This window comes from Papilio machaon, chromosome 22, assembly GCF_912999745.1.
Source record: "Papilio machaon chromosome 22, ilPapMach1.1, whole genome shotgun sequence".
NCBI classification, from domain to species: Eukaryota; Metazoa; Arthropoda; class Insecta; order Lepidoptera; family Papilionidae; genus Papilio; species Papilio machaon.
This window is the reverse complement of record NC_060007.1, coordinates 3,769,696-3,841,784: the sequence shown is the minus strand read 5'-3', so window position 1 is coordinate 3,841,784 and position 72,089 is coordinate 3,769,696. Positions and strand designations below refer to the sequence as shown.

The window sequence follows — 72,089 nt, the reverse complement described above, 5'->3', positions numbered from 1 at the left end:
GTTATTCGATGGTCCGGCGAGAGCACTTGGCGTTGGAATCAGCCTAATGTTTGCTAGTTTGGGCATTTTCATTAGTTCCAAATATCTGGTTGCGTTAACGACTGCGGTCGGTCCAGCTATAACGTATTGGTGTTTCGCAGTTGTATGCGCATTGAGCTGTATATTCGCATTTTACTGTATACCAGAAACTAAAGGAAAAACATTTAATGAAATACAAATGGCTATTGCTGGGCAAAAAGTAAAATGATGATTCATTAATACCAAGGGAGTAATCTAGGGGGAAAGGGGGGTTACAGTATTTTTTTAAATAATTTAGTGAAATACTGGCAACTCTTTTTGTGTTATCTATGTGGATATATAGGGACTGTAGGCATCTAAATATCTTGTAGTAGAATATATAATTTATAACTAAACAACTCACGCCATCTGGTGACACACATGTAGTTTCAATGACTAGCTCTGAGTTCACCTTAGTACATGATAAATGTATAGACATTTAACGTGTTCAGAAGAATGTAAATAAACTTTCTTAACTTTTATAAACTTTCGTATATAAACTTTCATTTTATGTACCTGTGATTGTATACCTTAGTAAAATCCTCTTTCATCGTGTCTTAAAAGTTTAAGCGTAAAATCATTTGAAAAGCAGCGAGATAACAATCAATTTCCTTTGGACATGTTTCCTTACTTTCTTAACGGCCAGTGAACATGAATGCTGGCGTACGCCTTTGAAAGGAATAGTCTTTGTGTCACCTACGGCCCTGGAAATACAGTACTAAATAATTTATTGTTTTTAAGCTTTATACTAAGTTAAAATAAGCATAAAATAGTCACTTAAACAAAGAAGGAACGCAGAAGTACAAATGCTAAAATTTAGTATAGTACTTCAACGTTGAAGTGGTTCGTTTTAAACCAGAGGTCTCAAACTCAATTTTGCAGAGGGCCATATATTAAATTTTGAATTCGTAGATGGGCCAGATTGAAGATAAAAAAAATGAACTGAATTAATATAACATTTTATTTTTAAATTATATTTAAATGAAGTCTAAAAGCTCTAAAAACTTGATACTTATTTCTGTGACACATTGCGATCGCGGGCCGCATCTTTGACATGACTGTTTTAAACCAATGCGTTAGCTAAAAACATGTAACGCTAAACCCACACAGTTGTTTTAGGAATATACGGTTTTGATAGCCAACGTCAAAGGATTCGGGGTGATTGCGTAATAAAGATGGACTATCTGTTAAATAACTTTTCCATTTGATTAGTCATCCTCGTTTGGAGCGGGTAATAAAATCAGTTTTATGGCGCTCGACACCTGCTAATGAAATTTTGTTTTACCTAAAAATAAAATTTATGACGTCATAAATCATCATATTGATATTGTCCTTTATCATTATAATAATTCTAATTTATGTGTTTTCTAACTGTTCATTAATGATTCAATATGGAAGAAAGAATCTTACTGTAAGGTTAAAATATAAATCAAGACTTTATTTTAGACGTCTCATAATAAATCTACAATTAAAACTCTGAGTAAATGTTTTTATTACCAGCAATATATTTGACCCATATTATAAGGTCCGGTACGTTTTGTTTCGTAAATCAAACAATAAAAATTCCCCATGTGACCCACGCTGATTTACGTCAGACGGACGGACAAATTAGATTGGCAAATATAATTTGGACGTTTATTGGACGATCTAGTGTATTTTCCGCCTCAAGAGAGTTATGTGAAAAAAAAAATTGATATACGCTTTGGTATACGACTGACAATTTGAATAAATTATCGTGGGTTTTATATGAGAAGGTAAAATATTATGAGATGGCAGTATCTTTCAATATTCATTTTTTCGTGTAAGTTCTAGGCTCTCTAGATACATGTATACTGTATACTATATACTATATACCTATACTACAATATATAAATCAATGCAATGCACAAATTCTTTTCTCAATAACTTTGTTTACAGATAAAGTTTCTTACGACAAAATCTCGCGAACAATGTTTTTTCCTAAATGAAAGTGTATTGCTTATAAAATAGTTGAAAAGAAAGAAAATTCAATTTTTACGACGCAATAAAATCCCACTCCAGCAAAAGAACTTTCCACTAAATTAAGTCATTCGTTCACTAGATCTGGGAATAAAATTTTATGACGTCTTGCAATATCACAAATGCTGCAATATTGTCATTTCTCAGCGGAAAATAATAGTAACTAAAACTTTATAGCAATTATACTGAAATTCTTCAATTTTTTTATTATAATAAAACTAGCTTATCTGAGCCGGTTAAGGAGACGATGCTATCGCGATTAATTCTGTCAGAAAATAAACAATATGACAAGTCCGCTAAAGTACGAAAAAAAAACCTATGACCACTTTTATGACATTGACAAGAGGGCGCTAGTGAACTATCATAATTTAGTTTGACTTATTTCTATCGGGTCAGATATCGTTGTCGGTCTAAGCAATATAAAAGAACAAAGTAAATCGATAATATTGAGAAATTTGTCATCATCAGAGGCACTTCAGCATTGGCTTACCCGGGGATGATTATAAAGTACATAATGCTCTATGTACATGAGTAAACTACAAACATTGCCTGTTTTATAGAACAGGATAATTTGTGCGGCAATCTTCAATATATCACTATCAGAAAGTGAAAAAGAGAACGAGAACGTCAATTGTTTTTGAGTCAATTAAGTGACATTTAATAACCGCCCTAAGGCCTAATTTAAAAAAACCTTAAATTTCGGAAGATAATCAAATAAGGAGAATGCCAACTTTATGGTGTATGCCAATAATTTTGATGATCTAAATCGAATTCGATAACAAACAGGTACAAAGTGGGGTATTAAATTAATTACACACGTCTCCGGAGCCATGGCTGACTTAATTTTATTATCTTAGTGCCACAGTCTACGAGGAGTTAGTGATTTAAATTGATCGGATTTGTTCGGGTATGACGAAGGTAGTATTAATTTTGATTTTACGACAAGTACATTAGTCATAAAACTTATAATTAGACAGTACAATACGAACTAAAACGTATTCCACGTGCTATAATCTCTGGAATTTCTGGGTCTATTGGTTTTAAGTGACATATGCGTTAGCCACAATTTTTATTAAAGTATCATCAGAAAGTCCGTTCTATAACCGAGTATTTGAATTTTTTTGATATTAATGATATCATAAAAAAAATTATTACTAAGTTTACACATTTATCATTAACTAGCTTTTACCCGCGACTCCGTCCGCGCGGAATAAAAAATAGAAAACGGGGTAAAAATTATCCTATGTCCGTTTCCTGGTTCTAAGCTACCTGCCCACCAATTTTCAGTCAAATCGATTCAGCCATTCTTGAGTTATAAATAGTGTAACTTTGACTTTCTTTTATATATATAGATAGATGATGAGTATAATACTAAAAGTTACTTTGTATTTTGTTGCGTAAAACATAAATAGCACTTTATATTTATTTCCTGCCAGTCATTCTTATCACCATAATTTTGAATACACAAAATAAAATGATACTTGAAGCCATAAATTATGATGAGTAAGGCGAATTAATCTTGTTCAATCTAAAGAAAGCTAACTCTATATTTGCAACGTTACCGTCATCAAACTAGAATGGAAAATAAACCTTTCTATAACGGATTAAGACTTAAATTTGCAAAACATTGAAAGAGTAAATAATATTTACGATATATAGAGATCTTTGGTGTTGTGGTTTTATGTTTCCAGATGATTGATGTGTCTATAGTAAGTCAATGAACTCCTTATTCTAAAATTTAAAAACTTAAGATTAAGAAGTAGATTTTTTATGTATTTTTATCTAGAAAGAAATACCTATATTTTATAAGAACTTGTTCAGGACTAAAAACTAATCTTATTAATCTTGAACTTGATGAAATTTGGCATGGATATAGAACATAGTCTGGAAGAACACATAGACTACTTTTAAGTTTTTTTTTTTATGTTTTATTTCTTATGTCTTTATGTTTATGTGTAATCGTGGGCGACAGCTAGGCCTTTTTGATTGACGTTAGTTTGCATTTATAGCACTTAATTTTTTTTTAGCATTTTAAGGACATTTTTAGGGTATCCCTCGCGTGATTGAGTCTTGAATAAGTAAATAGATTAGATCATAAACACATAGGTGGGTTTAAAAGGATATCGGTAAGTAAAGTTAAGGTTTCATCAAAACCCTCTTAAAATATTTACGTCCGTACCTATCGCTAGCAGAGTAGATTGTACCCTTGGGGGGAGGTGGGGGGGCGTTAAAGTGCCTATCAATTACATGATACGCTTAATGGGGTCCACTTCAAGTTTATAAATTCACCGTGTATTTAGGAGTACGTTTCCAGAGATAACTATGTTATAATCAAAATTTTAATATGTGTGTGTTTTTTTAAACTTGAAAGAGACTCAGACTATCTTACTTTATATTAATATTATAAATGCAAAAGTTTGAAGTGAAGGGTCATCCACCCTTTTTTATAATGTAATTCCATAATGCCAGAATGGACCTTGATGAAATTTAAAACAGATATTAAAAAATCTCTAAGAATTGCACATAGGCTACTAACTCTATTTTTTGGTTGATTTGAAGATTTTGTATGAAATACATATAAAAGAAAGGTTTCTTTTACAAGTGAACAAACTTATTTATCACAGAAAACATTGAAGAAATCTGTACCAAAAACAAATATGAGACAACAGCTATCAATTCTACAAAGTATTCAAATAATAAATAACATTTTCAACATTTGTGGCACGTTCCATCTAAAAAGTATCTACTTTACTCAATTCGTGCCGAGACGCGAGATGAAAGAGAGAACAGATTTGAACATTGCCTCTGAGAGCGTATTGAATCAAGAATAAGTTAGACCAAAAGGTGTTAATATTTGATTAAACTAAAAACGATACGAATCGAAAAAAAACAGACGCTGTTTTAAATAAAAAAATAGAATTTTTATTGTATTTATTAAAATCATGTCTGTAGATTTTCAAGTATTAAAACGATCAAGTTTTTATTCACTTCGATTCATTACAATACAAATCTTTTAAGATCACAAGTATAATAAAATCCTTAACTTTAGATAGAAAACAAATATCAACAGATAGAGTTAGAATTACTTTTCTTAGTAATATTTCTTTGATAAAATGTTTGAAGAGGCAAGTTTTTCACAAGAACGAGCCTCAGTAATTGAGTTATCGCATAACGAGTAGCAACTTTACAGTTCAATGGTTTTCCCTTACGTATACTTATCTTACAAGATAATCAAAACACGATGAGATCTTGATATTATGTTTTCAAACATAATAATTCTATTATGTTTATCTATACAATAATGATTACAAGCTAGGAATTAAACTATAATCTTACTAATATTATAAATGCGAATGTTTCGATGGATAGATGGATGTTTGTTTGAAGGTATCTCCGGAACGGCTCAACGGATCTTGATGAAATTTGGCATAGATGTAGATGTAGTCTGGAAGAACATTACTATCTTTTTTTTTTTTTAATTTCGTGGGCGACGGTTAGTAAATGAATAATTTCGAAATTTTTTACGTACAAAGTAATCCAGTAAAAACCTCATACAAATGATTTTTTCGTAGTATGATTAAAAATGTAGTCACAAACTGTGATATTTTTTAGTAGGAGACTAATTTGTAAAAAGTAATATTATTTACTTTACATGTAAATATAATTCACAACATATTTATGAATACATAGACATAGTGTTATTTAAATTTATGTATTGTGGCAATCATACACATGTAGAAACCCTTGTCATTAACAGCACTTAAGTCGGAAATTGTTACTATGTCGTGTGTTTAATATATGTCTGAAGATTATCCTTTGTACCCTTTATCTCTTTGATTGTTGAAATGAATAGGGTTCTCATTTAGTTTTGTAAGAAGTACTTATTAAATCCGTTATGTTTTTTTTATGAAGAGTACAGTTGAGTTATTATACCTCATTTACAAGTAAAGCAACGTCTCACGTCAAGACTGCCGCGGTATCCACTCGCTGTCGCCTTAACCTCGTTAATTAAGCGGGATGATAAATTTGTGAACAAAATATTTTGTCATGCTTGATTGTATGGGTGGAAGACGTGCGGTCCGCGATTGGAGCCACGACGTGGAAGAGGGGAGTCGAAAAATGGCACGCGTTAGTTTGGTACTTAATACTACAAGTATTTGCAATAAAATGAAATAAGTACAGTATTTAAATCTTAATATATATAAATCTCGTGTCACAATGTTTGTCCTCAATGGACTCCTAAACCACTTAACCGATTATAATAAAATTCGCACACCATGTGCAGTTCGATCCAACTTGAGAGATAGGATAGTTTAAATCTCAAATTTAGTTTTTTTTTAACTGCGCGCGGACGGAGTCGCGGGCGACACAGCTAGTACTACAATAAAAATGTGATATACGAAAATTCAAATTTACTTGAAAGTTGACATCAAACTATAAAACATATGGATAATTAAGTAAATATAAAAAATATAATAAATATAATATAATATAATAAAATAAAAATATAATATAATAAAATAAACATGAAATAAATAAGCAATTTAGATCGTTACTTCGAGGGATGTAGACCCATTATACAACCCTTACGTGTCCCAAGGGTGGTTGCTAAATGAACATTATTTAACAATGGTAGATTTTTTGGTTACCTCAATGGGCTGACTTGACCGGAAAAATACGTCACAGAATAACAATTAAGGTACGATTAGACTACGACACTATACACAGTTAACTCAGTATACATTGAATGTCTCTATATGAACAAGAGTGTCTCTGATTGCAAAATTTATTGCCACACGTTAATTGGTGTCGCGTCAGTTGCTGTGTAAAAATACAAGTGTAAACAGTACAGACATTGATGTCGGATATTTATGTCGGAATTTATGTCGTAGTCTAATCGTCGTGTTGTAGTCTAAACTAAGAGGTCTTTAAAGGGTTATATTTTTGGTTATATAGAGAACATATTCAGAAATATGTACGTCATATTTTTGGGTATATGAATTTCTGTTCCATTAAAGCTTGTTTGATTGATTTTTACAAGCTGAATAACGTGCGTTTCGTATTCTTCTCAGATGTAACAGCGGAAAAGGTAATCGACTTTTTAGATTTTTTTCTAAGTAACGTGTACCTATTACAAGTTGCTAACACTTCTCGTGGTCCACAAAACCGTGACCCAATAACATTAAAGTAAGTTTACGAGCATTCGTACCTAGTTTGTTACTTTTGTTGATGTCTCATAAAGTTTGTTATCGACGTTTCAGAATTTATTCGAGGCGTTCACGTGAGCGTAATTGCCACAATTACGGCGTTTCGCGCTCCGCCCGCCCCACGCCGGCCGCAATTTGAATTGATTTCGGACCGCGTAATTTATACGACAGATAATAAAGTATCGTTTAATTTCACCGAATCAACGCAAATGAAGAAGTTAATACTTGCAGTAGCACTTGCACAATGTTTGGCAATTGTATCTGATGCAGACTTCGGTTTGATTCATAGATCATTGCTTGTTAACATCTAAATCGGTCGAATCATACATCCACTGCCTTTGTTTCTATTATAAAAACATATAATTATCTCTATTTTTTACGTTTAAGTTTTACGCATTTTTATTTATAAGTACCGTGGGTTTGGCAGTGGAAATCCACTGTTACAATGCTTTATATGAGATTTTGCGATATGTGGCAGATACAATTGCCGCACGACAGTTGCATTCACATAACGGAATCGGTATCATAGAAATTAATACTGAGTTATGCTGTCTTCTGTTACAGCACAGGACGTCACCGTTTTCTGCTACTGTTTGCTGTCTGCCTCGTCCCGTGATATCACATCTAGCGCGAATATTTGTGACAATCGCCATCGTATCGTCATCGTAGAAATTTGTATTAAAATATGTGAAGCGCAACTATCGGTTAGATACCGTATAGTATACTAAAAATCTCATACTAATTTAGACATGATTGGGGATGACGATTCGAAGGCGTTTGCCACAAATATTCGTACTAGGCCCGCCGGTCGCGTAGCACGTAGGCTACGCACTATGCTACGGTTAACTACACGCGCTGAATCGATTTATGCCTAGAACACTAACAATGAATTAAGTACTTAAAACTTTTTGGTCGTTATAAAATTTCGTTTCAAATTGTATAAGAAAATAACGTCGTTTATTCACATTAACATGAACAAAATTATTTATTTGATGGAAATGTTCAAAACTCTGAATATTAAAACGTTAATTTAAGAACTCGTAAGAGTTTTGTTGGTAAATTTATGCTACGAGAATACAAATTTTATTTTACAAAGTAATTAATATTTTTTTGTTTGTTTAATGATAATATTTGCTGTTTGTAAAACTTTTTCAATTCGTTAAAGAACATTGGAAGATAATAAATATTGTTATTTCTTTGTTGACACAAGTTTAAAATTATGCTGAAAATCGTATACAAAGTAGGATAAAATAATAAATAAAATCCAATGCCATTGTGATCTTGTTTGAGGAGCTTTCACTGTATTATTTATTCAAGGTTCCTCTACAAACATATCCACTTCCTGTTTTATCCTGTAGAATTATTAACCATCGACATACCACGCTTTTAAGAGATTATTGGCTTTTCAATGATTTAAAGTATTATGTATTTTCCTTATATACAATACTAGCTGTCGCCCGTGACTCTGTTCGCGCGGAATTAAGAAAAAGCTAATAAGTAGCCCATGGGTTCTTTCAGACTATGTTCTACATCTGTGCCAAATTTCATCAAGCTCCATTAAGCCGTCCCGGAGATACCTTCAACCAAACATCCATCCATACAAACTTTCGCATTTATAATATTAGTAAGAAGTAAGATTATTTTGATATTTTTATACTATGATAATGAAAAAAATCTCGACACTATTTTATGCGCAATTGTTGATGGAACGACTTTTAAAATACCTTCTTTTGCGTATAAGAGTTCTCTAGTTAAAATATTTTTTTTTTAAATAATTTGTTCACAGTATTAAATCTAACAGAAGCAAGCAAATCTTTATTATTTATAGCGACAAGTATGGAATAATAGACTTTGAAGTTTTTAAGTTATTTATTATTATATAAGTACAACATTTTAGAAAGGAAGTTCTTTGTTGGACAAGGAAGAAATGATCAACGGAAATCTGCTATGTCATGAGGAGTCCTGCAGGAAATTGCTTATTACAGGACTTCCTTTGACACTTGCCTACAGCTGTACAGGGGTCCGGAAAAGAACAAAATAAAGTGCCTATTTTTAGTTATTTTACAAGCGAGCTGAGATTTACACGAGCATAAGCAAACGTTTTATTTATCTAATACAATATAACTGTTTTAGATAATCTTAATTAATTGTCATTAAAATCATTATATCCATTCCTTTATTGCATGTTACAGTACTTATTGATGTTTACAATTGTATAATGATGTAAGTAATGTATTATATTAAGATGTAAGTCCCGATATCACACCACACAAATCTTCTGGAAAAATATTGTAACAATTGTCAAAATGTGTTGTATGATTTAGTACGAAGAATAAGTATTTAAAAACGATTTTTCATTTTGTTGAAATATTTTCAAAATTAAAAATTTCATTTGTATTGACTAGCTGTCGCCCGCGATTCCGTCTGAGTGGAATTAAATAAATCGTAATAAGTAGCCTATGTAATCTTTCAGACTATGTTCAATATATGTGCCAAATGTCATCAAGATCCGTTGAGTTGTTCCGGAGATACCTTCAAACAAACATACATCTAAACAATCGCATGTTCTATATATATAAAATAAAGTCGTGTTAGTTACACTATTTATAACTCAAGAACGGCTGAATCGATTTGACTGAAAATTGGTGGGCACGTAGCTTAGAACCAGGAAACGGACATAGGATAATTTTTACCCCGTATTCTATTTTTTTATTCCGCGCGGACGGAGTCGCGGGTAAAAGCTAGTATATAATATTAGTGAGATTATTATTTGTAGATTTTGCAAATTTTCTTTTGTAATAATAATTCCATTCTACTTCAGTGTATGAGTCTTTATATGTCGATTACGATACCTCTTCGTAGTCGTTTCTACTGAAAAGGAAACGCGTCTTGTCAATCACAATTGTAATGTAGCATGAATAAATAACTAGGGAAACAGACACCGAGAAACAAATTCTTTTGATTTACTTGTATCTGTTCAAATCGTCAAATTGTCTTCGTCGTTGTCGTTTCTTTGTTTAAATCACAATTTCAATTATCTATCTATATACATAAAAGAAAGTTGTGTTAGTTACACCATTTATAACTCAAGAACGGCTGAATCGATTTAGCTGAAAATTGGTGGGTAGGTAGCTTAGAACCGGAAAAAGGACATAGGATCATTTTTACCCCGTTTTCTTTTCTTTTTTTTTTTTTTTTTATTCCGCGCGGACGGAGTCGCGGGTAAAAGCTAGTTAGGAATAAATAAAAAGAGATCAGTTACGATTTTCTAATAGTTTGGGTAAATTCTGCAACTATCCAATTGGTGCGTATTTTTCATAAACATTGTATATTACGTTATATAATCCAAAAAGTTGCATTTTTTTACTATTCATTCATACGAGTACGTGTCTTAATTGACATTAATTTGTAAATTATTCTGATGCCTGTATCCAAACGAAAAATATAAACAAAAGTAGAAAGCGTGAACTCAATTTACGCCTTAAAGTCTAAAGTTCTCAATGTATTTTTGTGAAAAGTCCAGCCTTTTGAAGAAGAAAAATAAACAAAGGGATAATTTGCGGGTTTTGTATAAACACATTAATTGATTGATAAAATTTAACTTTAGGTACAGTTGAAGTTAGTAGACTAATTTTCTTTTCAAAGACATTTGGTTGAAAAAGTTCTATATTGTTACGTGTCTGAAATCTTGATTATACACCGTCTTATTCATTATCAAGATTCCGATAAGACTTTGATATCTAATGAAATAAGTTTATCAGAATCCTGATAAAGTTGTAGTTTACGTGATGTATTAAACTTTGCTTTGGTTGATTTTGCTTAAAGGATTTTCATACAGATTTAATAAGCTTAGGTTTTTTTATATAATGTTGAAAGAAAATATTATCTGGAAATCTCAAATATAAATTACGCTAGCACCAAAAACTAAAAACCTTAAAATCTTATATATAAAATTTCCATGTCACAATGTTAGTTACCGTACTCCTCCGAAACGGCTTTACCGATTTTTACCAAATTTTATATGCGTATTCAGTAGGTCTGAGAATTGGCTACTATCTATTTTTCATATCCCTATTAAGTTTTTTTTTTTAACTGCGGGCGGACGGAGTCACGGGCGACAGCTAGTATAATATAAAAACTAAAATCATCATCATCATCATCATCATCAGCTCACTATACGTCCCCACCGAGGGGCTCGGAGCCTACCCCTAGGTTCGGGGTGACTAGGCCATAGTCAACCACGCTGGCCAAGTGCGGGTTGGTTGACTTCACACATATCATTGAATTTCTTCTCAGATATGTGCAGGTTGCATCACGATGTTTTCCTTCACCGTAAGAACGTCGGATAAATGTACATATGTAAATCGAGAATCGAAAAACACATTGGTACATGGCGGGATTCGAACCCAGGACCTGCAGATTGCAAGTCAAGTGCTTAACCCCTGAGCCACCGACGCTCTTAAAAAATCATTGATCAAAAAAAACTAAAATATCATTGAAATATTGAAAGGAGTCCCCTTTAGGCAAGGTTCAAGGTTTTTCTATATTAAAGGTAATAGATATTTTTATTTTGTATTGATAACACAATTTTTTTAAAGATCAGACTAAAAAGTTTTAATTTAAATAAAATATCGGTAAACTGCGAGTTCGACATATTATGAATAAAACTTTATTGACAATTTTTAATATTGACATTTCAAGTTAACGAATTCAAATATTTATTAGTGTTTTTGATATAAAGAAATGATACAAGTTATCTTAATCTTAATTTAATATAATTTATGAATCATGTTGCGTATATACAAATGGCACAGTGAGTTACGTGGGATTGGCAGAATTTTTTATTCCCACAAGCCGCCAGCCCCAGTCAAAGATATTGGCCCACGAAGAGTTTTCAAAGTATATCGTTTTGAAGGAATCGACAGTAGAAAAGAACCGACTATCCAAACGTTCGATGTGGACGTCAGTACTTGCGGTAAAATGGTTTTAGATGCAATGATTAAAATAAAAGATATGGACCCGACATTTTCTTTCCGACGCTCCTGCAGAGAAGGTATTTGTGGGTCTTGCGCTGTGAACTTACAAGGCAGGAACTGTCTCGCTTGTATCACACTAATACCACAGAGTAAAGTGGTTAACTTGTATCCTATTCCACATATGTATGTGATGAGAGATCTTATTGTGGATATGACTCACTTCTTCAATGGTTACAACAGTATCCGTCCTTATATTATTAGGAAAACTCAAGGACCTATCGGACAATATCAGTATGCACAAAGCATGAGAGATAATTTAAAGATGATTGGTTTGTATGAATGCGTGTTGTGTTCTTGTTGTGCGACTGCTTGTCCAAGTTACTGGTGGAACGGACGAAGGTTTTTAGGACCGGCGTCTTTATTGCATGCTTACCGATGGATCATAGATTCTAGAGACGAAGATACCGAACAAAGACTTAAAGATTTGCGCGACGATTTCAAGGCCTTTAGGTGTCACACTATTATGAACTGTACGTTAGACTGTCCGAAAGGTCTACATCCAGCGCAGGCGATAGCGAAGCTCAAGCTATTAATTTCGGGATTACAAAAGAAAGAGAACCCAGATATGGATCCATCGAGGTTCGCGAGCTCTGGAGATTGGACGCAAAAATGTAAAATTAAATGATTATTTTGTTTTGAAGGTATTACTTTGGTGAAAATAAATTACTGGTCTTTAAAAAATCTTTTTTTGATTTCTTTATTTACTTTGCTAACTTTATTCAGCACTCTAAATAATAAAAAGTACTGAATAATGAATGAATAGTCTAACAGTGAGACGAAAATAGTTTACATTAATAACCGGACCTTTCTCTGGTATTGAAAGATGTATTAAAATGCAACGGAGTTTACTGAAACACTTACCTTTGGTAGAATTTTTAAATATGTTTTTTACTGTTATTTCAAACCAGCTTTAAGATAAAGTTTCGGCTGATATTTATATGATTATGTAGCTAACAAGATTTATGTGTAAATATAAATTTGCAACGCGTATTATGTAAACGAATAAAAATGGTAATTTCATGCAACTGTTGCGAATTTATAATCCAGACCTGGTTCGGTACGTAATTAAAGTCTGCAAGTTCGTACCTAGATCGTGACTGAAATATTGATCATTACTGTGCATATTGCGATGGTTCATTTATTCAGTTGTTACAGATTAAGTATAAAATTATATTGTGAGGCAAAGCAATATATTAATATAAATACATATTTTTTAAATTTACTATTTCTACTTTAATTTTAGGAAATAGGCACAAAAATGTCTCTAATGGATAATTTTCTTTTGTATCCATTGTATTACTTAGATTAAACTATTTTTCCTTCAAGCAAAAAATCCAAACCCATTCATACTTTTGAATTAGCTTACATCTTTTTCAAAAGCTGACAACGCATCTGCAATTCTAGTCTTGCGGATGTTTATGATCCGAAAATTACATCGGTGTTCCTACCGCTCGTTTTCCGTCATCAAAAAAAATTAGACTATATCTGAGCTTCTCTCGATCAGAGATAAGAAATATAGCAAAAGTTATTCCCTCATAGAAAAGCTATCTGATTAAATTGTTTAAACTTTCGTGAGACATCAAAATTAATTAATTAAGAAACGGCTTAACTCACGTTTGATCGTCCGGTGGCGGCACCGACTAGTTTCGGACCCATCGGGGGTCCATCTTCAGGGCGAGTGTTTAATCCGAGGACTTCGCGGTCGCGTTGCGTCTCGCACACGGTGCCGCCACCGGACGATCAAATGTGAGTTAAGCCGTTTCTTAATTAATAGCTATCTGATGATGAAATAGTTATTACTATCAGATTAAGTGGTAGTTTTTTAATAACCCCTAATAAAAAATAATAATAAATTTAACTAACGAAAAATAACATAGTTGTTAGTATATTACTGTACAGTGTACATCTAGTACGATTGGGAGTTGTGAACACTTCGTTTGGGCAGACCATGCCATGATTATAGCCGCCATAAAAGTCTTCGCAATAAAATAAGGTGTTAACTAAAGTGGGGCAATTGCTTCAACCATTTTCTTTAACTATTATAAATGCGAAAATTCTACGCTAAAATTACAATTGACAAACTTTTCTAGTTAACTTGAAATTAAGTATTTTAATGTTCACTTAATTATGTTAAAAGTAAGTCAGTAAGTAGTACAGCAATAGAAAAATTAGTACAGTAAAAAGTATTTTAGTCGTTGCCGTCATCGGACCATCATACGTGAGTTAAGCCGTTCTGATTTAATTTATAATTAACAATTTATAAATTAATTTTTACTCCGGCTTCCGTGATTGTCAGAAGTGTAATAAAGATAAACGAAGTGAATCCGGGTACATTTATCAAACCTTAAAAAGCTTTTAGCTGTCAACCGCTCGGACTCGCCCTCGGCGATTTGTTCGACATCTCAAAAAATAGAGTTTATTTTACGCTTTCAATTGAATAACGTTCTAAAAATACCTTTTACTTATAACTAACACTGCTTTATTATGACAACCTAAATTAATATTGAGATTCTTAAAATTATATTATTGTTATGACTAGAATCCTTTACTGATTCCATTTTAATGTGGTGTCGTCAACAAAAAAGTTAAAAGCTGAAGATAATTCTTAGTTATTTCTATAATATCCGTTTTAAAGGTAATAAAAATACCTTTGTAAATACTTAATACAAGGTTTTCCTCATTTCACATTTTAGAAATGAAGAGTAATAAAGATATTTCTTTCTTCTGGATTCTAATATCAGAAATTCTGAACACAAAATCATATACCTATATACAAAATAAGCGAACGTGTTGTGATACTACATATATATTAACTAGAACTCTTAAATCTTAAAATAAATAAATATGATTCTTATAAATGTTAAATAAATATTTTCTTTTAAATAACTTTGATACGATCTTCAAGCGTAAAGAAAACAAACAATGGTTGCTTTTTCATCTTAAAATATGGACCATTAAAGATAAAATCCTGCTCTCTTTAGCCTTTGAAAGTAAATAAAACCGCAGCCTTTTTGGGTGAAGACATTTAAATTTAGAGAAGCGAGTGATTAATTCTGCAAAGGCACGCGCGATTCCTTACCTAAGTACTTTTGCTTGATTTTTTGTTTGTTTTCATTTTATTTGATTCAGATTTACTTTGAATTTGTCTGAGAAAAATCCTTGCGTCTCTTTGACTTTTTTTAATTTAAATTTTCTACCAGTCGCATAAAATCAATTTAGTTTAAACACAATGCCACTTAAGTAGGTGCTCTGACAACATTTTTTTGGCACGAAATTCGTACTAAGGTGTTTTAAAAACTAAATGATAAAAAAATAAATAAAAACACACACAGCAAAGTTATTTATTCACATCTATTTTAATGTCTAGTCCTCTTTTAATTAAGCACATTACATTCGGTCATTGAAAATAACAAATCAATTTTTTTGTTAAAAAAGCTGGCTGTGTACAAATAGCGTTGCTGAATTGTTGTTATAAATATTTTCATACAAATGTGTACACAAAGTTCAGGATGATTGTGAAACTTGCAAGTGACCTACATAGCGCCTGCGGATTTGGCGAGTCAAAAGAATTTGTCGAAATATTTGCTCACTACTTTATTGTCGCGCTAGAGTATATTAAAAACCATGTTTATTGTACGCTAAAATGTTACAGTGAATATTCACAACATAAATGTATGTACAAAAACATATTGTTTTCGTTCTTATTCTCTTTTTAAAAATTATATACCAACATGATTTTTTATCCGACTGACAGATAATGTTTTTCGGGAGTATGTTGGTTTGTATGTGCGTGCGTTTTATATATGTAAATTCAATTGTGACATTCTAGAGTCTAAACCACTGAACCGATTTTGACGAGTAAGGTGTCATACAATTCGTCTATTTTCCCGTAGTGTCATAGGTATATTACATCAGCATTAAACAGATGTAGTGGACGAAGATAGTGAAATTTTAAAATAGTGAAAACGAGTTTGAATATCACACGTCATTTTTAAAAAATAACATTCATAAATAACTTATATATGTTATCGAGTATATTCTCAAAAATAATGTTTTTATGTAAAATCTCAGTTTTTTTTTAAGTTTTAAATAATTTTTTAAATTTCTGTTTTAACAAACCACCAATAGATGGCGCTAGTTTGTATAAACAGTCTCGTTCAATCGTGTTTTTTTTTTATTAAGATTAGGTTATTGCATAGAGGTTTATGTTTTGAAAACCTATGTTTATGAAAATGCTATCTGCACAATCCAGTCACGATGAATATTACCATATTCAATGGGGCAAAAAGAATTTTGTCATTTATATTTTGTACAACTGAATCTAATGGTGTCATTGAATTATTATTTACTTGTGGAGTCTCTTTATTCGTTTTAAAGAATTAAAATTTCATAGCATGCTTCGATGCTTTGAAATCTTTACTAACTTTCCTGACCCGGTTACACTGGCCGAGCTAGTTCGTGACTCCAATACCAGATGTTAAATAACTATTATGTCATAACTAAGATATTTGAGAATCTAGAATATTTAATTTCTACATTTAATAAATGAAGGATCTATAATAATATTGGTTTAATAATAAATAAAAATTAAATGAATGTGGATTATAATGTGATATTTACTTTTAAACTTTCCTGAGATCTTTAGGTTTTATAAACTAACGAAAGTTTAGATTTTCAACGTTATTCCGATGTAGGCTCCGATATGTTTAAGATTCGACGAGCAACATTTTAGCATCAACTTATACGTATTATGTAACTGCTTTAGGGATTCTTAATATCACTCGTTATTTCATCACATATCTGTGATATAAAACTCATCATCTACTTATTTTCATTCATCACCTACATACATAAATGATCAACAGATAATTTTAGACACGGCCATTTGTAGAAATGTCCAGACCGATCTAAATCTAAAAGCCGTCAGTGGCCTAGATATCAATTTGCGGATTAATTCCGATACTAGGGCTTTTATTGGGAAAATATTTGTTTATAGCTACATTCAGTCGGATGCAAATACATCGCTGACAAATTGAAATGGCAACTTGAACTTTATTTCTCTTTGGGTTTTTATGTTCCCTTTTTACAACAGTGGCTGTAAGCCAAAATGTTAGAAAATATCATGAAATGAGTTAGGCAAAGTATATAAAGAATTATGTAACCTACTTCAAAAAACCATTTTGCAATATATACTAAAATAAACTTATTTACTTAATGTACACTATCTAACTAAATGTTATAATTAGGAATGATTTGTATTTTTGTATGTACCAAGTAAACTTAAAAACTACTGGACCGATTTCAAAAAATATTTTGCCATTGTAAAGCTACATTATCACAGTGTAACATAGGCTATTTTTTATTTTTAGAAGTTGCGGGTAAAAGCTATTATTTAATACTTTCTAATAGTATTGGAAAATATAAATTTAAATAAAAAAAGTACTTATATATAAATTAATCATTAGTTTAAACGCAATAACATCTCTTATTACTATTATTACTAATCAAGTATAAAAAAATCTAGTATGAAAAATTAAGAGAATTAAGGTTAAAGAGTAATTTGCTTCACGCTACGACCCCTAGGGGCAAAGAAGAAAGAAAATCAGTGCAAGTCGTGATCGCCCGCGGCCTCTTCGAGTGGCTTCGCGTTACACCTTTTTGGTGGGATGCTAAGTATACTCGTATTATACTGAGATAAAATAAGATGAAATAAATAAACAATTATGGACTGTCACCTGGTTGGTCGCTTAGGTGGCTGACAATTAAATTAGAAATTCGAGATAGTGATACGTAATATTTAAAGTCCCATTACGTCTCCTTTTATCCTTTTCCCCTATTACTTACAACAATACACACACGCAATTATATAGATGTACAATATAGCTGATTAGCTGAATTCCGTAGACGTAGTTTTATAAAATATTCAAAGCGAAGTAAAACTCGCAAAGAAAATTTTCCAACGTAGGGTCGGCACAGCATGTAATATTCTTCCATACATATTTATCATCTGTCTTATCTGAATTCACTACCTTCTTACGCATATCCTCTTTCACGCAATCAATCCATACTTTCTTCGGTCTTCCTCTAATTTTATAGCCATCCTTATACAATCTTAGTCTCATCTTAGTTAATTTATTTTATCAACATTGTATTTTAAATGACAAATTTAATTCTTGCGAGTACTCGAGTATGTATGTTATCGCAATCCTCTTCTCGTAAAGCCCCGCGCTCGTCTGGGCACGACAGTGATTAATCGGGTATTTGCACAGACATCTCGCGAAGCCATCTTAGGCCCTTCGTATATAAGGCTACGAAAATCTTCTATATACGGCGATTTTAGTCTCCAAGCAATTTACATGTGAGACATATTGTTTTTTCGTCGACGGTGCCAGTCGCTCACTACCAGTTTTTCAATATTATCGCTGCAAAAGTTTGTGCTGTTTTCAAGATGGCGGATCATATCCAAACAATTGACATTTTATAAATTCGTGTCAGCCGTGTTGTTGTGTCCGTATTGACCGAATAGACGAAACAAGTCGACAATTCAATGTTATAATGTGTACTGACCGCGCGCTACGTGATACTCGCGACAAAAGAATCGAACAGAGATTTGCGTAGCTTTGTGTACGATGGGCTTTATAAAGACAAAGATGATTATGCGGCTTTGCGTATTGCGTTATTCAATATCAACACAAATGTTATTTGCAAGCACAAATTTGTAGCCTTAACTAAACAATGACAAATGACTGTTACTAATCTTGCTAAATTAAATAAACTATTCATAATTATGTATGGTTATATTATAAAAATAGCCAATATTTTTATTAAGTTACAAAATAGCTTCTCTAAAATAATTCTCACGGCACCTACTTGTTAACCACGGCCAGTCCATTAATGAAGCGACTGAGAATAAGAAGGAAACCGTTCTCACCTAAATAACTCCATCTAACGAACACAGTGCACGTGATTTATAGAACGTAAGTACTTTCGACCGGAAAAAAACTACAGAAACGTGATGAAAAATGCGATTGTCGTAAGTAATGCGTCTCTATTGATAGATAGCTTCCATTGATGGACAGAATGAGTGATTATGGGAGCTGCCTCGGCCGTTGGTCACGTAAGAGCGAACACAATTCACTTACGTGTAATATTACCTATATTACTCGATTTATCGAAACATTCTTAATACTAATACTTGTTTTTGTGTAATACAATATCTGTTCCTTTTTTTGTTTTCACATACAAATATAAAAAATACCAGCTTGTTAGTAGCTTTTGTCGTAATCGGATCTGAAAAAGACTGCAACTTTAGGATCTGCTTGCTAATAAATTACGTGAAATTAAGATTCCTAACTGGAATTTCAAATAAAATGAATCTTAATCTAAGCCGTTAAGTCATTGGTACTTTAAATCACGTAAATCTACTCAAAATGTATTTGGCCTTTAAGATAAAAATACTGGTCTTTTGGTATTTGAAAGCAAATTAGAATGCGGTCTTTTGAGTAAAGCGATTTGAATTTAGTGAGAGCGAGGGATTAATTTTGTGAGAGCACGCAACTTTATAACCTTGCATTAATATTTCATATATTTTGAGAAATAGTTTATGAGACTCATTAAAACGTATATTGTATATAAATCGATCATTTTCATAACCTAATCTAAAATGATTGGCCGATTTTAAAGTGTACGAAGTTAATGGATTCATATTCCAAGCACACGACAATCATTTACAGTCGTTTGATTTTAAATTTAACATTATTGTAATAATAATATTTAAAAAAAAAGATTCCTAATTACGCAAAAATCGAATCAAGGCTATGGAATAAATTCAAAATGTAAATAATCAAAACGTAAAAGAGATTTCTTAAATTGTACTTAGTTTGTTATTTAGAAGCTCTTTTCTTGTGTAAATATCTCATTCCATAAAACAACTTCCTTTTGTTGAAAAAATCTACACACAATTTATATTCGATAAAAAGATGGGCAGGGCAGCCCGCGGGGTATCTTCCGCAATTTCCGCAACGTTCAGGACCTCATTGTGAAATAGTCGTAAGAAAATACTGTTGTTGGGAAAAATAAATTAATTTGTACATTGTATGGAAATAATTGATTTTATTGGTTCTTTTTATGATAGACTAGCTGTCACCCGCGACAACGTACGCGCAGAATTACAAAAAAACGTAATAAGTAGCTTATATGTTCTTCCAGACTATGTTCTATATCTGTGCCAAATATCGTCAAGATCCGTTGAGCCGTTTCTGAGATATCTTCAAACAAACATCCATCCATCTAGCTATCTAAACATTCGAATTTATAAGATTAGTATGATAAAAGATATAGGCGATTATGGCGTCTTTGGGGGACGCATAATTTGGTCAGCAGTGGGTGAAAAGAAGTAGAAACTAGTTGCCCGTTTACATAAGTTGAAATTATGTGTATTTTTTTTTCATCTTTAATTAAAATATTACCTTATACATGTTATATTACAATCAAAATATAAAACGTGACTGCTTGCATAATGATAATTCACAATAGAGTATGTACGGGCGTTAAGTACAATGACAAATCTCATATATATTTTGTCGTTGACATAACTAAAACTTTCGGCTCGTGTTAGGCTCCTTGTTCTTTGAAAATTTAAAATTTCCGACACTAAAACTATATACTTAAAGGTCTGGATGTAGCATCGTTGTGCAATAATGTCGAATAGATAAATTGGGTGGTATTGTTGAAATTTTTGATAGCAATACTACTAAGCGTTGGTTTCTGAGATCGAAATATCTGTATAAAACATAGCGTCACACCCGGTCATAATCTTTGACAAAATAGAGATAGCAATATTATGTTTTAAAAGTACGATAATTGATATCAAATTTAATGCTCTGTATTACGTTATACACGATCAAAAAAAAGATGGTTTATGCCTTTTTTTAAAGTGAATCATTGTTATAAAAAAGAAGCGAGCATTTTTGGTATATCATAAAGTTAATTTTGAGCCGATGTTACATTTTTATCTGCGAAGATTAGATTTTTGTTTATATGAAGAAAAAAGTTATTGAGTTCCATTTTCGGGGCCAAATATCTTTGAAATAAAATATATTTGAACACACGTTATATTATCAAATAAAGGTAAGCCAATATTACATTTACGCTATCAAATATTCTCAGAGATGAAAGGACTGGGCTTAAGGAAAATCTTCACTTTCATATTAAATTTTTGCGGGTGCTTTATTGAGAGTGTTTCTCAATCGTCTTAATTTCAATAAAGTTTTATGAACACTTTCTTCTTCTTCTTATTTTCAGCCATATGACGATTACTGCTGAGCATAGGCCTCCCCCAAAGATCGCCATTATAATCGGTCCTGTGCAACCCAGGATACTCCCGCAACCTTGACCATTCCAACTTGTGGGAGTCCTGCCCACACTGCGTCGACCTGTCCGTCATTCTAGGACAATGAATACTTTAATGTTAGCAAATTCTCTGTGGTCAATCATTGACTGTGTATTAATTTGTTTAAAAAACAAATATACCATTAAAATTAAAAAAAAAAAAGTATCTACTAGTAAGATTTTATTGTTGAATTTACTTTTTAATGAAAAAAAAATAACAAATCATTACAATTGTATTTTATCCATACAATTAATAAAATTGGAGAGTCTGTATTTAAAATCGAGAACAATAAATATTAATTATCTTGCTTATACGTGATAACGAAAATCGAATTTTTAACATTTTTGTCTGTCTCTCTGTTCGTCCGAATAATCTCCGAAACGCCTGGACCGATTTCCATGAAACTTTGACTGGAAGGTCCTGATGTACGCGAGTATATTATAGGATACTTTTGTTTTTAAATTTTCCCATGACAAGGTCGCAGCAACCACTAGTTCAACATAAAAATATTATATATCTGTCTAAAATATACATTTAATATACGGATCTATATGATTCGCTTCTTTAAAATAAAAGTAAACAACCATTTTAATTTTAAGCAGTAAACGTATGAAAATGCGTGAACCCGCATTAATCTCGTATCTACGTCCCTTAATTAAAATATGCTAATCATGGGAAGTAACGGATGTGGTCACTTGATATTGTCCACATTGAAGTCTCAGAAATCCCCGGCCTTTAACATAATAGAGTTAAAGGAAATATTTGAAACAGCGTTTATTAAAGACTAGCTGTCGCCCGTGACCCCATTCGCTCGGAATAAAAAAAAAACTTAATTAGTAGCCTATGTGTTATTCCAGACTATGTTCACATCTAAGATAAATTTCACTGCATTCCGTTAAGTCTTTCTGGAGACACCTAACAAACATCCATTTAAGGTTTCGCCATTACCTTTTTCGGATTAAAAAGACTCTGTATTTTCTATAGTCTGTATTGAAAAGAAAGGCGATCTCTTTATTATCAATACAGAGTACATAAGTAATCGTAATTTTCAAGAACTCATTATACGAGTAAAGCATATTGTACTTGTATAAATAAATACATAACGTTATATGGCTTCCAGCCGAGTCTAGTTTACCATAATTGCTACGGTTTAAAAGTTGTCGTATTAAGTGGTCACTGTACAGTCAGCTTCATAAATATAGTGGCAGTCAAGATATCCAAATATATAGGAACACCTATAATATATTCGGGTCTATTCTAAGATACCTATTGAAAATCGGAACGAACTTTTTGGACAACCTATTATGTTGATACAAAGCGTCAAATGAATTTAACAGAAGTAGTATATTTCAAAGTGTATCTTAAGTAAATAGAGATAGAGTTCAATTTTGTCAAATGTTACGATATTTTTGCATACTTTCGATGCTTCGTGACTATTGACGCTATGTCTGTAACTATAATTATGAGCACTTTGAATGTACTCATATATATGACGATGTGAACGCTCCGGTGTTTTTGAGCAGAGTGGATGCTTCAATTAATTTGATAACTTTGGTTGTACTTATATAATTGATCACTTTAGGTCATCATCATCATCATCATCATCAGCTCACTATACGTCCCCACCGAGGGGCTCGGAGCCTACCCTAAGTTAGGGGTGACTAGGCCATAGTCAAACCACGCTGGCCAAGTGCGGGTTGATCGGGGATCACTTTAGGTGTTCCTATATATTTGGATATCTTGACTGCCACTATATTTATGAAGCTGACTGTACATATAATTTGTATTATTTTTGCATAATATATAAGATAATCTCCGTAACAGATTTTGTTATATACAAAGTAAATATCTTTACAATTAATAAAATTGGTGTGTCTGTAAGTAATATCGAAAAAAAAAACATATTCCGCAAACATGGTTGTAATTGAAATTTCAGATTTTTTTCAGTGTGTCTATCTGGCCGCAAATCCACGTTTTTTTGGCATAATCTCTGAAACGGCTGGCCCGATTTTTTCTTGAAGAGAAGGTAGCTGATTTTATGCGGCTACTACAGTAGACTAATTTGTTTTGCGTCGACGAAGCCGCGGACGACCGCTAGTTAAAAATAAATTAGTAGTCCTTTCGAATTTAACCTTTGTATAAGTTTGTAAAAAGAAATATTTCGTCGAGAATTTCTTTGTCGTCAGTTGTATTAAGCCTGCTTTAGTTTTACAAAGGGCGTAATCTCGTCAAAATTTTGTTAATATTTGTATGCTAAAGATTTTTACGTGAAAGTTGTTAAGATTTCTTTTGTCTTGAAAAACTTGACTTGAAGCTTATTCAACATGAAATAAACTTTTCTGTGTAATTTTTTTTTTCATTTAGTTTAGATTATTTTGAATGATTGTTATAACCTTTTTTGTGAAGCATTTACTGATTACAATATTTCAGAAATATAGATCAGATTTGCAAATTTAAATTGTGTAGATAGACAGGATCAGAGAACCTTATCACGTTACCCCTTTCGTAAATCTTTGAAACTAGTATTGTATTCTTCCGTGACGAGTATCGCGTTGCGTGTGCTCCGTACATACAATGTCGAATCGTCGACGCGAGTCGTCTATTTGGTCAGTACAGGTATAATAAATACTACATGAAATTTTTTGCTGCGCCATCTTGAAAATCATGCAAACATGTTGCGTGCGACTAGTTTAAGCGACTAAAGAACGAAATCTCGGAGACGTATGTCTGCGTACGAACCATCGCATAACGTAAGTCGGTTTTCGAACATTGACGTTGCCTTGTATACGAAAGGTCTAATACTATAATTATTGTATTTAAAAAGATGAAATGTAAAGAAAAAAAACAATAATTTATATAACAGCGTACAATCGTTAATGTCGCCCAATTTGCCTAGGTAAATTACAAAAGGATGGCTTCCATGATCGGGCGGTGATGTATGTAAAGAACATTTCTGTTTAAGTACACAAATTTTCTTCAGAGGTATATTGTCCTATTCATACTAATGGTTTCTATAATTGCTAGGTAAAATTAATGAGTTGAACAAAGAAGACGGATGAGTAGCTTGGGGAGCATTTATCAAGTAGCAGGAAGCTTTTTCATGAATAGTACTGAGGCATTAAAAATACCCTAGCATAAGTTTGTACGAAATTATTTATGCCTTTTTATTATTGAGAACTGCAGAAAGGTTTCTGCGCTTTTGGAAAATGAAGTTCTGTACTTTAATGGAAGTTTTAACAAGAATTATATTTGTCTGATTTTAAATTAAATCATTTCTAGGTATAATGGGGATTTTAATAACCTGAAAACTAAAACATACATATGAATACAAATAAAATATGTACATATTTTTTGGACATTTAGAATGTAATAAAAAATTATGTAACTAAACTTAAAAAACATACATTGCTTTAGTATAAACCTAATGCGATATAAACTAAGCAACTTTGTTTGATCCTTGGCGTCAGTTACATTTTTTAAAGTGCTGCCTAAGTGTACTTTTAAGTGCTTACTTGCTTTCACAACTTACAACACTCGTATGTGAAAAAAAAAGTTGAAATAATTTTACTACATTAAAACTTCATTACAGATAGATTTATAGCATAACTAGCTTTTGCCCGCGACTTCGTCTGCACAGAATTAAAAAAAAGGATGAAAAGTAACTCATGTGTTAATCAAGACTATGTTTTATATCTATGCCAAATTACAATAAGATATGTTGAACGGTTGCGGAGTTATCGAGTAAATATGTAAATCGAATACAATCCTGGGGAATTGGTAGCCTATGCGTTCTTTCACTGTGTTCTTCATTTATACCAAATTTCATCGAGATTCGTTGATTTGTTCTGAGATACCATCTAACAAATATCCATCCATTCATACATACATCCAAATATTCGCATTTATAATATAAGTAAGTCTAAATACAATTTGGAACGAAGTTCCTTATCGCGCGTTGTGAAAGGGCGCTAGACGGAAAAATTCTTACGAAAAGTTGTCACGACACTTTTTGCTATAGTAAGTATGTTAACGACGAATGAGCGCTACTTCACCATGGCAACGACGTGACAATATATGTATAACGAAAATTCATAGAAATAAAATGTACTTCTTGTGAAAACTTAAGTTTTTTATTCATATAATAAACATTGGTTCCTTCACTAATTAATCGAAAGGAACTTCGTTCCATCCGGGTGTCCCTTGACACCTCTCAAGTTTTTTTTATTCCAAGATGTTTTTGTTTGGTTCAAAATAATTTAAGTATTTTGATTTATTACAAGAAGAAAAATATGAAAAAGAAATGTACTTTCCATTTAATTGTATCCGGATACAATGACTATAAAAAATCTATTTGACAGTTACGAGAAACAAAACAATTCGTTCGACAATAAAAACTCTCTTAAAAATATAAAAGTAATTTACTTTAACAATCGCAAATATTTGGAATGTCGTAAAATATTAATCGACTTCTTGTATTAATCGAGTAATAAGTATTTCGATTTGTTGATTTACATTAGTAATTATTACCTTTACCTATCTAAATCGATTTTAATATCGAGTTTGGTAGGCATATCGACTTTTTTATCGATTATAAATCTTAACAGTTCTATTGTGTGATGTCATAAAAGGTAACTTACTTATTTCTCTTCCTGCCGAAACAAAAATTAAACTATGACGTTGGTTTTTAGTTTTCGCGTTTTCTCAAAGGCTGTTTTGTCAAAAATAATGACAGAGATGATATTATTTGCTTTATACAGAGATTTTGTTTCAGAAAACAGTAAGTATGGCTTTCTGTTTAGCTGTGAATTCCATAGAATATGTTTTATTTAACGTGGCATTGTCAGATTAAATGATACAATGATCAAGCACGCAGTGGGTTGGCCGAATATGAGATGTGTTTGATTGATAAGGGTACTACGATGTGCATGACGTGGAAAAGATCGTATTATGCTTGGAGTTTTGGCAAAAAAATGAAATATAGCCGCACAATAGATCAATTTATTTAACGAGGCGTTTAAATAACACATTCAATGTTTATATAAAGTTTTTTTTTTTAATAAAACGTAAATTCTGTTCAGCTGTAAATATGATTTGTTTTTTGTTCAACAATTTTCTCCTCCATGTTTTCTTTATCAAACCTTTCATCTTTCTCCATAAAAGCCAGAAACATACCTAATATTCTAGTTGTTCTATTTTTCAAAGTAAGGCAGTCTTTGTCATTAAGTAAAAAAAGCTTTGAAACAATACGCCAATGGCAATCTCCTTGTATAAACATCTTTAATAAAGCATTGCTACGTTTCATACACAAAAAATACAAGCTATGTAATTAAATAAAAGAGCCACGTTTTCCTTTAATCTTAAAAAAAAACAGGAAACGCAATAATGAAATTATTAGTCTCGTTGAAATTAACAAGAAGTTCACAAAGTTAGAAAATAACAAAGTTAAAAAAAAATATTTTGTAGTTCCAATACATAATCGCAAAAACTAAAAGAAACGTATTTTTTTCTTTTATAATGGTCAAGTGCGTATCAAGTGACGCATAAGAAAAGGTTTCGTAGCTAAGTTAATATACTCTACAAAAACATTTGTTTCGAATCGGTAAAGTAATCAATAACTTGGGACGTATTTATTGTTTTACTTTATTCTTATTTCGGTAAATAAATTTTATTTAAGAAATAATATAGATTTTTACTAAGCAAAAACATTTTTGAATAGTTTAAATTGTTTAAACTTTCGTGAGACATAATAATTAATTAATTAAGAAACGGCTTAACTCACGTTTGATCGTCCGGTGACGGCACCGAATAGTTCATTTTTTTTTTCTAAAACCCTCTACGTTTAAGTAGTCTATGCATTAATAAATAACAAACAAACAAAATTAACTGTATCAACATATATTAAATTTTAACGCTTAGAAATATGCTACTTCCCACAATGTATATTTTTAACAATACTTTTAACATAAGAATAGTAATTTTTCTATCAAATTATAAATTTCAGCATATTATTGTTTATTCATTTGTCGTAGGTTTCGGAGACCACAATTCCTGTAAAATATATTGTTTTTTCTGTTTTGTCAAAGATGACAGGGATGGCGATATCTTTTATACAGTGTTTTTAGGTCTCAGAAATTAACGGTTAGTTTAAAATGGGTTTTAAAAGCTTTCAACATAGAAGCGCTTAACGAAGGAACGCAGAATATTTTCGTAGTAGCGCGCGCAGTCACGTCCTACGCGGCAGTGGTCTGCAGGCGTTTCGTCGGACGCACGTCTCTAACGGATATGTTTTTAAATGTTATTCGTGTTAATGTAAATAATTTACCGTGACGTGTTACCGTGGAAACTTTTTTTTAGTAACTTTTGTATTGTGTTTTTAGGTGATTCTTTTTGTTTATAATCCTGGTATAAGTTGTCGTCTTGAAATTTAGGTAAGTGTGAATGTTTTAAATGTTTCGTTTACCTTTTTTGTTTTTAGTAAAAAAAAAAATATACATATTTATTTTGTAAAGCTTTTTATATTGTTTTTTGAGCCAGAAATAACTTTCGTACATTTTAACGTACTTAATAACGTTTAAAATTTCGGTTCATTTACAATTATGTAATAATTGTAATAATTTTTTTTCATGTAATAAATGACGTTTCTCATTTTCGTCAGAAAATTCTTACTACTATTATATCGAAAGAATAAAAAAAAATTAAGCCAATTTATTATGAAATGAGTAATCAATACTTTTTATGAATATATTTTTTTAACGAAAATAATTAATTTATCATCCTTGATAGAGTCTCGTATCTTTTTAAAATGTATAAGACGTCGACGTAGATATTTTAAATACAATAATAATATGTAAATGGTTCCTTACTTCCTTAAACCAACGAATGTTTGCTCTTCCAGAATTTATCAGCATTTTATAGCAGGAAAATTGATTTACTTACGTTGTAGAGCCGGTATTTAAAAGGCAGTAGTTAATTTTTTTTAAATCATAAAGCATTAAACAGAAAGGTAAAGGTCATCGTTGCTATCAAGATAAGTGGTCTATGGCTTAAAGAATTAATTCTTAAAAAAGATAAAAAGGTCACTTAAAGTAAAGCAATTATTTACCCAATTTTTCGTGAAACCATTGAATGGGGTATTTCGAATTCGAACTTTCTGATGCTTTACGAAACTACTTCTGATGATGTGTAATGTGTTTCGTTTAAATCCTTTCCATTTGGAAGGCAAAATTATATTCCAGTAAATGTGATATATTTAAAAGTTTTGCAACAATAAATGGTTATTAAAATATTTTATCAAACTCAAGCACTTTTATAATCACAAGCTACTACTAAAGGTAATGAGCCCTTTCAGTATAATGCGTATAACTTTCAATACAAATTTTGTGGATGAATATAAGATGGCGATTGTCATTAATATTTGTGCTAGGCCCACTTTATATTAGTCCCGGTGCATTCCTTTGAACATCCCGGGACTCTTACCAGTTGCACTTGAGGATGGCCACCGAGGGGGTTTTAGTGTCAAATCTCACATAACCCTGACTTCAGAAGGCAGGGTATCTTTTGAAGATTTTCCCCCCTAAAAAAGGCCCACTTCATATCAACGTAAATAAAGTTAACTGTACGTGTGGAAGCAAAAACCTTATATATTAGGCAAAGCTATCGTGAATCATAGTTCAAATATAAAAATACGTTACACCAGAGGTCGTTTACAACTTACAAGACCTCACTAATTACAAGTTACGAATTTTTATGATTGAACGTGAAAATTTCACTCAAATATATTGCGATTTGAATTTTGGTATTCAAACAGTAATTAAGTTAATAACTTATTCGTTGCTTTACGAGGTCAAATACCAACATTACAATTACAGAACTGTTATAACCTGTAATATTTAAGTTATTTTTTACTTTTTTATGTAAGTGCTAGCTTACAAAGGAAGCAAATAACAAAGACGGACGTCGAATAGAGGGTTGACATGACACTGCATTAACTTGTGTATTGATTTCATAAATTGATTTTGCGAATCGCTAATGGATGTTAACATTTCATGTCTAGTGATGATTAACGCAAACTCCACGCTATACTCGTACTATCTTACTAATATTATAAACTAGCTTTTACCCGCGACTCCGTCCGCGCGGTATATAAAATAGAAAACGGGGTAAAAATTATCCTATGTTCGTTTCCTGGTTCTAAGCTACCTCCCCATCAATTTTCAGCTAAATCCGTTCGACCGATCTTGAGTTATAAATAGTGTAACTAACACGACTTTCTTTTATATATATAGATGTGAAAATTTAGATGGATGGATGGATTGATGTTTGGCTCAACGGATCTTGATAATATTTGGCACAGATGCAGAGAATACTTTGAAAGAATACATAGGCTACTTATTAAATTTTTCTAATTCCGCACGGACGGAGTCGCGGGTGACAACTAATATGTTATAATCAGTTTACAAAATAAATCTTTGTTTTTTTTTGTTCGTTCAAGTAATAAAAAAAATAAAAAAATGGGACCCATCTGCAAGCACTTCCTTTCGATTAAAATAATTTTTATCAAAATCGGACCATAGACAGTCGTACAGTCGAATTGATAACCTCCTTCTTTTTGAAGTCGGCTAAAAAAGAACACAACATAGCCAACACAATTATTTAGTCGTTGGCAATATTGACAATGGGAAAAAAATATTATAAAAACTCATAAATCGAATAATGGGATCGGAAATTGAGAAAGTTCTGCTAACAGTTCAATTATTAGAACTACATTTTTATCTTCCGTGTGAAATTACATTTGAATTTCGTAGATAAAATTACCCACTACTATCTCTGGCTAAAATTAAAATACTTTGAAATGAATATATTGCAAGCGTTATGTATTAAAAAGCAGTAAATCTAGTGGGGGCGAGTATTTCGAAGTATTCTATATCTTCTGGATATAAATGGAATAGTGCCAATTTTCAAACACCGCTTGCGTAACTTAATAGATTGATCAAAAAATTTTAGTATCTAACTTCTTTGAATTATACGACATTTTTTTTATTGCAAGTAATAAAATATAATGTAAAAAGATTTTACTCATGTCATTAAATATATCAAAATAAATAAAGATAAAAGCCACAACTATAAAGTAGATATAAACTCATAAAAAAACGATTTGTAATAGAAATGTTGACGTAAATTATATTTTCAGTATTACATGTTAAAAATGTAGCTTTAGATACTACTAGCGTTACTGGAATTACTTGTCAATAAATATCCATAACTTCATATATCCATCCATCCATCAAAACAGTTGTATATAAGGTATGTAGTAAGATATAAGCGAGAAGTAAGATACAAAAAGTTACATATCCCCGTTTTTAATTACAACATTGTTCAGAATAGTTCGCTTGTCTGAAACTCTATTGCAAATTATGAATGTATGAGGTCTACTACATGAGGTCTTAAACTAAAATAATTAGTTTAAGACCTCATAAGTATGAATGATGACTCGTATGTTTGAGTCATCATTCATACTATTCGTCGTTATTCATAATAAAGTTAGGTCAGTCATATTTTGCTCCTTAAACCTCCTCCCTAAGTTTATTAGAACAATTTGATTACTAAAATATATCTTTTATTTAATTAACAGGTCGTTGAACCTGTCTTTAATTTGAATTAAATAAATGATACTTCAACATAACATGGTACCGATTAGCATAGTTAGCGTTTTCAAATTATAAATTAGATTGAAATGAATGAAAGATTGGATGGATATTTGTTAAAAGGTATCTCCAGAACAGCTTAAGTTTTTTATTTTTAATTTCGCGCATACGGAATCGCGAGCAACAGCTTGTAAATTATAAAGTAGCTGAATAAAATGTTTCATCCTCATCATCATTTTAACATATTAAATATTACTCATAAAAAGAACACAAAGAAGGAAAACGCGCAATAAGTAAAATCTTTTTGGACCCTCTTCAACACAACCAAAAAACTGTCAGTCAATTACTTGGTGACACAGGTGCTACAGACAAACTGTCTCCTCTGTTATTAATATAATCTTTACAAATTTGAAAGGTACCAGCTTGTTGAAATTAGTTTGGGAGACTTCGCGGAAGTGACCTAATATATTAACTTCATATGAAACGTTATTAATAAAGACCTTCACTATTAATTCTCCGAGGAAATCAAATTTGGGATTATTTAACAGAGATAATAACATTTTGAAATCATATTATCCATGTAAATTCTAATTTGTAAAGTAAAAATAAAGAGAAGTCTTTTAATCCTAATCGTGTAGATAAAGGCATAAAAAGGAATAATTTCTATAAAATATATTTTTTTAACTTAACAAATATTGTTTTTAGCAAACACTCATTTACTTGTTACACAAACATTCTTTGTTGCATTTGTATTTTGTGAAAGGAGAATGGGGCAAACGAGCATCGATTCGCTTAATATAAATTGATCCGATGCTGATGGACAACACCAGAGAAACCGCAAATGTGTTGCGGACCTTTAATCATTGTTAACGTTTCATATTTTTACAGCGATAGTAGCTCTCACTGATCATCTTTAAGTGCGACAGATTTAATAATTATACCGTGATGAAATTCTAAAGTTCTAAGTTCTTAAGTGTATTATATTCTAACATCTTTTCTTCTTTCTCTTCTCTTATCTATTAAACACGGAGGTAATTTTAATCTTTTGAACTAATTTCTTGTTGAAAGTAACGATCTAAATGTCTGGCACCTCATTATAGCAACATCATTTGTCTCTGTCGCTTGCGAATCAAAGTCACATTTTACAAATAGTAAAAGAACTTCTACTTAATATATAAGAAATTTAAGTACAGTAAAAGAAGAGAGAAATTATTATAATTTGTATTTTTTTTTGTGAAGGTCTAGTTTAAGTCCTCTTTCCGTTCCAACTCTTTTCCTATAAGGCGAGGATAGGAAGGGAAAGTGGATTTGACGGTGTACCCATAGGAAGGGGAAATATGCTCTTTGTGTGCGTCTTCACTACCGTTGATTAAAGGTAGGCGACGGGCAACGGTCACTTCGCCATTTCAGCGAATTTAGGCGGCCGCTTTCTCTTTTGCAAACTTATAATATTAAAAAAGATTTTTATAAAGGTTTTTCCCTCAAGTGTATATTAATTTATTAGTGTATATAAATTATTAAGAAGAAGAAGATACTATAAACCACAGATCACGGCAGAAATTACAGATTCACATTTGGCGCGTTCTTTTCACAACTCTCATAAACCATTGTTTAATTATTTATTAAAATTAATTTTCATTGGATCAAATGGAATTATTCGCATATAAAACTTAATTCGGGGCTTTGACCGTTGATTTAATCTGGTTCACGTTAATTCCTTACTTTATATTTTAACTTGTGACCCCGCCCGCTTTCGCACGTATAAAATATCATGTACAGTATGTTATATTTTACTAATATTATAAATGCGAAAGTTTCGATGGACGGATGTTTGTTTGAAGGTATCTCCGGCACGACTCATAGGATCTTGACTAAATTTGGCACAGATATAGAACATAGTCTGGAAGACATAGGCTACTTATTATGTTTTTTTAATACCGCGCGGATGGAGTCGCGGACGACAGCTAGTCTATAATATATAAGTAGTATTATTTTTTACGAATGTGCATAAAATCAGCGTTAATTTGACGTCACCGTTCTCTAAAGTAATTTCGAATTATTTGAAATGCATAATATTTGCGTAAAACATTTTTTTATAATGTACTAGCTTTTACCCGCGACTTCGTCCGCGCGGAATAAAAAATAGAAAACGGGGTAAAAATTATCCTATGTCCGTTTCCTGGTTCTAAGCTACCTGCCCACCAGTTTTCAGTCAAATCGATTCAGCAGTTCTTGAGTTATAAATAGTGTAACTAACACGACTTTCTTTTATATATATTGAAGAAGATTATGAAGTCTTATAAAATACAATTTAACATATCGGTTTGAACTGTAGGAACTCATTTTCGTAGTATAATGCATTCAAATAATAGACGCAAAGAAACATCATTTTGTCTGAAAAATCTTTTTGATTTATAAATATTTTTTTTACTTTGATGCTAAATATCATCTTGGTTGATACAATCAGGTTGAGGATTGAACTTAGTTGAATACTAAAAACGTAATATACAAAGCGATAGCTTGTTTGAAAATTATGAGAATGGGCTTACAGTGTCGGGACATGCACTGTATTGCACAAACTCGACTCCGGACGATTAAACGTGAACTTTTGTACTGCTATGTTGGCTACTCGCTCTCAATGTTACGGACTAAGCTGCTCTATTAAGCTTTATATGTTGTCATATTGTTGATTGGAACTTGGTATATTTCGATATTGTACTATCGAATATAGATTGGATGACTTTAGATGCAAGTTGACTATTTTCATGCAATGATATGTTCCAACTATTACTTCTGGGGGTATAAACCACCTCTTCTCATTCTCTTAAGAGAAAAACATAGATAAGACTATATTTTTACTGTTGTTTCGAGAGTGGAGTACGAGTATTACAATATTTCTAGTTTTTGACAGTGTTTTATTTTTGTTACCTTTATGTTACCTCCGTCAGCGGGGAGTAAAACAAAACTTAATAAGTAACCTATTGGGTTTTTGATGTGAAACATCTATAGGATCACTTGTAAACCGAATTGTTGGCGTGGCGACGCTTGCCGTGGCGACGGGTCGCCACGCTAAACTGAGGTATACATTATTATTATTATTTTTATCATTATTATCATTATTTTCATTATTATCATTTTTATCATTATTATCATTATCATTATTTATTTATATAATATTTAATATTTTATGCATATTACTTGTACACACACGATGTTTCACATCTGCCAGGCGTCCCATGACGGCTCACATTTTTTTTTTCATCGGCCAATCGATAAGTGGGCAGATTGGCTCAACGATAAACACATATATATATGTGTTCTTCAAGACTATGTTCTACATCTATGTCAAATTTCAGCAAGATCCGTTTAGCCTTACTGGAGACACGTAATAGCAAACATCCGTCTATCAAATCGGACTTATAATATTAGTAAGATTAGTAAGATATTGATGGCTCCTACGAATAAGGAAAATACTATATAGGAAAATAGTCCGCAAAGGCCCTTTTACTTCAGCAAAAAAATATCATTTACACCTATACCTATAGGTATAAATGTATATTTTGTTTAGTGCATGTGGTTAACTAAACTAACAGCTTTTAACACAAAAAAGTAAATATCATCAATTTGTTACTTTGGACCTTATACATAGGACTTATCGTTGTATTGCCTAAATTGTAAAGTTATATACTATACAAAACTTATTATAAAAAATAGATATAAAACCAAATGTGTCAACTTCATAAATGTACCTTCTGAAAGGGAAAATATATCAGCATTTTTAAAACCGATATTCCTTTTAAATGCGTTCACGTATCACAGATACGTGGGTGGATTTATGTTGGCAGAGCAAAAAGGAGGCAGGAAATGAGTTGTTTTAAGCGCTTTAGATGTGTAGATAGTGAACTTATCGGGGCCTCAATTTTCCGGGTGACTTTTGAAAATATTTTTTTTTATAAACGAAAAGAAGATAGGTATATCATCATGAAATGTTTTTTTTAAAGACCTTTCGTGATTACAATTTTTATCGCCGATTCAAGACTGTTTTCTTCGTACACTGTACATTAACATTATAAATAAATACTCTATATATTTATTTTTGTTTGATTTACGATTCATCTATTTAATTTAACTTAGGAAAGTTGAATTGAAGAAGAACTTTGTCTTAAAAGCGTATCTTAGTAGAATAGCAGTATGTAAATTAATTTGCGTTATAGTACAATAAATAAAGACTAAACGAACCCAATGTGAATTTAGTAACACGTACTGATAATATATACATAAAGACAGTTTGTGAGTCAAACTCTCTGGGGAAATTATTCTTGTTTTCGAGGTATTTAAAGCTATTGGGAAAGCTTTGTCTTTCCGGAGAAACATTTTTGCGGTAGGGATAATTTTATGAATTAATTGTTTATACTTATAATCAGATATTAAAAATATATATATATTTATATTGTGTGAAAATAAAATTGAATTACTTTTTTTTCAATCACGCAGTAAAATAATTTCTACATTATACTTGTTAAAATTGTATAATTTGAATATTTAAATAGATAATTTATCGGATAGAATGTTTAATGTAACATATTTACGCATTCAACATAACACGAATCATAATTCTGTATATTTTTACATATTTTTCCATTTTTCAGAATATAAGTCGATCTAAGCGTACTTAAAATGGGGAGCTAGTACGTTGAAAATTAATTCTTTAAAAATTACGGTAAAAACTACTATACGCATATAACCTAGTAACTTATGAGCATAGATGTAAAAGAATTATTAATTTAAAAAAAGAAAACACGATCACATAATATTTATTGATGGTTATTTTGCGTACACTTTTATACAAGACAATAAAATTTGTCAAACTGTTCTCAGCGACAGTAAATATTGATTATATTGTTTCCCGAGAGTACTAAAGACGGATCTAAGAAGGGGACCACAAAACAAGAGCAACAACGTTTCCTCGCCCTTCAGTTAATTAAGTTAAGGAACTAATCCGTCCCCTTACGCCAGGCCTTCAGGAATCGGGAATAATAAATGAATAAATACGAAATACTATACATTGATACGTACAGACGAAACGTTGATTGAACGATATTTATACTTCGTGAAATATTTTGAAACGGTTTAATTTGTAGGTAGGTATTAGATGAAGCCAAATGCGTGTTTCGTGTAATTTTCATACAAACAGTTTTAGTCGATAACTCAGTCGTTATATAGCATACAGTCTCCGCCTGTGGGGTAACGACTAATGGAAATAATCTGTCGGTGTAAAGCAAGCTTCATGTGGGAACTAGGAAAGAGTACATTGCACGGTCCTAGCAAGTAATAAAAACGGTTTTCGCGAGCTACCGTTAAGGCATACGTGAACAGGAAACCTCTCGCACCATGCATGCTAACGTCTAATGAAACTGCGCCCTGAACTACTTTATCTTAAAGTTTAGTTGTCATTTCTTTTAGAACGATGATAATTGTTTGTAAATAAATAAATAATAATAATTTTGCAAGGGGCAAAACTTGGGGTTTTATTTACAAATTATATAAATAGCATTTAATTTGTCCATTAATGGAGAATAAAGACAAGTCAATGGCTATTTAAAAAGGTCCGAAGGCTATCTACAAATAATCTAGATACTATATATAAGATTGAATATAATTAAATAAAGGAACAGTGTGACATTTATCAGGTGTTCCGTTCTATTTAGAAAACAAAAAAAGAATAAAATAGGCCGATGGAAGTATGATTAAACTATTCTTTTATATTAAAAAAAGTACAAAGTGAAATTAAATAGTATCTCTATTTTTAATTTAGAATTTAAATGTAAAAAATGCATATTCAACTATCAACAAGGATCGAAAACATCAAGTATATCAGAGCAAAGTTGGGGAGGGTTGCTAGTATGTAACTGTGGATTTCGATTTCAATTTGTATTAACACATTGTTGTTTCTATTTTTTTAAAGAGAAATTGAGGCTAAAGGACACCGATATCCAATGCCATAATAAATTTAAAAAAAAATACAGTCGAAACCCATACTTATATCTACGAATGTAATATATTTTATTACTTCGTAGCACAAATTGACCGCAAAAAGCGACTCCATAAATTGCTTATTTGACATTAAGAGAAAAAGGTAATTTTGAGAACGTACCCAAAAATGTCTTCGTATTGTTATCAGCTGTGATATATGGCTGCAAATATTTTTGTACACTCAGTAGAAACGTGAATCGCGTACATTATCTCAAGGTCCATTGAATCTTGTTATTTGGCAACGGAGAAACATATTTTACGAACGATTATACGATTGTATATGAGAGTTAAAGTACAGTCAGCATCAGATACTTGGAAGGCAGTAAAATATCATAGCTTGTAAAATATTTTTTTATATCATACTAGCAGTCGCCCGCGATCCCGTCCGCGCGCATTTAAAATTAACTTAATAGGGTTGTGAAAAATAGATAGTAGCCGAATCTCAGACCTACTGAATACGCATATAAAATTTGGTAAAAATCGGTAAAGCCGTTTCGGAGGAATACGGTAACTAACATTGTGACATGGAAATTTTATATATAAGATAAGATCATGATTCTGTGATGCACTCAATTATTTAAACTTTGGAAAGGTCGACAAAAAGTAAGTTATTAAATACTAAAGTTAGTAAAAAGAAAAATATCGTATGTTTTTCCATAATCGTTATGTAGAATAATATCTCCCGATGTATTTTTTATATTTAATACTTATAACTCTTAAAACTTAGGATATTTCTTTGTTAAAATTTGATACGGAGTCTTTCGTATTATAAAAATTATGAGTCGATATATTAATAGATTTGTAACCTCAAAAAATTTGAAAATGGGTTAATTTTTTTACTATATTTTTATCTGTATCTGTAGATACGCCTTTAATATTTTCTATACATTATGCTCTCGGAATAACGCAGGTCACGTTTCAGATATTTTTGAGGGCGAAGCAATAAATTGGTAGTTTTTGATAGTACTGTCAAAAACATACAAATTGTGCATCGAGATTTAGCAACCAGTTTTTTTAAAGTACGAGTTTATAAAAAAGCAACATAGTACTTCCACTCCTTATTTAAAAAAATCTTCTTACTTTTAAAGTAAATGAAACTTAAATGTTTACTTACTATTTGAGGGGAGAGCCGTGCGAAAAGGGACGCAAAGTGTCAAATAAAGGATTAAATTTTCAAAGTCGGCTTTACGTCTCGTCAGATTTCAAATGACAAATTAAGAGTAACTTTTCTTAAAGAGATTCGAAGTGTTATTTGAATCCCCTTTAATTTTTTACCTTGTCTCTTTTATCACCAGTGTAATTTATACAAACGTAGCATAAATTTCATCCTTTATTAAAATCTTTGACAAAAGAATTTAAAGAAAGAATAATGAGACTTCTAATTTGACTACATATTTGATAACTAGACGATTTCTATGGACTAAGATGGACACCGTGGGAATTGAACATAAAATAAACAAAATGTTTTTGAATGTTACATTTAACGTGTTAATAAAAATAAAAATGTTTATACTTAAAGTGGGATCAATGAAGCGAGTAAAATGATTTTTTTATTTATCAACTCGTTTATAACTCTAATGTTTTAGAGATAATTAAAGGCAAAACGCTCATCTTGTAGCGCAGTTTGATTAATCAAGAGCCACGGCGATCTAATACGAATTTCTAATTAAGAATTTAGGTCACATCAGACCTTTAAACGGAGATAGTTCCTAAATTAATACTCTAGTTCTGCAGAGAAGATTAAATAATTATCTATTAATTAATATCATATAGAGATCATGTGCTTTAAAGTCATTTGAAGGGTTTTAATTACTTTTAATAAATTACTTCAACATTGAGTCGTTATGTAAATACAATTCGTAGGGATTGAAAACGTAAGTTTTGTGTCGTAGCTGTTTAAGGGCCTTCATACACAAGGAAAAGTAAATCTTCGAAAATAATATTGTAGCTTTGCGTTGCGAGTATGATATTCGTTGAGTGCGCTTAGTACATACAACGTTAAATCGTCGACACGAGGCATCTATTCTGTCAATACAGGATCGACTACGTGTCAACTGCATAGATTTGGTCGGCTATCTTGAAATTCACAGCGACTTTTTGGACGTGTCAAAATCGTCAGTTTTTTTTTTAATATTATCGAAGAAATTGCGAAGCAACCACTGCCCATGAGACTCATAAGAAAAGAGTGTAGGTTAAGAGGGGACTATTTAAAATGTGTTGGTAAGGTTCAGCAACCCGTTCCTGAGTACGAAACAATATGACATTGTATTAAGTCACTTAGCAACTTAAATCGCTCAGTTTTGAAGATTAACGTTACCTTGAGTACGCAGGAACTTGTGTTACCTCAGGTTGTCTCAAGCGCGACCTCATGTCAATCTTGTTAACTGTCATTTTGGCAGGCGAGTGGGGCAGTTGCGGTGAAGCGTCTGTACGTGTGGTATGATATCGGTTAGCCGTATTATACTTGGAAAGTTACAGTTTTAATAATTATTTTGAAGCAACTGAAAGTGAGTGAACTTAAAGTCGCTTGATGAACCACAGAAAACAATGCTGTCACATTAATAATAAGACCAAAGGTTGTAGAATGGCTGCAGCGTTTGTTCTCTGGTTATCAACTGGTTAAGGTAATTATGGGTCTAGTTAAATGTCTTAGACGTTCTTGGGGAACGTCTCCATGAGATCCTAAAGTATTTTGTTTGATCATAACGAAGATAATTACATCTTGATAAAGTCTCGTCTAGATATTATTAATATTCAGAATAAATAACGTAGGTAAGATAAAACACATTATAGTATACAAATCATAAGTTCACGGGTATTGTTTTAAAGTGCTTTTGACGTTCAGTTAAGTCGCAATGCGGTTATATTTCATTCCCCTTGCTATTTACCTTTCATCATTCATTCAAGGATTACAAAAGAACACATAAATTATTCAGCGTTACGGAAATGTTAATAGGATTATTGTTTATGTTGTCTGTTGCCAACGCGTGTGAGGTTTCAACATACATTGAATGCGTAATCTACTTTGTTATACTCTTTTTAGTATACTACAGTGTACAGTGTGTAAGGAAAAAAATAACGGAAACTTGAAAAATTCCTAAAAATGAAGTCTTTTGAATTAATAGCCTATTACGGAGATAGTAAAGTGGAATCCGTTTAAAATAATATCGAAGGTTAATAACAAACACGTTATATAAAGCGTTAAGTAATGCCTCTTCTGCATTAGGTGAACACGGCCGTAGGTATCAGAAATCATATCGGTCATACCGGTCACAATTTATTAAAAATGGGTAACGATAAACAACATGTCACTATAAACAAGTCTTTATATCTGACTTTGTTTTAAAATGCTATACGAAAACCTTTCGTGGTGTAATTATTTTATAATAAGCGGTTGGTCAATATAAACGGAAATATAAACGGATTCTACTGTAGTTACTAGTTACATTATAACAAAGAGGTGAGATATAGTGAGAGTTGTTAAACGAAGTGCGGCTCAGTTCGCAGGACGAAAACCTTAGATTATTATAGGTTTTCATAATAAAACTAGACAAAATTAGTGGTATACGCCATCAATAACAACATCTGTTGTACCAATGGACCGATGAAATACCACGATCACATAGAAGACAGGAGTAAAGTTACCGATATCGCTCAACATAATAAATCTGTTGTTAAAATTAGAATCTCCAATATTCAGCTAGCTATCATCAGTTCAAGAACCTTGGCTTGAATTAACAGTGGCGTTGAATGTTTACAAACTTCTTTGAAAATACTTTTAAAGTTTACCAAACACAAGTGTAAAACCGTTACGATATAAAAAATACTAAGTGATGAAAGACATTATCAATTTAAACGTAATGAAACATCATTCATCTTTGATTAGTTGTTGATAAAGATATTATTAAAGGATAGTTTAATGATGGATTTCTGAAATCGAAATCCCAGTTAAAAACATATTTTATCTGTTTTGTCAAAGATTATGAGAGGGATGATGATGTTTTATACAGAGATTTTTGTCTCAGAAACCAACGGTAAGAATTTTTTTTAGATATGTTTACATTTTAATGTACACAAATTATTTAAATACGAAACATAAACAAATGTGTTACGTAAACTAATAAGTTTCTTATAAGAAACTTCTAAAAATAATGCATACTAACCTAGTATCATTGGTACTAGATATTAATGTAAGGTGAAGGTACTAGATATTAAAGTAAAGATAAAACAATAGAACACGATAGTTATACAAAATACGTAAATGATTTTGTATGTAGGCTACAAAGTGAGATGACTGAAGAAAGTGGATGTATTGTGTGAAAGAGGATTTGCCTTAGAAGGGGAAGGTTAGAAGAATACAGATATGACTGTTAATATGGATGTATGAAGGAATGTGTGAAAGAGTCTTGAACATATTATGCCAAATACGTAAGGAAAAGAATAGTACAATAATGTACAATATGAAAATGAAGTCTAGTAAGTAAAGGTAGTCTACTATGGATAAAATTTAAGAATACTTCATTTAAGAATGCATTCGTAATTCTACATTAATAATTATTCATCAATAGTTTACAAAATACTATGGTTTAACGAAAGTTATTTTCAAATAAAACAGAAATAGCTCATGATTTGTATTACGAAGACGTTGCAGAGTTAATTTTGCGTGGAGATGGACTTATTTCAAATCCGCCTCTGTTTATACACTACAAACATTGATTGCGATATCTATATCGCTAAAAATGTTTGTATAAAAATGTATATTTATATAAAGAACGTTTTACTTTTAGACGGAGTCTACGTGGGCACAATTACGTGATGGTTGCGTGGAATGAACTTGCATAAATTTTCAATGTTAATAACATTTAAAGAAAAAGTTACAAATAAAATTTAATGAACAAAGAAAGTATTATAAGAACCTAAGAGTACATACCTATTGAGATTTGAGGATGAATGTAGAAGACTGTTCGTCGATTACGACATATTTTTCACAGATTAAAATAATATTATTTCGAAGTGTAGCAAGTGTAAGAATAGATAAGTTTTTATTGGACATATCCATAAAACTGGGACGCTCCGACATGAATTCCATTGCATCCCAGACCTCGGTCGTAATGGATTTTCTATATAGTTTACTACGCAATATCAAGGAAATGAATAGCATTCCTTGGTTATTAAACTCACTAAGGTCTCAAAGAGGTCGATTTTACTTACGACCTCGGAGGCTATTCTAGCTCGAACTATTCTTGAACACTTAAGTTAATGGAATTACTTAGGTGGATTTAAAATGTTGGGTTTCATCACTGGAATATGCCTTTTATTATTGAGCAAGCATATTTTTGATTTGTACTTAAATTTTAATGTAGTAGTCGATCGCTTTAACAAACGAAAATCTTAAATAGAGCAGAAATTAAAAAAAAAAAACTAGACGAATTAGAATTAATTACCACATTAAAAATAAAATGGCTTCCTTTATCGTTGTTGTTTTTTTTTTTATTATTAATAAATGTGCGTTTAGATTTTGTATTAAAAAATCAACCTAACAAATAAGGACTCAAAATAAAGTAATAAATTCTAAGAACGAGTCTATAAATAATATTATAACTGTATCATAGATCAACTATGCAGAATTCGCAGTTCTCACCTTGTAAGAAAATAAATTAATTTTAAATGTCTCCGTCAAAATTTTGCATCGCCTGCATTCTGCAAGACAAAGTTTCACTTTGCACTGAACATTCGGACCTCTCCGAAGCACTTGCTTTCCGAAGAAGTTTTCGTTACTTCATACCTTTGTAATATTATTACTGTCAAAATTTAAATTAAGTCTTTTGTACTCGTAGATATTAAAAACATTGAATTATATGACTTGGTAGATATCTATGAAACAAATTAAAACACTTTATAAATTAAATTAGTTTTTTGATATTATTTTTAACTATCTAACTAAGCTTAAATATATGTAGAACCATTTAAATTTATATGCATATGTCATGCCTTATATAAATTACAAATATGTATATTTCTCATAACTTATTTACTTGCACAATATTCCGGTCACGTACATTAGTTTATATAATAGTAAAATAACTAAGTCATTTGTTTCAGGTTCCGTACACTCAATAGGAAACATCCAATAACAACTATACTATGACTTGACATACCAGATCTGAAACAGGCAAAGATGACGTGTCCATTTCGTCGTGCGTCATCCCAACAGCAGTTTGCGAATGGATCTAGCAGTAAAAAGCCTGAGCTGCGTTCTCGACAATCGTCCATACATCTTCCTGGGCCAGACGAAGATGATGGAGAAAGGAATACACTCACATTGAAGCATCTGAGCGAAGCTTTACAACTGCTAACTGCGCCATCGGTAAGTTAAATAATAAAAAACTCTATTAGATTTAAGATCAATAACTAGGTAAGTTACCCTAGGTATTTCAGTACAATAGGGTAAATTAACCAGTTATTGGCCAATAATATCTAAAAATTTTTGTTTGGAAATTGGATGGTTTATAAATACAGCATAAAGTATTTCAGTATTTCGATCTTGGTTTTTATTACCTAAAGCACTATCAAGGAAATATTCAAATTTTGTTATCTAAATTCTATACTCAAAATACCAAGAATTATAGACATTGTTTCAAGGAATAAATAATTTTTTGGCTTGTATAGTATTTATTACACTTGTACTTATTAAGATTTCATTAAATTCAATTCATAAGTATTCTTCAACAAATGATTCCTCCTTTTTTTAAGTTTCTAAATCTTGTTTGTTCTTTAATTCAAGAACATAAATCGTAACACATTAATTTCATTTGTTGACAATTGAAAATGACGTCAACATTTATGACAATATTAATTTGTTCATTGTATTTCTTACAATTCTGCGTAATATTTTATGATCCAAATACTTCCGTGAGTCTTCGGAAATATGGTTTGTGATTCCCAACTCCCTCTTCGGAATTTATGACGCCATTGTATCCCTGGAGGATCGTCAATTTTATTTGAGACATTCTTTATGGGTCTGCATGAAGATAAAACAATAGTGTTATTTAATATAATATGGATTTGATAGCGGGCAGTTAAATTATATTATTGAAATAACTTGTAAATGTTATTAGACTTTATTATTTGAAATACAAAAGTAAGACAGATGAAGAAAAAAAAGTAAATCGTAGATGATGTAAAATTATATTTTATACATTAATTTGTCGTGTTTAATGTGTAAAACCTTTCTATAAATTATATCACTCTGTTAGTATAACTGGCTCTTTAAGATTCGGTATTAAATAAAAATAAAATGTTTTAAATAAAGTTACATTGATATTTAAATTCATATACTTGAACAATCACGGTTTTATGGTATAGTTAGTAATAAAAATCATGATCTACTCAACAAAGTAAATTCCAATACTAATATCATGCGATATTTGAAAAATACAAATCAGCTATCTTCCATATTTAAAGCAAAAATGAAAACATTAATCCTTTATGATATGAGTAGAGATAATGTTAACACAGCTGAAATTAATTGATAAGTTTATTACACGCACAATGTGTACTTACATCTAAGATTACAACATCGTTACGCGGACTGATAACTTTTGATGGGAAAATTACTTCAAGTTAACAACAGTTGTTTAAGTTCTCCCAACATGTTTCCTGTACCCTTATATTAGCAAAGTTTCAACTTTAATTATGAAGTAAAGACAAAGCCTTTTTTCATTTAAAATACTTGACGCTACTTTGTTGAGAATTTTTAGTTTTAGTAAAGTAATAAACGCAATTTATTAATCCCTAGTCTATCAATTATATTTTCTAGAGTCTATTTATACTGCTTAAGACTGGTAACAAAAAATAAATTCATTAGACAATTCGATTAAGAAAACTCATTCTTGTATACGATAGAATAAAGTGACCTCGATTCAAGCATTGAATTGAGTTGAGTTATTTTTACAACTGTTTACGATTACTTCATCATAAAATCCAAAGAGTTTTTAATCATGTTTTTAATACTGATGTATATTTTATTAACATCAAAATTTTATAATCCAGTCTACACAAATATTTAAACAGTTCTTGAGTCAATAATGTGCATGAGTTACGCTCCCCCTTATATCTACTTCCGGAGCTCACGCCTTTGAAAATAGATTTAGCATGAACTTGATATTATAAACATATATTTGCTGCGAGACAACACGATCAATTCGACGTGTTTATATAATACGGCAATGTTTCAAATCGAAAATGTACAAATCATTCCTGGAAATGTTAGGTTCTAAAATTTATAACTAACTAGCTGTCACCCGCCACTCCGTCCGTGTGAAGAAAAAAACTTAAAAAGTAGCCTATGTGTTCTTCCAGACTTGGAAATACCTTTAAACAAACATCCATCCATCTAAACTTACGTATAATGTTTATTTACAATTAACTATAGAATGGCTACATGGATCTGGATCTAATTTGGAATATGAATAGATTACTGCCTGCCATAGGCTACTAATTAAGTTTTTTTTAATTCGCGTTAACAGCGTCGTCAGTATTAATATTATAATAAGTTACTTTAGATTAAACTAGCTTTTACCCGCGACTCCGTCCGCGCGGAATAAAAAAAAATAGAAAACGGAGTAAAAATTATCCTATGTCCGTTTCCTGGTTCTAAGCTACCACCACCTAAGCCCACCAATTTTCAGTCAAATCGATTCAGCCGTTCTTGAGTTATAAATGGTGTAACTAATACGACTTTCTTTTATATATATATGTAGATTAGAAAAGTGCTTCATCTGAATTTCTTTGGTTCTAACTCCCAAGAGTAATTCCAATAATTGAAAATTTTACATCCTTATTAAGTAGGTCTTTCTACGCTTAGTAGACTTTTATTGCGTTGGAACTTTTTTAAAGGCTAATCCAACGAAATTATGAATGCCAGCTAAAAATCAAACGGCAACTTTCAATGTAATATCTGTTGGGGGAGGCTCTTATTAAAAAACAATATCGTAGTAAAACTTCTTGTATATTAGTTTTAATTATTCACTAACTTCCATACATTATACATCGTCGTTCCGTCTTCAAAATCTTCTATTTACAACATTACAAAAATCATAATAATTTGACGTCCCCAATTGTATTGTCAAAAGCCTTTAATACACTGCTTTGGCGGAAGTACTATTTTTATCTTTTATTTTATTTTTAATTTCTAATGAACTTCCGGCCAACTTATTTTTCTGAAATACAATCCTACATAAATTATACTCTTCTTAAAATCATCGTCAGATCTCAACTCTATCAGTGTTATAAGCAATCTTGGGTTCAATTAATTTTCTGAATAACTTGTAATGATTTATTGTATTTACAACGGTCCGATATTAATTTGTTTTCTGCCGAAACTTCAAACAACGAACGACCTTTGTGAAGCATAATTGCTTTCACGCAATAAAACGATCATTTCTAAATAGCAGGTTCGCTTCGTTATATCCCATCCGCAGCCTTTAATTAATATGAAATAATTTGAAGGAAATTTTGGGTACAGATTGAATTGATTTGTTAGAAAAGTATTATAATCAATAACTTTTATCTTTTGAGGAAAAGATGTGGTATTATTATTAGAAGGATTTTATTTTTATATCATAGGGTGGCGATATATATAAGTCTAAAACGCCCTTCTCATCCCTTTATATAAGAGAAGGAGAGGAAGGGAAAGTAAATTAGACCTTCGGAACGCACACTCATCAGACGAAACGCGGAATTGGCTCCACTTCACGTCTATCTTCTCTTTCGTGCAACGTAGTTGCTGGTGTCTACCACTGTTTACGTCTGATATTGTCAATATAGCAAAACGTGCAAGTAGTACTTCTATTATAAAAATGTCGAAGCGATAAAAATAAACTGATTTAGGCAGAACATTATGCCGTCAGAAACCGTACATACCAAAATATTTTGCCGGTAATGCGGTATTTAGTTACAAATTTTTCACAGAATCACGAAGAAGGAGACTTTACTGTACTTTAAAATCGTAACTCGATAGATTAATTTAAAGCTTCAACTTTCAGATTTAATTGTTTTCATTATGTAGTAAATAACAGGGATAATATGTATGTACAAATCCACTTTACACATAAATAAAAGATAACAATGGTAAGACGACAAAGACAGAAAAAGTAACGTAAGCTTGATTCTAGGATAAATTAAATTGATCCCACTTTGTATCACGGTGCGTAAGAAATCATTTATTGTGTCAACATATCCGGGCCATTAGATATCCGATATGTTTGGACGCAGGAGCCTTTTTATTTTTCTTCAAAGCGCCTTCGTCTCCTTTGTAACGTAATCCCTCAGTTCGATCACTTAAGGTGTTGAGTTACGAAAAAGGTGGTTCCATAGACGGAGGAACAAAGAGTAGGTAAGAGTATAGAAGTTTCATTCAATGTGGTCATTCTATTATTTTTATTGTTCTATTTTATCATTACTCTTAATTAAAATGTTTGGTGTCCTTGTTGTTCTCTATTGAGGGTTTCTAAATATAGAATCGGACGTAAACTGAACACCTAAGATATTTTCGGAAGCTTAACCGATGAATTATAGCTGCCTGTCATGTTTGCCTAAATAATAACAGACATGAAATGAATTTAGATTCAGAATTACGTAAGCAGAGCTCATAAATATTATTTCTTATATTTATTGACTAGACGACTATTGAGTGAGTGAAACATCTTAAGAAAATAATCAGGTAAAAGGTTACTGAGCATATAACAATTTGAGTCATAGAAGTAGTGCAAAGAAATAAAATAAATTATGAAAATCCAGTTTTTTATTTCCTCTTTTATTTCTCCGTATACTTTTACAAGAATTGTAAAAAAAAAACTAAAATATATTCGTAATAAAATAGCCTTAACGTACTCGTGAAAAATCATCACCTTTACTGACATCAATGAACACTTAACAATACAATAAAACACATTCTGTTTCATTTATAATGTAGTTTATATTGACAGTAATGTATTCAGGACGTGTTCTATATGTACGGGTCACGTAGCTGCTAACATTACGACATTATTAAAGAAGATCTTGTTTAAACTAACGTTGTTACAGCTTGCGAATTATCACAAAAGTAATTAAGCATTAGTCGTGGTTTAAGGTTATAATTAAGTTGAATAAAATATATAGTTTTATCTGATATTATGTGCTTATAATAACGAGCCTTGTTACCTTAAAATGTTGATGACAAAAACGTGCTTCTAAATTTATTTTCTCAACAGTTTGGTTATCAAAAAGAGTAATAAACGATACAGAATTTTCATAACATCTGATATTAAAAATGTATACAACATTTTTGTTCTTTAAATATATTTATTACGTTCCTGTTGAGCCTCTGACAGGGAGCGTTGTATTTCTACGGCTTCTCGCTACGATGCACGAAGACTGGAAAATCCGCTCAATACTACATTCATTGGATTACTTCTGCCTTTGATCTCGATAATGTAGACGTTAAAAATACGAGTATTAGATAATTGTTTAAGTAAATTGTAATGCTCAAAATAAATTCCATAACTTTACTTCCTTACTGTGTAAATTTCTCATGCTCAATCCGCACTATAAGAATAAAGTCCCTTAGTGGCCTGTGGCCATTAAGGTTGACCTTTTAGTGTAGACTAATAATATATGTACACTATGACTTTATGTAGACCATCCTAAAGTGGTAGCTTTATGATTCTTAGTGCGCCTAGTTAGATACGCGAATAAAGTTTTTACAGTAAAAGTGGCGTAACTTAATATTGAAAAATGTTCTATACCACTGTTTATTAAATTTAAAATAGTAGGTAGAATAGACCAAACGCTCGGACGTGATCCAATTACGTACAGCAGACCCTTTTTATATTTGGCGAGCCTCCAAAAGTTTTTACGTGATGCCTAACGCGAACTTAGCTAACATACTATTTTTGTTTTTTATTTAGAAAAAAAAAAAAACAAAATGTAAAATTATAACCAACGAAAGAATATTTTTAATTTTGATACACTTATCTCACGCACAGGAATTTAATCTAGAATTACAACTAATATTTTGTAGTCTACTATTTTCCTTTTCGTCTTTTTTATTATTGTGAGATAATCATCTCATTGTAGTATAGACAATAATAAACATATAAATAAATTATTAAACTTATTCAATATAAAATGGTAGTATTAAATTAAGTGGAAGCTTTTTATTTAGAATGATTGTCTCCACGCTGCGGTCACAGCATTAACGAAGAATCAAGCTGAGCATTATGACAACTACAACTGTTTGTAAGTACCTATAATGTTTATGTGATATATAAATCTAGTGCTAATACAAATAATACGAAATTTGATGGCTGTTTAAGTAGTTTTTTTTATATAAATTTTCAACTTCTTTAATATTATTTATACTCCGTTACATTTTCATTGTATATCATCGTTTCATCTTCCGTCATAGATTCTGTTTAAGTTATTTTAAAAAAAGTAAAAAAAATATCCTATTATATCAAGTAAATAATAGCAATAGTTTTTTTTATTAATAGTAAATATTATTTCTGTATACACTAACAAGTACATACACTATGTATTAATGTTACAAATACCTCTTAATTTAGCTGTTAATTAATAAACAGCTCCATTTTATACAGACGAAGATTGCCCGACGACGTAAAAACATGGAGAAATTATGCGTATTTAGAAGAAATATACGATGCTGTCCGTGCCACTGACAGTAAGTGTAATTTCATTTTTTTTAACTAAACATTATTACATAACTTTGTAACCATGATATAACCTTTGATTTATAATTCACTGATTAAATTTTATTAATAAAATCATTATTTTTAATATTCTACTCAAGTAAAGAATACATACATTTGAATGCGCAATATAAAGCATTCCGCATTAACATATAATGTTCAACATATCTATGACCTCACAATTGTATGAAACATAAATGCATTATAACGAGGCCTATATCAAGGAAATGAATGGCTTTATTCACTACTGATTAAATATCATATTGTCTTGTGAAGTGTTTGACTCTTTTGTTTGACGCATCGCAAAATTATACCACCCAGTAGGAAATTTATAGATTATTATAATTATTTCTAGTGCATTAATAGTTACATTTTTTTTAATAGAACACTTCTGAATAGACATTTCTTATTAAAACAGGTTTGAACACAGAAGATTTTATGGCAAAATTAGGAGAATACCTAATTTTAACTGCATTTTCGCATAACTGCCGGTTGGAGAGAGCGTTCAAATGTCTCGGAACGAATTTAACAGAATTTTTAACAACACTAGACAGTGTACATGATGTTTTACATGATCAGGTATGAAAAAGATTTAAGTTACTAGTTTTATATATATATTATCTAATAATATCTTTAATCCATAATCTTACTAATAAAAGAGCACATAACATGTTAATTGTAGAAAGTTACATGACCCACAGTTAATTCAATGCACGTTATTCAGGCCACATTATGCTAGGATTTGCATGACGTTTTTGACCTAACATGCAAAACTAGCATGTGCGTGACTGAAATGTTATTTATGTGGACAATAAAACGGTTATGCCTGTCAGTTACGTTCGTTAGGTTGAAACTGTCACCAAAACCTAACGTGTGTGGCCAGCATTATGCTATTAGGCATATAATTTTGTACGGATTCATTGGTAATACAACCAAAGTACTTGTCGTTCTAAAGAGTTTATTATTGTAACATAAAGATGTATGTTATAAGGTATTTACACATATTATTCCTTTAGGATGACGTCCTCAAAGATGATACAGTGGAATACGAAGCTGCATTTGTTTGTACAACATCGAGAGGCAAAATCGAGTTGTATCTGACAACAGAATGTGAGCCCGTCGCTTATTTATTAGTGGGGAGTCTTAAAGCGATTGCGAGGCGTCTCTACGACACGCAAGCTGACATAAGACTGATGAGTTACACGAACGACCCGAGAAGATTCAAGTTTGTATAGCTTTTAATTATGTATACTATGCGTTTTCACTTTCGCAACACTATTACGATAAAGGAATTGTCATACCTCGCATCCTTTCACTGTGGGATTTCCAGTACCGTGACGCTTGGATTAATAAATATTATCGTCTCTATATTGTAAATTATAAAGAAAGGAACGACAATATGGATTAAAACAAGTGTTTTGGCAGTGGAATACCACTGTTGTATGTAGAGTTAGTGATTAAGTGAGTTTGTAATATCAAGATTGTTTTGTGTTACTGCTAAACCAACAAATATTACACTGGACTTGATTTCAGTACTTTAAATAAGTTCGTAACATAAGCTAATAGTGAAATGTTAAACGTGAACGTTATAAAGAGTCATTTTTCGCTGTAAAGAGCCAAGAACACTGGCTGCATTTCCTCGCTAAATTGCTGTACTTAACTCTAAAGCGAGAAAACAGCCTCGCCCCCACTCTCCCCCGCCGGAGACAATGACGAGTTACGAATATTGTTACGCCAAAAGTTTTTTTTTTAAATTGTATATTCTCTAAATGTTGTTCATGTTACAAACTGACTAACAAGAGGGTAATATTTTTGGCGAATATGTAAGTTTTTAAGTGTGTTTATTTCATTGTGATCTTCTGTAAAGGCCATTGAAACTATCCTGCTAATATTTTAACAAGAAAAGGAAGCAAAACTCATCACGAGTCTCTTTACAGATATGAAATCAAAGCGATTCCATTGCAACAAAAACCTACCGGGGATGACAGTGCGGTGACAGGTGACAGTGCCTGCGTCGCTTCGTCCAGCAAAGTAACAGACTTGAGGATCGGTGTTGCGAGCTTCTGTAAAGCCTTCCCTTGGCATTTCGTTACAGACAAACGACTAGAACTTGTGCAATTAGGTAAGTATACATTCCTATCTAAATTATAGGTACTCTACTCTACTCTAGGTACTCTAGTACTTCCTAACTTAGTTAGCGATGTTAGATTTCTTGTTCAGACAATAATTATTCAAATATTTTAATAAAGAGGTTATTTAATTGACTAGTAAACATTTTCGTATATTCTCCGATACTTACGTTAACCATTATGCTAGTCTCGTTAAGTTTACGAGAAATTTTTACTATTAGCTATAATTATTAACGGCTTCTCAAGCGATTTGCTCGAAATTGGATTAACATAATAACGCCTCGAGGATTCCCCGCTTGCTCCGACTTCACTTAGAATTAGCATTTTTCTTGTGCCTTGGGCTTTTGTGATTAATGGTCGACAGTTTTTATATAAGAGATCAAAATGAAATGGTAATACAAATCCAGTTTAATCTAAATGTATTTTATATTAATGCTATCTAAAATCGACCAGTCTGTTAAGGCTGCAACGATATTTATATTCCTTTTTTTGATCCTGCAGTCAAATTATTTTATATAGTTTTGTGGGACTTTGTTCTAATCACAAATCTTAATAAATAAAATAATTAATAGAGAAGATGAAGAAAATAGTACCTCTGTTATAATATCACTATTAATAGCAGTATAAACACTCAGTAGATTGTAAATTGAACATACTAATTAACAACCAAAACTTAATTAATAACGATTTAACTTACGTATGATCGTCCTGGACGGCACTAGTTTTGGACCCGTCGAGGGTCCATCTCGATCGTGAAAAACCCACAATGAACACTCACCCTGATAATGATCCTCCGACGGTTCCGAAACTAGTTGACACCATCACCGGACGATCATTCTTAGGTTAAGCCGTTCTTAATAAATTTATTATAATGTCTCACGTAAGCATTTTCGCAAAGCTTTTAGCGCAAACTAAAACTTATGCACGTATTCGAGAAACACTATTTGGTTTCCATAAAGTCGTAAACAAAAGCATAAAGCATTTCCATAAAGCGATTCTGTACTGTAGATAACAGTCAAGATTGTTTAGTGTAAAACATAAAATGCCGTATTTCTACTGCATAAGAAAAGTTAGTGAATGCTAAGACCTTGACCGTACAACAACTTATTGCTTTGTTTTTCGTTACATTGTCGCAACGACACGCTAACACTGACTCACATGAAAATTATACGACACTCATTTGTTCGTGTCAAATAACAAAATATAAGCAATTTTTTCAAAAAGCTTTATGTAAAGGACAAGTTACGTTTACGTTATAGGGGGTTAGGAAATAAATATTATAAATATTACTATGCCGCATTACGTTTGACATTAATGGATCTGTGAAATAAAATTTGGAAAAATAGTTGGTATTATAAATTATTTATTTTTCCAATAGGCATAATAAACAGGTTTATAACTCCAAATTATTGTAAGGAATAAAAGTTAAAAACAATGTTTCTTACCTTATATACTTTATTCATGAGTATATGAAGCTCTTGTTACATAATATAGAAGAAACTGTGCCATTATGTACCGAAGTGATTCCATCAGAAATAATTGAAGCCTTCCCCTTGAAAGCTACATTTTGGTTGATGTTATACTCTAAATGACATTGCCATTCTGCGTAATGAGGGTAAAGAATCTTGTAGGGAACATCTTTGTGCCATTTTTCCAAGTTGTAACGATCTAATATACTCAAAACCACGACAATAATGTAAGCTTTTTAGGCCGGTTATTTAACACGTTTAAACGAATGAAGAAACAAATTTATACTTTTATGCTAAGAGAGCGAATGATAAGTTTTCCCGCGTAATGTTTTTCGATCATCATAAAATGTTTCCCACATATGTTGGTAAACCACGAAACAAAAGCTTTTCGTAACGGCCTGTATTTTCCTTGAAGAAATACCGCATGTTTCGGTGAAGTTTTCGTACACTGACGTCGTGCCTTAATAGAATAATCTAACGATTCTTTCGACTCCATGGATTTTTAACGGATGGTATGTGGTCAAATACTAGTTTATTCGTTTAAGAAGGGTGTTAATAGTATTGCCGTATTAATTCTTTTATACTAAGTGTTTTTATAACTATTAAAGTATACTTGTATCAATGAGAGAAATATATAATTTTAAAACGTTGTTTTTCATTTGACAGGTGGCGGTTTCATGAGATTATTTGGCACGTATTTGGCGACACATGGCTCCGCGTTGGGGACATACTTCAGATTATTACGTCCCCGCGGCGTGTCGCTGGATTTTCGTGAAATTTTAAAAAGAGTCAACACTCCATTTATGTTTTGTTTGAAAATTCCCGGCTCTACATCACTGGCAGAGGTAATTCCGGTTATTGTTTTTATTCTTAAATTGTTGTCATTTTGTTAAAAATAATTGTTAATGAATAATTAGATAGTTAACTATTTTAAATCGGCGAAGAATCGCCTTAAACGTAAAAAGTTGTATCGAAGAAAATAAACGCGGCTTTCTGTGAACTTAAATTATTAAATTAGGCAAAGAATAACTTATATTTTTATTTATAATCACTCTTTAAATATTATAGCAGAAACGAGAGGTTATATTTGTGAGAAATTTAGGAATTTCGCATGAAATTGATATTATAAGAGAAACGTAAAAATGCAAAATCACCGTTGCCTGTGTTATGAGTCCCCGCGTGCGTGAAATGTTGGAAAAAATTCTTAGTCCGTGTTCAAATTTAGTGGAAGGTCGATAAGACAGAGGTCAGACGTAAAGCTTGCCATACACGAATGAAAGCTATGTATTATGAAACACTAATAATTGTAGGATTGATAAGAAAATTAAAAATCATGTCAATATTTTGATTTTATATTTGTATAAAATTTTGAAGTCAATAATAATAAAAAAAATTCCAAATAGTCTCTATCTATCTATAAATAACCGAAGTTAATAAAAGTTGCATAATTGTAGTATTAATACAAAAAAAATCGTTCAGTTGTTAACATTTTAAAATATCACATTATAATTAAATATTAATTCGCTGAATGCCTAAAAATTCCACGATTTTTATGATAAAAAAAGAGAAGAATAAAAAGAATAGAAAAATAAATTTACCCACGATATTGTGTTCAAAGTAAAATCCTTATAAAACTGGTGCTATTTAAAGTTGAGATTGCATAGAGTTGTTGGGAAAACTACTATACAAATGAGACTCATTTATTTCTTCTACTTAAAAGAACTGTGCATAAGCTGTGCAAGTTTATACACTTACTTGATCGACCTAAGATTTTCGACAAGTTTTATGAATATGAACTAGCTAAGATATTAATTTATTGCCAATACGTTTAAGCTTATTTTTGGCTACTTATTTTTTGTCATTAGCTAACTCTTAATGTGTAATGGTTTAAAATACAGTCGAACTTGGATAATAAGAAAGAACTGAATAACCAAGACAACTTTTTAAGCTAGATTCATTATCCGGTTCCGACGGAAGACCTCCATAAGCGTGAAATAATCGTGGAATATCGCTTATCCAGGTTCGCCTCTAGGTCATTTCAGCTTTATTTTTTAATTGTTGATTATTTTCTAGTACAGTTTCTTGCCTGATGTTACAAATATTTGTACCAAAATGAACATAATATTTTAAGCTTAAATTGTCATTCGCTCCTCACTAACTTTGTCGACTATATTTACAACCACTACCCGTTGTAGTTTCCAATTTAAATGCGCATAACAAAGTCCTGAAACAACTCGCTTCAGTTACTGCATTCGATTATCATAAGAATTCTATCAAAAGATTGAAAGAACTTTTCAAGAGCTAATATTTTTACTAACTATAGCTATAATTTTTTCTTATAATTTAGCCGTCATATGTGGTCTGGAATACGACTGAATTTTAATGTTAAATTAATTTTGACAATGACTTTTTGCAACATTTAAAATCCGTTATGTATATTGTATTTAGTGGTCTATGTTATTTACCCCTTCAAATGAATACTTTGTTCTTTCTCTTTAAAGAATCAAGACTATTTACTCATATGTAAAAATATGTTTGTCCTCCTTTGTATTTTATTATAATTTTTGAAGATCGGTGATCTCTCCTTTGATAAAGGGTTTCCTTTTGTATTACAGAGAATGTTTTCGTATCTTTTATCCTTTCCTTTGTTATCAGTGACGGGTGGGCTTCGGTTCACTTCTATTTCAAGTTATGCAAACCTTTGTACACAGTTTACCCAACAACATTACGACCTCTAAAATAGACTCCGTTGTTTGCTTACACATATAGTAGGGTTAGTTTCGAATGTTTTTATTTATTTTTACGTAAGATAACTTTTATCTCTGGGCCTAGCACGAATATTAGTGACAATCGCCATAGTATCGTCATCGTCAATTATATCAAAATAAGTATTAGATTTTGGTTTACTTTATGCCCGATTCTGGTCGCTGCACAAATTTTAATACAAATTATTAAAAAAAAAACCATACGATGGCGATTGTCGCATATATTCGTGATAGGCCCACTGACTATTGTTTGGTTTTGGTAAGTCTTTCTGGTAACACTAAGATTTTACTTTTTCGGTTAAAGCAATCAGATTCTAAATCGGAAAAATATATTTATAACACTACAGTTAGTAGTAGTTTTCGAAAATTGAATAACTTGATATTTCTAAAAGTTAAAATGAGATATTAATAAAATTATTGATCTTGTACCATTCGAATTAGTGCAACAATAAAGCACTGATTGAATTCGTTACTTAGATTTGTAAGGCAACGTAAATAAACGCCCCCTCTTTGTTGATCCTCTAACTGTGTTTGAATACGGAACACTATTTGGCAACAACCGATACTGAATTGAATGAGATTCACAGCGTTCGATAAACTACGTAATTACAGTGTTAGTTTAAAGTAATTATTTAACAAATTCAAATAGTGTAATATTTATTTTCAATTTTATCCTTAATATTTTTGTGTATAGCTTGAAGTTTTAAAACAATTGCGACCAGTTTACCTGCTTTAATTATTCACACATTAACATCTCTCTTTGTAATTAGTACAGCTGTTTATGGTAAAGGAGTTTACAAGTGAAAAAATATGTCCGCACATTTAATAACACAAATTTTTTGAATGTCATGAAATAAGCATGTGCTTGTCTTGGATATGATTTTACGTAATCCTAGGATTGTATGTATAATATTAAAATTAACTCTTCTTTTGAAAGTGTGTATCTGTACATCATAACCAATGAATCTCTTTACATTGTGATTACCAAATGTCAGAAATTATTCCTTAATGTTTTCAAAAGGTACTTATCTACCACAGAAATGATGCCTTCTTCATATGAATGTATATCATAGTATACTTTGTACCTCCAGATGAAAAAATAACGCAAACTGGAAGGCGTCAGTAATAAAGATTATTGGACATTGTATACGAAGAAAGCATCCAAGTTTCTCTCTTGTAGAGTTTTGGCTCAGAGGTTTAAAATTTTGGAAACCTTCCAAATTGTAAAAGCTTTGTATACTTAGTGATTTTTTTTTTTTGATAAAGTACATACGATATAGTGTTACTTTTCTTTGAGTCGAAATATGATTAATCTTCTATAGTAATCTAATATATTATGTTGTAATATTAAATTTCCTGTTTTTGAAATTATAAACGCAACAAACTGAATATAACAATTTACACTTTAAAATGTTTACATTCTTGTTCTTGCCGAAGATTATAATTCTTGATTGAATGTGAATGGCTACAAAGGTAGAGGACGACCGAAGAAAGTATGAATGTATTATGTGAATGAGGCTATACGTAAGAAAAGAGTGGATTCATATTTGACGACTCATAAATGTATGGAAGAGTAGTTAGTATGCCGAACCTCTTTGTAATTTGGTCATATTTTAACAATTCTTATTTACTCAGGGTCTCGAGATAAAAGGACAGATGGTGTTTTGTTCGGAGTCAGATTCACTACTGTTCGTTGGATCACCGTTCCTCGACGGCCTCGAAGGTCTCACTGGCAGAGGACTCTTTATATCTGACATACCATTGCACGATGCAACCAGAGACGTTATTTTGGTTGGAGAACAAGCAAGGGCACAAGTAAGACATAATTATTTTTTATTTTATAAATAAAAAAGGCAAACTTTTTCATGACTGTTATTTCTAGGATGGCCTAAGAAGAAGAATGGATAAATTGAAGAATTCAATCGAGGAAGCAAGTAAAGCGGTGGATAAAGAACGAGAAAAGAATGTTAGCTTATTGCATTTAATATTTCCACCTCATATCGCAAAAAGATTATGGTTGGGTAAGTTTCAGAAATTTTAAGGAAACTACGCTAAATTATCCGATTTTTTTAGGACTTTATATAAACCGGCAATAAAAATTATTCGACCGTTCTCTAGATATTTCATTACTATCTTTCGATAGCTATTGCAATCTTTAGAACATTAAAGTGTGAACTAAACGGATAACAAATACATCGGATAAGCAAAAAATTAATAAAGATATAGTTTATTAACGTATAAAATATAGAATCAATTAACTTAGGTAAGCGTTGTAACACCCAATTATATAATTTAATCTCTATTTTTCAAAGACAATTAGAAAAACAAATTAGCTTAACTTTTTTATTTTATTTTTGGCAATGGAAACGCATGGAAAGGGTATAATTTTGAGGAACATTTCAGGAGAGAAGATCGAAGCGAAGAGTCACGATGACGTAACAATGCTGTTCAGTGATATTGTTGGTTTCACATCTATTTGCGCGACCGCCACGCCTATGATGGTCATCGCCATGTTAGAAGACTTGTACAGCGTGTTTGATGTGTTTTGTGAAGAACTAGATGTATACAAGGTATACCTTTCCTTATATTAAACTAAGTTCATGTTATTGATATATATAACGAAGTAAGTTATTATTAATATTTTGATTGATTGTTTTATCCGTTTTTATACTCAAAACCTACTTAATGACTTTCATTAAGATCACTTGAAATTACTCACCAAAAAAGCTTTTACATTGCTGACAAATTAAGACAATTTATTATCTGTCTACTTGTGTGTTCTAGCCATTCAAAATTATAGCATTGCTACTGTAAACTTATATTGTATCCTTTAGGTGGAAACAATTGGCGACGCATATTGTGTAGCAAGTGGTCTACATCGTAAGATAGAGACGCACGCTCCCCAGATTGCTTGGATGGCGCTACGTATGGTTGAAACTTGTGCACAACATCTTACACATGAAGGTCATCCTATAAAGGTATAAAATACTAAATTAATATCTAAGAACTAATTTAAAACGGCTACACTCAAGTATAGTTCGGTGTGGATACCGAATATTTTCAGAGGGGTACTTCTTCAGGGTGATTGTACTGGGCTGGATTTTAATCTATTCAGGACGGACACCGGACTATGTCTACATGTTTCTTGTTAAGACTCTGAGCTGGGTCCTCGCGATACAGGCTGCGCCTAGGTCGAGGATCCTGAATAATTCACTGTATTTTTGGATGTCAATAAAATATTTTTCATTTTTTCATAAGTGTAGCCGTTTTTAATTGGTTTAAAACGTATCACGAAGTTTTTATCGATTTTATAACAACAATAAACTTATTAAATACGGAAATTAGATTACATTAAAACAACTGTTAATTAAAGCTAAAATAAAACTTTAATTACACATAAATGGTGTTCGAAAAAGCTATAACCATTAGTTATTTAGCCGTGAACGTTTATAAATAACTATTTCACAGATGCGCATTGGTCTCCATACTGGAACAGTGCTTGCTGGAGTAGTTGGAAAAACAATGTTAAAGTACTGCCTCTTTGGACATAACGTCACTCTAGCTAACAAGTTCGAATCCGGATCAGAACCACTCAAGATTAACGTTAGTCCTACTACATACAAGTAAGTATATTAATGAAATAAACTACCTTAGTATCCTTTTAGTGCACTAAATAAAACAAAATTTTATCTTTCATCTTTTCACCATTCCCATACTTTTTGACCAATTACTTTGGACAGATTAAATTACATGAATTGATTCATCATTATCATCATCAACTTCATACGTCTCCGTTAAGGGGCTCGGAGACTACCCTAAGTTAGGGGTGAATAGACCATAGGCAACAACGCTGGCTCAGAGCGGGTTGGTTGTCTTCATACATCATGATGTTTTCCTTCACTATAAGAACGTCGGATAAATGTAAACATGTAAATCGAAAAACACATTGGTACATGGCGGGATTCGAACCCAAGACCAGCAAATTACAAGCCAAGTCCAATCTGTAATAAATGTAGAAATACGTTTAATAATAAAATACAACAGATCAGAACCAATACTTACTGGAACAGGAATAACTTAGAAACTAAATTTCATATTCATTGTGGTTACAACACTAGTTTACAACCGTTTAGATTGTCAAGTCGAAGTTACTTTAAGTTAAATAACTTTGGTAGAACGCCAGCCATATTGCATGTGATCTGGTCTTTGCAGAATGCAAAGTGTTTAACTTGGTTTGGCTGTAAATTGTTTACTAATATTCTAGCAGGTTTGTATCAAAATTTACTCGGGTTCTCAAAAGCACAAGAATATATAAATTCAATGAGGAATAGTTAAATTAGTGGTCAACCTTAAAAGAGATACAGGGTGTCTCTAAAAGTCTTCTTGACCACATCACAACTTAACATCTATTAGGATTGTAATCAAGCCCTTGTTTACTCGTAGTAAAAAATATAAATAGTACTATACTTGTCAATCTTAATACGATCCATATACCATTGACGTTATTGAAATTTATAACCCGAAGTAGTTTTGTTTGTTAAAACCAATATATTGTAAAAGAATGAAAGTTGAGAAGTATTACAAAGAATGTATCCCGCAGGTGGCTCATAAATTTCCCCGGCTTCGAAATGGAGCCACGAGATCGTTCCTGCCTTCCCAACTCGTTCCCCAAGGATATCCCGGGTACATGCTACTTTCTGCATAGATACAAGCATCCGGGGACTGACCCAAGCGCTTCGCAGGTAAAGTTTTAAATGTCATATCACACATTTATTAAACACCTTGTGTTTCGTAGAATTCTATTGCGGTGAAAAATCATTATTTTTGACAAAATAGCGACAAACATATAGTGTTCAAACGTGTTGTATGTTCACGTTGAAAGTGCGCGCGCGGCCGCGAACGCAGATAATGTAGTAAAATGCGCTCGCGACGATATCAAACATATGATGTTATATGGGAGTGTACATACACCTCGAAGTAGTAACGATTCACTAGAGACGTCAGATAAGTTTAACCGATTTGAATTGGTCGATCGCGTAAGCGCCTGGTGGCCGATGTGAACCCAAGCGCGCGCTCGCGCTTTCTTCGTGAACAAACACTATGCTATAACGCTTGTAAGAAGTTCTGTTATTTCTTTAAAAAATATTCAACAGGTACAACACATACAGGATGCTCTAATCGATTTCGGAATCGGACAAGGGAAGTCAGTTCACGTCGATACAGAAGAACCTACATAATTTACACAAATATAACTACTTAGAATTAATCACTTAAATTACTAAGAAAAAAAAAGTATCATTTGTAAATAGCTTCATTTTTAAATTCTGTTTCAAACAATGCCTTAAATACTCATACTATATTGTAATAAAAAATTCAACATACTGTAGAAATCAATTTGATTACTCGTAATAATAGTAGCACGTAATATTGCTTAAGAATTTGCTCACACGATAGATAATTTAATACAAATAAAATCATTAAACAAATAATGCTTGTATAGGATTACTTGATAATACAAGTTTTAATAAGTCATCAAATGTAGGATAATAAAAGATGAAAATATAGACCACTTCAGGACTATCTACAAGAAAAGATACGCATAATCTTGGATTTCGCTCACCAAAGCATCTATCCAAAAACATATTGCTACCTTTTTTTTAAGAATCTGAGAGTGTTAACAATATATATATTTCAGTTTAAGTATTTCGGCAGTGGAATATGGTGGTACAAAAACAAACAATTAAAACACTAAATTTTCTTCAACACGGTTATTTTGTAATTTCAAGGAAAAAAAAATTTACGCAATCTGTTGCCTATATTAATCATATTAGATCAAATTATCCTTTAAAAACACAATTATTGGTCGATTCCTATAAATAAATTGCGTTCGCCGCACATACAATGATAACGCTTGCATTAACAGTTTCCGCACATTATATTCATAAAAAGCCGCAATGACATTTACCTACTCTCCACCCACTCACTCCATCACTCTAGTGCATAGCCATTTTCATTAATTAAATGACTCGTAGTATTTTTTTTTGTAAAAGTATCGAGTCCACGTTTTTACAAAATTGTTTTAAAATCTTCATTTGTTTTTAATTGAGTAAATAAAATAAAATAAATAAATACAGTGCAACAGTTTATGATCAGACGATCATCTACGATAAAATAACGTAACCTAACCTTGTTTTGTAATTATATAATTTCCTACGAAAATAAATAACTTAGACAACATTTGAAATTATTTATATAACAAGAAGAGAAAAGGTATAACATAGTAAATAAAATAATAACTAAAAGAATTGAATACGTTCTGGTCCTGGAGATTTATATAAATGGGATTGATCTAATAAGTTCCAAGCGTTTTACTATCTTTAATATAAAAGATTGAAAATTGATTTCTTTCATTCAGGTATTAAAATATTAATAAGTTCGTCTTTGTTCTCAATATCAGCGCAGACGCCAGATATTAAATTTATTAGATACATTCATTTATATTAAAATATTTATATTCTGATTAAATATTAAGGTAATGCAAAAGGTGTGTTTTCAAAATTATATCATACGAATGTCAAATAAATATTTTAAAGAACTTAAGCTAAAGAAAGTTAAAGCAACCAAGTAGTTGAACTTAATATGAAAACCGAATAGATTTCGAATTTAAATTTCCACGATTGCTATCCTTATTTTTTATTGAGAGTTAAATTGTGTGTTATACACAATATATTTAATTGCGTAATTACCACGTTACTGCCACGTTCTATTTTATTTTAATTTATTTTCGTTTATTTATTTATTTAATGGCAGCACTCGCTGTTGCCAGATAAATGGAAATTTAAACTAAAAAAACAAGTCAGTAAAATTACAACAATTAACAACTGTTTAAAGCACTTATGTTTGTGATATTAAAAAATAATATATCTGTTAAAGTATTCCATACATTTATACATTTAGTTATACATTTCTATGCACACTACTTTACAGATATTACTGATTTCTTTTAAGACATCATTCATAAGTTTTTGTTATGTTCTCGTTACCATTACATCACCAATCTCATTATTTATTTAATAAACCATTCCTGCATTAATTAATTGAAAAGGTATAATATCATCATCATCATCATCAGCTCACTATACGTCCCCACCGAGGGGCTCGGAGCCTACCCCAATTTAGGGGTGACTAGGCCATAGTCAACCACGCTGACCAAGTGCGGGTTGGTTGACTTCACTCATATCTTTTAAATTTCTTCTCAGATATGTGCAGGTTGCATCACGATGTTTTCCTTCACCGTAAGAACGTCGGATAAATGTACATATGTAAATCGAAAAACACATTGGTACATGGTGGGATTCGAACCCAGGACCTGCAGATTGCAAGTCAAGTGCTTAACCCCTGAGCCACCGACGCTCCTTACCGACTTAGGTATAATATGCTAATCATTAATAACACAACTCTAGTCACGATGAAGTAGTCTTTATTTCTACATATTGTTCTTCCCATAAAGTATGTTATTTAGATAAATTTCAAACTCAGTACAAATGTAGCATCTCTTTAGGGAATAAACATTATTAGCTTTTAATTATATGTCTCTTTCATTGATGTATATTTCAAATAAATATCAAGATCACTTAGGTATATACTCACGTAACATGTAAATTTTTAGCAGTGAGTTTCCATTGTCGTCAAATCTGTATCATAATAATTTGTTGTCTCTGTCATTTCCTTTCAAAAGACAGAGATAATACTTTGAATTACAGATGTGACTGCAGTGAAAATGCACTATTAGTTTGAAAATGAACGAGAGAATCTGATGTCTTAGCTTTTAAAATTAGAAAGCTTTACTAATTTGCTATTAAGACAATGTAAATACATTTGAATCTGGGATAATTACGACTTACATAGATATAATGCGATTGGCCGTAGATATAGATTAAGTTACGTGTTGACTTAAATTTGGCTTAAAATGAAAATGTATGTCGTAGTGCATTGATGTTAGATGAAGTAAAGTTTTACCAAAGAAAATTAATTCTTTTGTAGGTCGATTTAAAATCCATTATCCCTTAAAAATGCTTTAATAGGAATTTACATATTTATATTTCTAACTTTTGCTATAGGATGTTCAAATGTTCATTTTATACAAACTCTTTTGGAGTTATAAATTGAATCTTTTTCACTTGAGCACCCACCCGCATTTGCTGGAACTAAATTCACTGAGCAAATTTACTCTTTGGTTTTAGATACTCTGAATTTATTAAAGTGTCATAGACCGTATTTATTTTTAAATGTCTGTGAGTACTGTTAGGCCTAAAATACTGTGTATATCATTTGTATAATATATTATTTATAGTTAAATTTTATTAATGTAAATTCAGCCAGTTCAATAACTTTGTAGTTTTTGCTATTTCATAGCACTATGTTACTAGTCATTTGCTAATTAAGAGATCTGTATAGCGTTACACTTAAGAATACTATATATAAAATACTCTACGAAAAAGCGTATGTTCTAAAGTAGACATTATATTCATATTAATAAGTACTAGAAATTCCATGAAAATTTTGCTAAGAAATTATAGAGTTAGACATAAATTTCATCAGCGATATTTAGTTGATATAATTAACTTTTAAGTTTCGTTTAAAGTTTAAACTTTTTACTAACATACTATTCGTACGTAACGGCATTCTTACCAGTCAGTACGTGATCATGGCGCATGCAACAGTACCGAAATGTCGGGAGCCAAAGCTTTATCGTGGTAAGAATCCTGTTTCTTACGAACTGTATATTGATAAAATTACTTTAAATTATAAAAAAATGACATTTATTGTTAATTTATGACACTAACTTAACAATGTCTATAAGATAGCACAAAAATAAGTGTAAAAAAAATCAACTATTTACATTCCAATTAACGAACAAGAATTTAACTATATTTTCCATAGTTTAGAATTAATTATTCGGTTGTATTTTTTAAATTGTGTTGTTTGAATCTAGTCAAATACAATGAGATTAAAGGTAAATCTATTTAAGATATGTAATGAGAGAAACCATAATTGTTAAATGCTAATTGAATAACTAGTCAGTAAATAGAAAGTTAAAATAAATAAATATTAGCTTATACGCAGATATTTTTCTTATAGTCCTATCATTAGAGTCTACTCGTTATGTAATTCTTTGCCTAAGATCACGGCCTTTTATGACAAGAACATTGTACCTATATATGTAACTTAGAAGATATGTACATTTCACTATTTATATGTAATAAAGATCTTAACTTCAACAGTAACTTTAATTAGTACTTATCTCATATAAAACTTTTATTGTGTATGCACTGTTAGGTCAACACTGTGAAATAAAAATATTCCTTTCACATGTTTGTGTTTAATTTCTGTCTTACCTCAGCTGCGTTAAAAACATACCTCTATTATTATAGCTTACATGATATGTGCAATGTTCTAGGATGGCTGCATAGCTTGCATGATGTGTGTAAAATTTTAAAGGGACTGCAGTGGGCTATGATGAGTCTGAATCTTTTGTGACTTAACCTCTTGCCCATTTTTTTTAACATCTTTCATGAGAAAATATTACAAACTCACTCGACGATGGTCTCTTTAAAAAGCGTTGTATTTTTTCGTCTCTGTCAATTTCTTTGGAAAAAAACAGAGATAACAAATGTTTTTGTAGTTGTTTCTGTAGTGGAAATGCCCTTATACAAGGCCCGGTCATCCGACGCTCTAGATAGCGGCCGTAATGAATATTACCAGCACAGGTGCGCCCTTAATTTCCATACCGGAGAGTTTATTAAACGAAGCTCTGCGGCAAATTGTTCTTGATGAAAACGTAAATGTTTTAGTGAAACTTTTGTTTTATAATACGTATCTCTGTATGTTAAAGGTACGTATACTTACTATATACATATTTCAAATATTAGAGACTGTAGCGTAACCAAGAATATAAAAATGATGGTTTAACGCTTCAATCGGTTTCTTCATTACTGCATGCATTTTCTGAGGAGTATTATTATTATTACATTAACACCATAGTTAACAGCAATATGACGAGATTTGTTATATTCCTGGTCAGGCATACGTCATAACATACTTAACTGAACTAAATAATTAAATATAACAGATGTTTACAAATACTGATAAAGCTAAGTAAGTTTAAGTTTTAAGTTTATCGTGAATGGTAATACTAGAAACTAACAAACTAAGTTTATCTAAAGTAAGCCGTTACATAATTTCATTTACAATCAAAAATATAACTTGAAGCAAAAGCAAATTATAAAATGAGGAATTTCCAAAAGCTACATCTTTATTCACGGTTCATTTTATAATGTTGACGCGTTTGTTTCGTATTGGATCGCGTAATCCAACATATTATATTGTAGCTTAACCAACGAATGTAAAAAGGAAATCGCTCGTTTCATCTTGTCCTTCAATACACATACCTACTGAAGATTGAAACAAACATCTAAGCAAACGTAGCGGTACCAACACAGATATATCCTCTAGCAAAGCCTCCAAAACGTAGCAAGAATCAAATGCAAAGTTGATTTGCTGGAACGAACCAAACTCATACCAGTTTCATATCAAACTTCGCTTCGATTCGCATTCATGGCTATGTGTTACTGGATTTAAGCCGTTTCACACACGATCGAACGCCTTTGTTGCCAGATCGTCATTTTATGGTTTTCATCAATTGCCATTTTTATTCGCGAGTCGAGTCGTAAAAGAAGTTTACGTAAGAACGAACATCACATTTCGTATTACGTTTTGTGCAAGATTCCAATATACTGTTTGGTAATTTGTCAATGTTTAAAAAATTATGACAATGTCGATTTATTTACTTCACACTTAAAGCCTAATTAATTGGTATAAATTTACTTCATTATCAATTGTTTGTAAATTATTTGATTAAATATTGATTACATTAAAAAAAAAATGGTTTTAGTTAGTTCATTCCTAAATAAACTTTTACAAAAAACATCCCATGCCTACTAACCTAACTATATTATTGTATTTCACTGTTAAAGAAGCACAATTATTTCATTACTAGCTGTCGCTCGCGACTCCGTCTGCCTGGAATTAATTAAAAACAAAACTTAATTTGTAGCCTTTTTGTTATTCCAAACTATGTTCTACATCTATGCTAAATTTTATCGATATCCGCTAAGCCGTTCTAGAGATACATTGTTACAAACATCTATCCATCCATCCAAACATTCGCAATTATAATATTACTAAGATAGAATGGAGTAAGAAGTAAGATACCCATTGAAATTCATTTATGAAAACCTACTCTACGTACAAAATACGCTCCTAACTTTATCATTAAATTATTCAAATGAAAACAGACAACAAACAACATAACAGCAGTATAAACCATGTTTTAATTAAGTTATTAATCCAGGCTATTGTAAAATTAGCTCACTTTAACCAAATGAATCCATTTCATTATATAAAGTGGATAGTGACCAATTATGAAATTAACATAGAGTTGGGTGGAGCCATAAGTGATTAATATGAGGACATGTTAATATCACACGAATAGTAATTTAAGTTGTCTATATCCATGACCTTACATAACAATTAAGAACTTGAGAAATACATAAAAGTATATCTCATAGGCTAATGTTGGTTAGTTATTTTAGAGCGCGCTTAACGTAAAAGCCTCAGCAGGATCTTAGATTAATTACAACAACAACATACTAACCGTAACCCAGATGGGTAGGCAGAGACCACGGCCCTCCATTTAGCGTGGTCTTAACACACCTCTCTAGCTTCTTCTACATACTCATATTTTCATGTAAGTTGGTTTCGGGTACTCTTAATACCGCCCTTCTTAAGTATATCATCAATATGGCCTACCTTAGCTTAGCTTACCCATCTAACTTAGGGGTGACTAGGTCGTCAATATGGGCGGTATCAATAAATTATAACTTACTAAAATAATGAGACCATTCAATACGAATAAAAATCAAGCATTTCATGATGTGCGCACGTTAAAATAATAATTCGGTTAAACAAGTGCTTTATGTATCAAATCAAGATATTTTAATCCATGTAGTAAATTTCACTTTTATTCAAATCGGTATTATATTTAACTAAACGATTTTAAAATTAATTTGTAACATTTATAATAGAATTATAGGAAACGAAGTGGAAAACTGAAGGAAAAAGATAAAAGAAAAAGGTTGAAAGAAAACAATTAAGGTGTTAAAATGAGCATCTTTTCAAACGTTTTGAAGTTCACTTTTACACCTTTATTGTTTCCATTAATAATGTACACAAAAGGCTATTCTTTCGCAAAGCATCTTCAGATGACTGCTCGCGAAACGTTACCGTGTAAATGAAAACTGTTATTGTTTTCAATCTATTTTACAGAATCTTTCCTTGAACCTCCAATTTAATTGAAAATTGACAACAAAAAAACATGACTGTCCGTACGTATTTCATTTAATTTATATGACAATATATATCATGATACCTCACTCTTTAAATTTCATCAAGTTGATTAAGTATCAAGCAGTTTGATTCAGAACTTTAGGAGTCTAAAATGGAAAGATCAAAGAACATTTGGGCAAGAACAAAGGGCGACATCATTTTACAGAATTAATTAATGATTAAGTATACACTTGAATGTATATGAAACCATTTATGAATATCAAATTTTATATTATACAGTTTGATTCTACAATTTTATTTGTTATTTACTATGGCCACGTATACAACATCCCTGTAAGTTGAGTTTCCGACAGATGTGAGCGCGGTTCTGCGCAGAATACTAATGTGAAGCTTAACAATTTAATTTTCTTATCTATATTACTCTTTTTAAATGTTATTTCACTTATCTAGTTTAAAATATTACGTAAATTTTACACATTTAATTTAAAGCTTATAAAAATCTGGATATTTCTGTATATTTGTTTTTAAACAATACAGGACGATTTTTAAGACAAGAATTTGAAGTTGTGTTCTATTTACAATGTTTTATTACTAATTTTTATTTTTGTGTGTGTTTTTTTAGAAGTAATTTTGAATTATTTAGCTGTAATATTTCATTTTAAAATATCCTTCCCAAGTAGGGTTGGCGACAGGCAGGCGACCGGCCGTTAAAAATTAAGGCAAAACTTTAAGGTTTATAAAATCTTGTGTGTCGAACCCAGGTGAGTAGGATAAGGCCAGGGAGATTATGATGAAATCTGTAAATTTTGGAATAGAATAATATAATAGTGAGATTTTGTATGTTTTGTTTGTATTTGATCATTTTGTATGTTATATCAGTTATAGTTAAAAAAATTGTAATAATTTCCTGTAGCTAATATTATTATTTGATTTTATTAACGATGTAAATATAACACTAGCGGGTAATTAAATTTTATAAAAAATGCGGCGGTATTTTTAATTACATTTCATAAAATAGAGTTTGCGAAATGCAATCATTATATCATGACACAGATTTTGAACGAACGATGTATAAAATTCACTTTGTTAATTTAAATTCGGGCTATATTTTTAATATGGTTTGGCAAAGTACATGAGTATATTTTACATTTTATAAAATATCTTTTGTTTTAATTTCGTAATATGATAACGTTGGTAAAATTAACCTTTATATGGATACGAACTTTTTGTAGATAAGCAATATAATTAAAGTTATATAAAATAAAAGGTTAATTATCCCGGAATACCTTAAACATTTTTGATAAAAACATTGTGAATTTTTGTTAAAATACTAATATTTCTTGTACCATATCGACTAAGTTTAATATCACGACCACGTGATCAGATGTTCATTCTTAACCATTAGGCTATTGGCGCTTTAAACTATGTTATGTGCTATGTTCTTTAAGAACCGAGTATCTTTTTTGATGTCGGGGGAAATCTACAAATGAAAATGTCTTCTGAGGAAAGATAGAAAAGGACAAAAACACTAAATATTCTTAGACTATATTTTATTATTTCACCACTTTTTACGAAGTGTTTTTTTGGAACGAAGTTTCTTATCGCGCGTTGTGAAAGGGGGCTAGACGGAAAAAATTCTTACGAAAAGTTGTCACGACACTTTTTGCTATAGACGAATGAGCGCTACTTCACCATGGCAACGACGTGACAATATATAACGAAAATTCATAGAAATAAAATGTACTTCTTGTGAAGACTTAAGTTTTTTATTCATAGAATAAACATTGGTTCCTTCACTAATTAATTGAAAGGAACTTCGTTCCATCCGGGTGTCCCTTGACACCTCTCAAGTTTTTTTTTTTTTCAATTCAACACTTAACCTAATATTTATTAAGAGATGTGACGCTTATCATCAGATGGGTTGATATGTGTACTTATCACGTAAACTTAATTAACATAACTCAGAATAAACCTACAGTTGTATTTATATCTTATAACAGTAAAGGACATTGTTCTATTTCAGTTTTGTGTAAATTGAAATTGAACATAGTTGTTTACGAAGGACTAACAAGTTTAAATGGTTTGAGTATCGCGGTTAAACTTTTAATTGATTCATGAGCTGTTAATTGAACTTCAACGTATTCCGAAAACATGCTTCGAGTAAAAGGTCTGAAGATGAAGAGAAATCAAGATATGCTAGTTTATTTTTATTATAAAACAAAACTGTACTGCAAGTATCTAGTAAAGACTAATGCTAGTATTAATATAAAAAGTGTTTGTTTGAAAAACAAGGCCGGCAACGCATCTGCGGAACTTTTTGTGTTGCGGAAGTCCATGAGCGTTAGAGAACTCTTTTTATTAAGGGTCCCAATGTTTGTTTATGCGACTGTATTCTTATAAAAAATCGATAATAGTTACAACTTAGTTATACACTAGTCTACACAAAGGATGCTTCCTTTAACGTTTTTGCAAACGAAGTAAGTCTTAACAATATTAACCAAAGTAACAAAGTAATTACCGGAAGTTGCAGTAATCTTCTTATTTCCGACTTTTCAGATGCTGTTAAGTTTTTTATATGGTTGACAAGACAGAATTTTAAACTAGAAACTGTGTATTTTGACTTGACGAACACTCTAACTGCTTCACTTAAAATAATTAAATAAAAACTAAGTAATTCGCTTAGTGTGGTAGCAAGGGACTTTCTTGGAGGCCATTAACTGACTGTGAGTACAGCAGTACAAGTATTTTTGATATTTGGATGGAACAAACGAGCAAGCAGTCATTTGGTATGAATAAAATAGTGATATGGTCTCTGTTGAAAAATTACAGATATGTTGAGTATCTTTACGGAGGATAGGATGTACAGAAAAGGGATATTTCCCTTTCCTATACAACCTTCCTCCTTTAAATCCAATGATATTGATCCGTTAATTTTGTAATGATGCAGTCATTAAATGCTTATTGAACAACTATGCTTTATGTTATAAATTCTATAATTATATCAAAATTCCCTCAGTTATATTATCATTTGTGTAGTCACAGCGCAAGAGTTGATTTACAATTAATCGTCTGCGGTATGCGGCAGGTGTGGCGCTAATGACCGCATCAATTTCAGCCGGCTGTTTGTTAGAAAATTAATTTAATAATAGTAATATATTTTACATATTTTTGTTTTGCCAACCTTGAAATAATAAATGATAAGA

At 31.4% G+C, this 72,089-nt stretch overlaps 3 protein-coding genes across 3 annotated transcripts in view; all 3 read left to right on the top strand.

The window, feature by feature from the left end:
- The window catches only part of LOC106720840 (facilitated trehalose transporter Tret1), a 7,400-nt gene extending 6,985 nt beyond the window's left edge, over positions 1-415 (top strand). Inside the window, exon 7 of the mRNA XM_014515638.2 lies at positions 1-415. This exon is cut by the window's left edge and continues 34 nt beyond it. Within this exon, the coding sequence (XP_014371124.2) occupies positions 1-247 (247 nt within the window). The 3' untranslated portion in view covers positions 248-415.
- An 11,604-nt stretch (positions 416-12,019) lies between these two features.
- LOC106720819 (succinate dehydrogenase [ubiquinone] iron-sulfur subunit) lies at positions 12,020-12,923 on the top strand. The gene has a single exon (XM_014515608.2). It carries the CDS (start codon positions 12,051-12,053, stop codon positions 12,921-12,923), a length of 873 nt encoding a protein of 290 aa, XP_014371094.1. The 5' UTR covers positions 12,020-12,050.
- Positions 12,924-27,945: 15,022 nt separating this feature from the next.
- Positions 27,946-61,715, top strand: LOC106711336 (head-specific guanylate cyclase). The gene is made up of 15 exons (XM_045683552.1): positions 27,946-28,117; positions 43,469-43,733; positions 49,572-49,645; positions 50,005-50,087; positions 50,534-50,694; positions 51,132-51,340; positions 52,053-52,237; positions 54,380-54,558; positions 58,114-58,293; positions 58,361-58,499; positions 58,882-59,048; positions 59,313-59,456; positions 59,947-60,101; positions 61,079-61,220; positions 61,632-61,715. The coding sequence occupies exons 2-15, from the start codon at positions 43,545-43,547 to the stop codon at positions 61,713-61,715; spliced, it is 2,091 nt and encodes a 696-aa protein (XP_045539508.1). The 5' UTR covers positions 27,946-28,117; positions 43,469-43,544.
- Positions 61,716-72,089: the final 10,374 nt, after the last annotated feature.

Bases quoted from the DNA above. Each gene is read 5' to 3' on its own strand.
- LOC106711336 (XM_045683552.1), top strand. From the start codon at position 43,545: ATGACGTGTCCATTTCGTCGTGCGTCATCCCAACAGCAGTTTGCGAAT. The intron at 52,238-54,379 runs GTAAGTATACAT...TTCATTTGACAG, and splicing joins ACTAGAACTTGTGCAATTAG to GTGGCGGTTTCATGAGATTA. The intron at 54,559-58,113 runs GTAATTCCGGTT...TTATTTACTCAG, and splicing joins GCTCTACATCACTGGCAGAG to GGTCTCGAGATAAAAGGACA.
- LOC106720819 (XM_014515608.2), top strand. From the start codon at position 12,051: ATGTTGCGTATATACAAATGGCACAGTGAGTTACGTGGGATTGGCAGA.